The sequence below is a fragment of the Ricinus communis genome, chromosome 1, assembly GCF_019578655.1.
Source record: "Ricinus communis isolate WT05 ecotype wild-type chromosome 1, ASM1957865v1, whole genome shotgun sequence".
Classification (NCBI taxonomy): Eukaryota; Viridiplantae; Streptophyta; class Magnoliopsida; order Malpighiales; family Euphorbiaceae; genus Ricinus; species Ricinus communis.
In genome coordinates, this window is record NC_063256.1 from 33,883,311 (window position 1) to 33,944,258 (window position 60,948).

General features: G+C 34.5%; 3 protein-coding genes and 2 non-coding genes across 13 annotated transcripts in view; 2 read left to right on the forward strand and 3 right to left on the reverse strand.

Moving 5' to 3' along the window:
- Window positions 1–3,423, forward strand: part of LOC8258233 (proteinaceous RNase P 1, chloroplastic/mitochondrial) — an 8,260-nt gene extending 4,837 nt beyond the window's left edge. For 2 of the 4 annotated variants that reach the window (XR_007215845.1, XM_048373989.1), the window contains one exon: window positions 1–241. This exon is cut by the window's left edge and continues 58 nt beyond it. Coding sequence is in view for 2 of the 4 variants with exons in the window: in XM_048373985.1 (XP_048229942.1) it covers window positions 2,287–2,355; window positions 2,521–2,628 (177 nt within the window). In the remaining 2 variants the exon portion in view is untranslated. Of the gene's footprint in view, window positions 242–2,286; window positions 2,356–2,520; window positions 2,934–3,209 lie in introns of those variants that run through there. The other 2 variants (XM_048373985.1, XM_002526015.4) reach the window with 2 other exon arrangements.
- Window positions 3,424–3,483: 60 nt separating this feature from the next.
- On the reverse strand, window positions 3,484–7,317 carry LOC8258234 (calcium-dependent protein kinase 17). Its single transcript, XM_002526016.4, has 8 exons — window positions 5,974–7,317; window positions 5,548–5,691; window positions 5,305–5,457; window positions 4,992–5,107; window positions 4,731–4,898; window positions 4,382–4,509; window positions 4,167–4,266; window positions 3,484–3,934 (listed from the first exon to the last, which is right to left on the reverse strand). The coding sequence occupies exons 1-8, from the start codon at window positions 6,677–6,679 to the stop codon at window positions 3,839–3,841; spliced, it is 1,611 nt and encodes a 536-aa protein (XP_002526062.1). The 5' UTR covers window positions 6,680–7,317; the 3' UTR covers window positions 3,484–3,838.
- A 20,050-nt stretch (window positions 7,318–27,367) lies between these two features.
- Window positions 27,368–27,474, reverse strand: LOC112535853. The gene has a single exon (XR_003079941.1). It is a non-coding gene; the product is annotated as a small nucleolar RNA R71 (small nucleolar RNA).
- A 9,525-nt stretch (window positions 27,475–36,999) lies between these two features.
- On the forward strand, window positions 37,000–37,106 carry LOC112535852. Its single transcript, XR_003079940.1, has one exon. It is a non-coding gene; the product is annotated as a small nucleolar RNA R71 (small nucleolar RNA).
- A 9,588-nt stretch (window positions 37,107–46,694) lies between these two features.
- On the reverse strand, window positions 46,695–60,059 carry LOC8258236 (rhodanese-like/PpiC domain-containing protein 12, chloroplastic). 6 transcript variants are annotated; one of them, XR_007217196.1, is made up of 9 exons: window positions 59,713–60,057; window positions 59,499–59,618; window positions 59,002–59,093; window positions 58,761–58,861; window positions 58,538–58,648; window positions 56,552–56,660; window positions 49,166–49,287; window positions 48,274–48,324; window positions 46,812–46,956 (listed from the first exon to the last, which is right to left on the reverse strand). XR_007217196.1 is itself a non-coding variant. In XM_048378770.1 (8 exons), the coding sequence occupies exons 1-8, from the start codon at window positions 59,933–59,935 to the stop codon at window positions 46,876–46,878; spliced, it is 888 nt and encodes a 295-aa protein (XP_048234727.1). In that variant the 5' UTR covers window positions 59,936–60,055; the 3' UTR covers window positions 46,695–46,875. The 6 variants fall into 6 exon arrangements, 4 of the variants coding, with proteins under 4 accessions (XP_048234727.1, XP_048234725.1, XP_048234726.1 ...); XR_007217197.1 differs by lacking the exon at window positions 49,166–49,287 and adding an exon at window positions 56,273–56,349 and having other exon boundaries at window positions 59,713–60,056; XM_048378770.1 differs by lacking the exon at window positions 49,166–49,287 and having other exon boundaries at window positions 46,695–46,956; window positions 59,713–60,055.
- Window positions 60,060–60,948: the final 889 nt, after the last annotated feature.

Here is a 60,948-nt window from a genome sequence, read left to right on the forward strand (position 1 = left end):
ACTGATCTTTGTGGCTTCCAGCCGATTCCTCTAGCTTCAATGCTCAGCTCCAGCTACATTGACCAGCTCTAGCTCCAGCTTAGCTACCTCTGTTGAGCTGACTTGATTAATTTGTTTCTCGCTAACTTTTTCTTTCGAGTTATCTCAGTCATGAGCCGAGCAAGCGGATAGGCTGTTTTCTTATAGTTCTCAATTGGACATATCGACAAGGAATTATAAAAGCATATTGTTTCAATCAGTAGCACTGATCTCACCTCTTTCTATCTCTGTTATTACCTTTCTTTTTTTACCTATCATCTATCTATTTACACCTATCTTTTTCTACCTTTATCTATTTACACCTATCTATCTATCTATCTGTCTGTCTGTCTGTCTGTCTGCCTATCTCTCTTTATTTTCCTCTTCAAGTGGGAGAACAACAATAAGCTGCAGAATATTTGCATACTTCGAGTTATCTATTCTTTCATTATATGATTAGATTCTATTATTTATTGGTGTCCTCCATACAACTGAAAATAGATGAAAGAGATTTATTATATTTAACCACTTGTGATGTTATAGGATTAGCTGAATTCTTCTGTAGATAAACATGAGTTGTATGAAGGTGATGGTTAATTTTAATAGGGGCTAGAATAGGCAACCTTAGAACAGGATTGTAGTCCAGGAATAGACATGCTTAGGTCAGTTCTTCTGTTCAGAACTTCTTGTATGGGCAGTGAGGCGGGAAATTTTTCATCTGTTTAAGAAAAGAAAAGTGAAGAAAAAAGGAGCGGATTAGGTATTCCTGTCAGTTGTCAAGAAAGCAGGAGCAAGGTTGTAAGCGTAGGCTGCACAAGTGGAGGTAGCAAGCGGTGCTAGGGGGTCAGAGTCAAGTCAAACAGCTTGACTGGAAGATATCAGAGAAGAGAACTAGGCGACTGGCCCTATAGAATGAATTAAGGTCAGTTTCATGACGTATAAGCTGGCATGACTTTTGTTTATGTATCAAGATATTCTTATATCATTTGCTTGGGAATACTTCTTGAAACTTTTGAATTACCAGCTTCCTGGCTTTCAGAACTACTCATCAATCTCTTTCCTGCTTTGCTAGCTCTCGGACTAGTCGTATTAATACCTGCTTTCTTACTTGCTGCTTGCCTTCCTGCTGCTTTTGGACTTGAAGATATATTTTACATCCCCTTTCATGATGGAACAATGATTTCAAAACCTTACTGAAATTTTCTTATTTGTCTCACTTCACACTATGTGGATGAATATTTAGTCTTTCTTACAGTTCTTATAAACATCTTTCTGTGTTTGATCATCTCAAAATTAAATTCTGGAAGGGGTTGTGGAGGTGATTTACATTCCCATTCTCATTTCTTTTCCAAGGTGACCTAAACATGCCCAAAGTTCTGTATTTATTCATCCCAGCACAAATTATGTCTGTTCATCATCTACATCAAGAGAGACTCTGCTAGTGATTATGTTGCCGCATCACAATCATTAAAATTTGACCTCTATAGTGTTCTTTATAGTTCTTGGCATTAGGATAACTGTCGTGACAGTTTGCCTATATATTTTAACCCCTGCAAAATAGGTATTAATTTCTTTATCAAAGTTAAAATAAAGTTGGGAGTTTTGGATTTTGACGTATAATATGGCTATAGCAATACTCCAAATTTAGATGCAAATTTCTGTTACTGTGTGATATTAGATTTAATTTGTTTACTTCAATGAATGAACAAATTCAAAATCATTTAACTATTTAACATATCAAACTTCTAGAAATTTCTGAATTTCATGTTATTCTTGAGCTTTGCTTTAGCTCATATTAAACTCAAATATAGTCGGACTTTAATGAATTTTATGCTCGACTAACTATAGTCAATTTCATTTTTACATAAAATGAAGGGTAAAGTACAAAAAGATGCTCATGTTTTGGTCAATTATTGACTTTAAGTGTGGTTTTTTCCTCGACAAATTAGTATACGTGGTTCGCTATGTTAAGAAAAAAAAAAAAAAAAGAACAACAGCGAAACCACATGCATGTTTTTTCCCCCTAGAATGAATAGTTCTAAAAATGATATGTTTTTTCCATTACTATTTCAGTGACTATTATGTATTTTACATGAGATGATGTTTGTCTGATTTCTGTTTGTATTTCAAAAGTTCATTGCATTTAGACTTCCTTGACGATGTGATTTAATTCAAACTAAGCAAACTGTATGAACTGCATTTAACTGACATCCAGGTTCCATGAAATCAGTATGTGAAAAAATCATCATTTTGTGTAAAAACTTGCAGGTTCGATTATCTGTTTCAAGGAGTGGAATTGCTCTACACATGCCTCCTCCTTATTCAATTGTCATTCAGGTGAGATAATTGACTGACTGTTGATCTATGAACGACAGATGCCTGAAGTGCTTTTTTGCGAGCCTAAAATGCAATCGGGTTCCATATTTTTCATCCGGGAAACCTTCCTTCACTTATCAAATATAAGATTTGTTAGTGACTTTGGTGTATGTGGTATAAATGCAGGAATCTGAAAATGGTAGTTGGCATGTGCCTACTATCTCAGAGGATGATATTGAAACACCGAGGCAATGGTTGTGCGCCAGCAGAACGAGGAACAAAGTAGTACTTTAAACTGTCATTTTTGGCTGCATGAACGGGCATGTAAATTCATTGGTGAGATAGAGAAACTTCTGTAATCCAAGTACAAATTTTCATTTATTTTAAAAACATTTAGCATAAATATCAAAATGTAGCAGAATTGTCCATGCTTTGAAGATTAGATGAAGATGAACAAGACTCTAAGATGAGTCTTCTCCAACTAGGAGAACATGAGAGTAAATAGGAATCCTGAATAATCAAATTATTCTCCAAATAACTTGACATTCAATTTTTTTTGTCTAGTCAAAGATTAAGAGGTATCTTAGATTTTTCTTTTATTTAAGTAATTTAAACTCTACATGAACCAGTGCCATGTCTTTTAGCAGAAGCAGTGGCCTTACCATATGCAGTTTCAGTATGAAATTGATAAGTTAAATGTGGAAGCTCTTAAGGGAAGGCCAAGACTTATCAAGATGTTACTCTTGCATATGTTCAGTCCATATCATTACAATTAGGGGAGTGCTCATTTATTCATTCTTTTTGTTTATTTCTTTTTTGTTCCTAGACTAGCAAATTCAGTAGCCTACCAACTTGCCCTTTTTTTTTTGCTACAGATTCTGAACAGGTTTTCATAAAGAAGCTCTACTTTGGCCATTAATTGAGTCTTTTGTTTCAGCTGATGCAATTCTTTTTGCTTCTTGAAATGAAACCGTTTGAGACATAATTTTGGCATTGGATGATTAATGCATACTCAATTATATAAAATTAATGAATATGCATTAATTATCTATCCGTTCTTTTGTATACGAGGATATATTTTCTTCTTTTTAAACAGTAGCAGTGTATTTATATGTTCTTCTAAATTGGATCAACACGTGCAATAAGAAGTAGCTAAACTCCTAAGTATTAGTTGTCTTATAGAATATCAATACATGAGCACACAAGGGAGAGTACTAAACTGTAGCCAACAGAACACCCATCAAATTTAACTACCCTTTTGTTAACACCACCAATAACGTTTCTACTTATACAAATCTCACCCACATCCCCTCCCTTCAAGCAGACAATAATCCTCCATTCTTGATTTTGTTTTGTTCTTTTTTGTTCAAGTTTGTTGTCCAGGTTCTCTAATATGTGCATGATCTACAGCTTCTTTTCTTTTCTTTTCTCTGCCTCCACCTACTTCAAATGTAAAAAGGTCACCAACATACTTGTAAACTGATCTTTGTGTTTTCAATACAAATCAAACAAATACAGTGTCACGCCTTTTCTTTGGGTTTGCTTCTGGGTTTCCTTTCCTCATCATTGCCACAAATTCATCATAGTTTATTCTTCCATCCTGAAAAGAACAACTTGTCACTTTATTAATGTGAAATGCCAATATTTAGTCCATTATATACACATTATATGGTTGTGTTTATTTTTTTCCTCTTTCTTTGTGTTGTGATTAAATTTATGACGAGTATAAGGAGACGCTATTCCTGTTAAGTAGTCCAATGCCTATTGATCCTCCCTTGAATAAAAAAAAAGAAAAGAAAGAAGAAGTTTATTGTTATTGTTTTGGAAATTACATGGTCACTGTCAACTTCAGAAATGATTTCCTTAATGTCCCTCCCATCGTGCATTCCATATTCACGAAGTGCTTGCTCCAGCTCTTCAGTTGTGATGTACCTATTCAGATAATATAAACATATATAGAGATAATAAAAAAATTAGTGTTTATATGTATATAGTGAACTGAACTAGTATCTGATTCAGAAGAATTTGGTTAGTTAATTTCTGTTACCCGCTATTATCTTTATCAAAATGCTGGAAGGCTGTGTAAAGATGTTCTTCTCTGTCCATTCTGTTCAAATGCATCGTTGCTGTGATAAATTCATCATAGTCTATGGTTCCATTGCCATCTGCATCAGCCTGTTTTTTTATTTTTTTGAGTAGAAAATAAGAGCAAACAAAGAAAAGAATTAATATGGTGTTTATAAAGGAAAGAACTATCCTGAACTTTAATTAAATCTTGACAGGCTATTTGATTGTTTGAATGTTATAAAATAAAGATATTGGGTTTAGTTATTCAAGAATTGAGTGTCTGTCTCGTAGCGCAGAAGATTATAGAAAAAAAAAATGTAAGAACTTACGGCTTCCATGAGTTGTTTGACTTCGTATTCGGATAGCTTTGTCCCTTGCTTGGCAAGCCCTTGCTTCAGCTCTTCAAGTGTAATGGTGCCACTATTGTCAGTGTCTATGCCCTTGAACATTTCCTTCAATCCCATAATTTCTTCCTCTGATAGACAGCCAGCAATAACCTACATTGCATTTCATGAGAAAATTAGGATGATCAAACTTCAAGTAAAAGGAAATGTTTTAATTAGCATTTTTCAGGTCTAAATGATTAGTACCCTTAAAGCAACTTTCTTGAAATTATTCATTGCTTTGAATTGTTTGAGCCTACTCAATACTGCATTGTCAAGAGGAGTATCAGGAGCTTCTCCATCCTCCTTGATCCATGGATGACCTAAAGAAAAAAAAAAAAGAAAAAAAAGAAGAAAACCAGTTGCTCTTCATTAGAAAATTCTTAATAATCACTTCTTTTTGTCTCTTTTTGTTCTTTGAGAAAAGGTTTTAAGCCTGTCGAATCCATGCCGATCGATTTCTTTTTTAAATTTCTTTTTAATTCATAGATAGCTTCAAATGCAAGAAAATCAGACTTACTTAGAACCTGGATGGCTGTCAACCTCTGTTTTGGGTCTGAATTTAGCATTTTCCGGACAAGATCCTTAGCTTGAGGTGAAATTTGAGGCCAAGGATCACTTGTAAAATCAACATGGCCACGTAAAATTGCATTGAATATCCCATGTTCAGATTCTGTCAACCAATTTTTCAAGTTTTACTTTCAGAATATAGGTACTAAAAACATGTTTCTTAAGTTTGGAAAAAAAGAAAAGAATGACTTGCCAGCCCAAAAAGGTGGAACACCACTTAAAAGAATATACAACATGACCCCAACACTCCATATATCTGCTTCTGGTCCATATCTCCTCTTCAACACTTCAGGTGCTATGTAATAAGCACTCCCAACAATATCTTTGAACACCTCTCCTGTGATCATAAGGATAAAATTAACCCATCTTTATTATATATATATATACCCCAAAAAGGCATGGAATATATTTGTTGAGCTTGTAATCACTTCAACATTTTTCTTTTTCCCTTTTGAATATCATTTCTATGAGTTTGATTATGAACCCTTTTCATCAAACTGCAATATTTGCCATGCATAATTTCTTTTTACAGAACTTGGATTTAAACTTTTGGAAAGACAGACAGACATTTGACCACTGAGTTGTTGCTGACATATAATATCGTAAAAAAGCAACATACCTGGCTTGTAGAACACTGAAAGGCCAAAATCTGTAGCTTTGAGAGGGGAATTCTCGTCTTTATTAAGCAAAAGGAAGTTTTCAGGCTTGAGATCTCTATGAATAACACCCATGGAATGACATGTATGAACAATTTGAACAATAGTCCTAAGCAAAGAAGCAGCAGCACGTTCTGTGTAATGACCCTTAGCGATAATTCGGTCGAAAAGTTCTCCACCGGCACACAACTCCATCACCAAATGAACAGAATGTTTATCCTCGTAAGCTCCTTTGAGCTCCACAATGTTAGGCTGGCCTGTTAAATGATGCATAATCTGAACCTCCCTCTTAACATCCTCCACATCTTCCTTGTTTACAAGCTTTCTTTTGGCTATTGTCTTGCATGCAAACTGCTCGCCTGTGGCCTTATGCGTACACAAATGTGTAACACCAAACTGCCCCCTACCAAGTTCTTTGCCAATGGTGTAAACCGATTTTACTTCCTCCATCGGGCGGCCTAAGACCGGCCCTATAGGAGCAGCCTTGGCCGGTTTAGGAGAAGCTGCCGGAGAAGGAGAAGTTGGAGCAGTTGACTTAGGAGGAGGAGTGGTGGAGTTTTCTTGGTTAGCATTGTTAGCAACACTGCCATTTGTATTATTAGCTACTGCCTCCCCTTTTTCATTTTCTGCAGCATCACCAGAGTCCCCACGAGAGCAACAGTTGCCCATTATTCGTATTTAAGCTAACGAAGAGAGAGGACTTCGGGGGGGTGGTGTTGGTGGAGGTGGAGTTGTTAGAAGTGGCGGTGGTGGCGGCGGCTTAATGAAGGAGAGAAAAGTCTTTAAGTTTGATGGCAAAAAAAAAAGGCATGTATAGAGAAAGATAGATTGATTGTTAGAGAAAAAAATGTGGAAAAAGGTAGGAAACAGGTTGGATTTTTGGTATAAGGAAAGAAAGAGGATCGATGGTGAGCATTTTTAGGATAAATGTGTGTAAATTTTGTTGAATCAGTCTTTATTAAGGTTTGGCTTTTAAATTAATGGGAAACAATGTTTTTTAAACACCAAGGTTGAGAGAATTTTCCGGGAAAGTCTCTTTTTCTTTTTTTTTTTTATTTAAATTTTTTTTCCTATAAGAAACAAAGAAAATAACAGCTTTTGTTTTTGGGAATATTACCTGATTTTCAAGTGTTCTTTTGGGTCTGTTTTATCTTTATGATTAATAGTTAGGTCACACATATTTGATAATCACAGCTACTATCAGCCTGTTTAGGACTGAGTTGAGGTGGGCAAATGTTCTTGTGATTTTCTTGGTGATATTTTAGTACATTTGACAATTATATTATTAGCAATTTGTGTCTAAATTTATTAACACCGTTAATAGTTTTGAAAATTGAATCTCAAATGTAATTCGATCGCTATAAAATCGGTTTTATCGAATAGATGACAAAATATAGAGTTATCTAGTCTTATCATATCATTTAAAACTCATTGAAATTGACGAGAATTAAAAAATAAATAAATTATATGACTATTTTTTCTCTTTTTGATTTTTCTCTTCAAACTCTATAAAATTGACATGGTTAGTTTTGAATAAAACTAAGTTAGTAAAGAGTGAAATGGTGGTGGAATCGCAACCAATTAATACTAAATGAATAAACTATAATTATTTAATTAATATTATTAGTAAATTTAAATATAAATTGTTACCATTTTAATTCTCATAATATTAAAGTATCACAAAAAAAATCCACATAATTTCTTGTATCAAAAAGTTAAATCATATGGTCAAATTTTATACTTTCTCCTAAAAAAATCTTTTGGAGTTTGAAAATTATTTTTTTTAAAAATAAATAGGTATGAAAATAATTTAGGCCAAATACATATTTATGGTTATTAGTTTTAGTCATTTAATCATTATAACAGCCTGATGTAACTTTATTAATATCTAAATTTTTTTATAATATTTTAACATGTTTTGGTTTGTGCCTTCATTCAGTATGTCATTTCTTTTGCATTAATATATTTATATATTACTAAAATATATTTAAATGTATGTTAGATTAAATGTATTTATATATTAAAAAATTAAAATTCATATGCCTACTAAATTAATTAAAAAGTTAAAGTATTAAATTGATAAACTGGTACAAATTTAAGGACATAAATATACATTTAACTCATTATTTATATAACAGAAACAATCTAGTAATAAAAAATAAATAAATTTAAACTTATTTGTTAACATCAAATAGTAAACCCAAACAGGTCCTATATGATGTTTGAGCCTATGCATTTTTTTTGTTAGTTTGCCCTAAAATGGGATATTGTTAATTTGTTGAACAAGTTTGTATATTACTAATTTTTGGATGTATGTATACAATACAGCAAGAGAAAGTTGATGGAAGGTGAGGTGACCTGTGTTAGCCAATTTTTACAAATTGGAATTGACAAGGAAAAAAGAAAATTATTGTTTTATTTATGTTACATGTCTTATCCCAAATTTAAATTGCTTCTTGTGTACTTTAGAGTGTTCTTTCCTTGCAATATAATTTCATGATTTATACAATGTGTTATAAAACAAAAATAAATATATATGATGGAAAGTTATCAATTTCTTTGTTTGATGATATTTTAACTCTCACACTTAATTTTAAATGATATCATCTTACCATTAAATTAATATATTAAATAGAATTATCAACCCCTTTTTATGGTAAATTTAATATTTAATATTATACATTTAACAGGTAATTGTTCACATTTAGATGATCAATAAGATAATATTTTATAATTATAGTGGTATATGATTATTGAAATAAGCCAAAATTATTAATATATATTATATTCTACAATATAAATGATTGTGATATAGAATTCCAGCAAAAAATATCAAGACCTTATTTCTGTTTTTGTTTTTTTGAGTCCTCTCCTTCAATTTCTAACTGTTTTTTTAGCATACTACTAAATAACAGCTGATATATTTTTGATAAAAAATTTCAATAATTAAAACAATACTAAATAATTAAAAGGTCTCAAATTGAAGTACCATTATTTCATTTATAACTCAACCATACATTATGCTCTTGTTTTCTTGAATTTACTTTTTAATTTGGGTCATTTTTCCCTAAAATGATTACTTGGACTTTATTAGATGGAGTATCTTGGGAGTTTAGAAATACTCAAGGTGATGAAAGAGTCAAAATTGGGGTTGTTAAGATTTTAGGGTCATTTCTTCCTTTATGTTATATAGGAGATCCCTTCTCAGTTATGGATTCAGGGGTGATCCTCTCAATGTTTAAATATGATACACAATTTCTTGCCTTGTTGGTAAAGTTAGATACTAAGGCAACATGAGGGCTAACCTTGGATTCCTGAACTCTAATACTTAACAATAAAATTTTTAACCTTAACAAGCCTTTGTAATTTGTACATAAGCAATTTTGGTTATTCATCAATAAACACACAGCTGCCCCACCCTTAGGAAATACACATTCTGAGAGCTTTTTTAATTGATATTCTAGAAGAAACACAATTCTTTAGGATTAACAAGTCTTCAAACTTCAAGATTATCCTTGAATGTAAATAGTTTGGTTCCAAATTTGGTGATTTAGAAAACATTTTATATTCACTTAAAAATTTGAATAAAATATGAGCTTCTTTTAAATTAATTCCGGAATGAATTCTATCAGCTTTCTTTAAATTAATTCTATTTTGATAAAATACTTTAGTCGATCTTTTTAAAAACATACTTATAATACCTATTTATGTTTTTTTTTCTTTGCTTACTCATATTTTATGTTTGTATTGTTATAATTTTCAGATTTTATCAATATTAATTAATATAGAGTAATGGTGGGTTTTGATGAGAAAAATTAGATCCATGTATATATGATCCCTCCATCAAATGACAATTTTCGCTTTATTTTGTTTCAATTTTATAATAGTTTTTCTTTTGACAAAAATTATATTTCAAACTTAGTTTTATTTATATAATCTGGCCATAGTATTGATTTTGGATGTGTTTATCATTAAGCAATCACAATGATTGGGCTAATTCTTGAATCTCTAGTCTTAAATGCCACTTGATTCTAGTTGGACCCAATAATGAATATATTTTTATGATTGTTATGTGTTTATATGATTCTTGTTAGCAAGAGTTATCTAATGAACAAGGATGATGATTTAGGTCATTGGTGACTAGAAGTCTCTTAGCCTAATGATTGTAGTTCATATAAATTGATAAACATGATGAATATTTTCACATATATAAAAGATAAATTCTCAAGGGATTGAGAAATGACAAGAAATCTATGCTTTTAATATTTTTCCAACTCAAAGAATCATAAAACAAGAAAATCATAGCCTATAGGAGGTACTTCCCAAATATGTTCATGAAACTTATTCAATATTTATAAACCATATATTACACTTTAAATCTTGATTACAAATACTCTGAACTAAAATTAATCAAACTATTATTTTAATTAGTATGTAAAATTAGCCGCTATTTAAAATTATTTTAGTTTTCTCCAATGACTCAATAATAAGAAATAAATAATAATTAATCAAGGAAAATAAAGAAAAATCACAAAGAGAACTATGAGAATAATTAGCTATGAAAAATCATAAAGAGAACTATGAGAATAATTAGCTATATATCAAATACATGAATACAAAAACTATCAAAAAATGAAATGCAAAATATATGTTACCTTTCTTTTTCTTTGAAGTTAAACTTTAATTCATTAGTTGGAAAATTGCACATAGCAAAACAGGATTGGCTCAATATAATTTGTGGCCCTAGCGCCAAAAAGTTAATTTAGTGGTCTTTTAATAATATAAATACATTACAAAAATGATTTATTTATTTATTTTCTTGCGATATAAAATTACTAAATAAATTTTTATATTCAAGTGTAGAAAATAAGAGCATACTTTTTGTTTTTTTTGTCTTTTTTTCACCATAAAAATAAGAGTATACTTACTCTTCATAAGACCCATAAGATCAATTTTGCAAAGCTAAAAGACATTGATATAATTAGCTATATATCAAATACATGAAAAAAAAACTAACAAATAAAGCAATATTAAATTATAAACGCATATATTTAAAAAAAAAAGATAATAAGGTAAAACTAAAGTTAACCACGCTAATAAACAAACTTATTAATTTTTAATTTTTAATGTTTGATTATTTTCATCCATACATATTTTATTTTTACGAACTTTATTTTCATTAGTAGCACTTTGAATTGAAAATTAACTAAATCAATATATTATTAAAGTCGACTTATTTATTTTTATGGATGATTATTAAATATTGAGATTTTTTTATTGCAATGGAGAGAACTATGAATATCGATCTATATTCATATGTGTATGAAATTTTAGATTTTCAAAGTTTTTTAATATAAAATTAAGAATCTAATTAGATTATTTAGCTTTAAAAATATTACTTCTTCAAAAGTTATTTTAAGTTTAAATTCCCCTAAAAATTCAATAATAAGAAAGAAATTAATATCCACATTGCAACAATTTGTATTCTTTTTCTCAAAAATTACTTTAATTTCCTCCAATAATTCAATAATAAGAAAGTCATAAAGGAAACTATAAGAATATTTACTTACTTTTAGCTAAACTTTTAATAATAAGAAATAAGAAAGTCATAAAGGAAACTATAAGAATATTTACTTACATTTATCTAAACTTTTAATAATAAGAAATCATAAATTCAATTGCATGAATACAAAAACTATGAAAAGATGAATATTCTTTTTCTTTTTTCTTTAATTTCCAAAAAAGAGAATGAAACTTTCATTCATTATTGGAATAATCCATATTTAGCCTCTATACTTTTATTTTATGTTGGATTAAGCACTTGTACTTTTATTCGGTTAGATTGAATCCTTTTATATTTATTTTTATAAAGTCTTAGTCTCTCCGTTATTGCACTAATGGAAAGGAAAAACACGTGTTGTTTATTGTGCGTATTAAAAGTCCATTGAAAGCCACGCAGACAAACAAGTGACATATTAGATAAGACAACGCACTAATTATGTTAGAAAAAAGTCACTGAGGTTAAAATCATAAATAACTTATTAAAACAAATTCCTTATCCCTAATTGGAAAGACAAAAATAATAGAATCCCTAAATGAAAGACAATATTTCCTTCGTAGAAATCCCTAAATGAAAGAATCCCTAAACAAAAGACAATAGTTGAGGTGTTACACTAAAAGAAAAAGTGAGTATTTGTCGTCTCCATTATCCATTAGCTCTTCTATAATAGGAAAATGGGGTTGTTGGTGGACCTTCGTGCTGTGTTGGAGGTATGTAAAATTTTATGCTATTTGATCTTGTGAAATATTTGTTTATTGTCTCAGTGGTTTTGTGGTGGTCCGAGAGGATGATCAGCCACACTGGGACTAAGACATGGCCTAGACTCCTATGGGAGGCTCCCTGGTTGTGCTTCGTGCTTCTTGGTCCTTTTATGTTTGTACTTTTTTTTTGAAAAATTAGTGTATACATGCTGACATATCTTTGTTTATTACTAATAGGTAAGCTTTGAGTAAGTTAAAAAGAAATAATAAACAAGACTTATGTGTTGTAGTAATTTGACTAATTTATTATCTGTATTGTGTTTTAGTTTTTGTTTTAGGTATGGGTGATAGGGCTGAGCACAGATCGGTCCAATTTGGTTACTTATAGATCACCAGTTCCATGCCAAACTTCGGTTTTTTTTAAAATTGAAGGTACCAGTACCATACCAAACATACATGGATCCGTACCGTATTGTACCAACTTTTACTGTTAAATACAGTTTGGTTTGGTGCTATTTTCGGTTCTAAAAAATTTAAAAAACACAACTTTAGTATGATCTTTAATCAAATACATTTAGAGAAAATACGATTACCAAAGTAAAGAGAGTAGCATAGAAATTTGAATTAAATTGCAATCACATTCTTGAACAATCTGTTTTGCAATTCTGTCACTTGCAAGTATAATAATTCATTCAATATTCAAATACAAACCATTAAAATATATTTTAATTTTTATTTGCTAGCATAAAAATATTTTGCAGATGACAATCATTAAAACAAATAAATTTACAGACTTTATGTAGCACTAAAATACAAGTCCAAAATATTATAGGAGCTTTAGAGAGTGCAAACTGTAATTTAGAACAAGAATATAACAACTCTAAATCTAAAAAAGAATATTAGCTCCACAAGAGAAGAGCATCAACAACACTAGTACTCACCCCAACAACTGTAAAAAAAAAAAAAGCAAATCAGCTAATAAAATGAACATAGTTTTTTTATAACTTAATTTTAACCAAAATTAAATTAACATACTATATACATTATACACAAAATTAGCAAAGGAATGTTATTACCTCCCCTTAGAATTAGCACTCCACATTTAATCTTGGCATAAGGGACTCACCAATCTCAGGATTTTGAATAATTTCTGCAATAAAGTAAAATATTACATCAATAAAACTTAAGAGCATCAACAATAAACCAACATATGTAGGAAGTAAAGAAATGTTACCTGACTCTATGCTTTCAATCTCCTCTAGTGACTCTTCTAATTGGATAGGTTTATTTGGACTTCTAAGCCAATCTTGACAATATTGGGTGATACTAGGGTGAATTTGGTTCTTAATCATGGAGGCTATATAAAAAGAGGGAGATACATTAGAGGTAAGAAAAAAATAGCGAAAGAAGGGTTTGATATTGATTTACTCTCTTATCCTAATGACATGTGTTATATAAAGGAGCTAGGGTATAGTACCATTATTGGGTTATGCTTTAAAGCATAAGAGTAGAGCAGGGTATGAGCTAGTAAATGATGATAAAAAAATGATGGAAATAGGTTGTGGACTTAAGATTGGGGATATGCTAGATTTTTATATTGAGCATGTAAATGATATAAAGTTAATCATCGCTAATAAACAAACTTATTAATTTTTAATTTTTAATGTTTAATTATTTTCATCCATACAAATATAATTTTACGAACTTTATTTTCATTAGTAACACTTTAAATTGAAAATTAACTGATCAATATCGGTCTATGTTCATATGTGTATATGGAATTTTAGATTTTCAAAGTTTGTTAATATAAAATTAAGGATCTAATTAGATTACTTAACTTTAACAATATTATGATAGGCTATTTGTACAACTAAAATCTAAGGCAGTGAACCTATCGATGCAGACTAGCACAAATGGTGAGTATCAAGGTCGTATTCTCGAGAAAGGGTGATCCTAGAACTACTGCAGCGTCTTATGTTATCTATCCTTGACAAAATCGATGAAGTTACTATGCTATGATTAAATATAAACAAGCGGTTAACTAAGTGTCAAATAATATGAAAGGATTTAGGAAAACAAGCGAAGGAAAAAGCAAACCCAAAAGGGACCTAAGCTAGTTGGATTTTAGTGAAGATAGAGATTATATTGATTACCAATTGCAATCACCCATGGGCGAATTCTTAACTGAATTCGATTTCCCTCTCGAGATAACCGAACTCCTAAACCTAATAACCTAAAGTTGGAATCTCTTTCTAACGATTGATTATTAAATTAGCATTAAGCTTTAACCCGCCTCTATTAAGCTTTGTTAATTTTTAATCCGGCTAGTCAATTACTCTTATCTCTAAGTGATTATTAACCAGTTCTTGCTATTCAAATTTCCAATTACTAAATGAATTTTTCAATTACATAAAGCAATTTAAATACCACAACTCACAATGTCTCATGAATAATGTGAGTTCTCATTAATAATGAAAGCAAGAAGAGACAAGCATTAATAATCAAAATCTCATAAGCATTAGAATCAATCCAATAACATAGGAACCCCAATGGGTTTGACAAATTTAGTTACTCATACTAATAAGCAACACAAAGTAAAGAAAAAATTTAGAAAAGTAAATTGAAGTTATGTACACCCTTCTTCTTCAAGTTAGATAAACCCTAAATTCCCAATTCAGAATGATGAACCCTAATTTGCCTCTTGAATGCCCCAAATCTCCTCTTGATCTTCAATTTGATGTTAAAGCCAATGTAATAATTCATTCAATAGATGAAATGGTCTTCTAAGGTCGAGTATTGAAGTGTGGAAAAAGATGGCTTATGCTTGTATATGTGAAATCAAGTCAAAAAATCACCTTAATTCAATAAATCGAATTTGCCTATATAAATCTTTTAGCACGTCCGTGGTCAAGCCCGTGCTAATCAACAAGGGCGGAGTCCAGGCCGTGCTGGACCTCCGCATCTCGTAACTTATGGCTTCTTCCTAGCCGTGCCCTCGCTGGTGCTGAGCCACCACGGGCCGTGGTAGAAGCCGTGGTGGCTTCAGAAACCGTGACAAAATGGCACTCGTGAAAGCCAAGTGTTGATGGTTCAACACGGCCAGAGTCTGGCCATGCTCAACCTTAGAATGCTAGTCCTTGCTCAACTTTGATGGATTATAGTCCATAATTGCGCGTATTTCCCTCGGTTACTGATAATGTCCCTCGATAATGACCTGAAACTGAAAGGAACCAAAACACAGGTGATTCTGGCATAAAACAAGATAACTATGCAAAAAAATATAAACAATTGGGCATATAAACATGTATAAAATGATGCACATAAATCACCCCACACTTAAGCTTTTACTTATCCTCAAGCAATCAATAACTCAATACATGCACAAGCAACAATTACCCCTCAAAATCCATGCTAAAGTTCACAACTCAACCTTATTCAACATATAAAGAATGAAACTCAAGTAACTAACAAGTTATACACCTTTAAGGAAAAACTATAATAATACCATCTCAAAGTACAACTTATATAACAATTCAGCATTAAAGACTAAGAACCATTGCCTCATAGGAATCTCTCAAATCACTCACAGTATTTACAAGTAAACAAGAAAATTCCCTCAATGCAGCTACACACAACTTGTTTACCATAAGCTTGCTCATCAATCTCATCTTCGCTACTGCGAATAAATGAATACCAAAATCAAAGGGTCTTTACAAGGGTTGAAATGTGGCTGAGGTAAAGGTAAGAATATTTGGATAGAAGTGTAAAGTATACTGAAAAATCATGCACTTATTTAAAATGAATGCTTCAGGAGCTGAGTGCCAAAACAACAAAAGTACTCACTAAAGTCTTATTTGAAGTAAAGGATGCTCACAAGAATTAAATTTAAAAGAGCTAAGAAATAATTCAGAAATATTTATTTTATTATTTATTTATTTATTTTGATATATACTATGTATATATATTACAACAGCTTATATAGGGGCTGCATGATTAGTGACATAAATAATAAGAATAGTTATTCAATTTGGATTGAAGGGAGCATCAAAGAATGACTAAAAAGACTAAGTGATTTTAGAACAACGTTAGGCACTATGATTCCATAAATAAAGAAGCATAACACTTAATTACTTAGTATACAAGGTGAAAGAAAAGATAGATGTATAGAATGGTGTAGTGTGGTGATTAGGTGTAAATCATAAAGAAAAGGTTAAGGCTCAAAACTGCCTGACTAATGGAAATAAAAGGTAGGCTTTTGGCCAATGTGGTGAAATCCTAAGTTGCCCAAATCATCTAATGGTATTCAAAAAATTCATGTAACCTTAACAAGCATTACAGAGCAAGTTCTAAAAATGAAATTAAATACAGCGCACACTCAAACAAGAAAAGTCATGAGCATAATGTGCAATGGATCCTCAAATTTTGGTTCAAAAACTCACGTTTGAAGTGGCTAAAATTTGTAATTGGTTCTCAAACTTATCAATTGAATCATCACATAAATTGAATACGAGATTGGCATAATCAAAGTTCAAAGTCGAAGGTTGTAAATTTAAAAGGAACTCAAGTAACATCGGTTTAACCCGGCCAAATTGACATATTGAATACAATGAAATTGCTTTCAAGAACAAAAGATTGAAAGAGATAATCAATTACTAGTGTGTGAATTAAGCCATTAATTACGAAATAATAAACTAAATTTAAATGTCATGAAAAACCTAGGTCCTAACATCCTAAGAATAATCCATTATCATTGCTTTAAACAAAGCCACAGATACCTACCCCACACTTGAGTATAACACTGTTCATAGTGTTAGAAAAATTAAAACTGGGTATAGCATATAACTAGCACATCATAAAAAAAATGAAGATCATATTAAATGTACATATCAAGACGGCAAAGCAAAGTGTTCCACTAAAATAACATAACATGAAAGGAAAATGAAAGAAAATAGCATAAAATGAAAATGCAAAAATAAAAAAAAATAAAGTAAAATAAAAATAAAGGAAAATAAAAAAGAAAAGAAAAATAGCACAAATTTTTTTGTCACTACTGGTAGTCTGCCGAAGACGCATCCTCACTGGCTGGATCTGCTGGAGGGTGAGGAGTAGGGGAAGGCGCTGAAGGAGGGGGCGGTGGTGGTGGTACAGGGTCCGTGAAGCAACCTGCTAGATCGAACTCCATATCATCGATGAATCGCTAATTTTGTGCTCTGATCTCCGCCATCTTTTGAATCTGCTCCGCCATTAGGTCTGTCTGGGTGGCCTGCCTATCCAGCCCATGCATAAGCTGCTGGAGCATATCGTTTAAACCCTGAAACTGTGCCCTAGTCTCCTCTTGAAACTGCCCAAACTCCTTTCTATGCTGCACAAACTCAATATAGTGTTGTTGCTGTAAATCATAGACTCGATTTAGTCGATCAGCCAAAGAACTAATCTGAGCACTCGTTGTCCCTGCAGAATAAGAAGAGGAGGCTCCAGATGTAGGCATAAACACTCTGATTGGGTTAAGAATCCTAACATTTGGAATCTCAGCCGTCGGGTCTTAGGCTCCTATAGCTACTGCCTCTCTAGCCTCCCTTACTATTACGCTGACGAGCCTGTACTCTATGCCATGTGGGTGTCGAGTAGTCGTGATCATCTGCATGTTGATTATCTGTTTGATCCCTAGTGGTGTCATATAACCAATTTGAGGAAGCTTTGACAGACAGTCATCCAACACATCCAGTCTCTTGGCTAACCTAGTCACATACGGGCCAAAACAACAGTGCATCTTCTTCTGGGCGTCGACTATGAATAAACGGACTTGACGAGCCAACAGATATCCCAAGTCAAGCTTTTTACGATGTTGTATAGCCTAGAGGATGAATACATCAGTTTGTGTGACTGCTTCAAAACTATCTCCCCTGTCTGTAATCGTGTAAGCTAATAAAGTATGGAGATAGCAGAGATGATCCGAAAGGCTAGACGCCTTAGACCTGCTGGAGTAGTATGATTCCGGCGTGAGTACTAATGAATCCCACATGGTGTTGTACGAGATTGGGTTGATGTAGATGCATCCCTGATACTCCTTGCTTGAGGTCTCCTGCTCATTCCATAATTGCAAATGCATACCGAATTGTGGAACTGACATTGAGAACTCCCTTCCTCCAAGTCTGAAGTAAACTACATCAGGCTAATGCTAGTTTGTGATATGTTGCTGCAGAAAAAAGGTGCTGAGGAATTCAATTGTGAGCTCGCAGTTGGTTGGATCAATGATGTCGAAGAACCGTGCATATGGCAGAGTTTCGAATAAGGTATGCACATCCTGAGCCAATCCCACTCTCTCCAGGGATACAAAGTCGATGCAACGTCTAGCCATCACTTGCTTCCATCTCATGTCTTGGAAGCAGCCCTCATTATGAGCATTCTGAAATGTCCATAAGGGATGTCGACCAGGTGCGGGTGGATTTGCAGCTGGTGCTCTTCTTGCTCGGACTAGTTGCTGTTATGGTGGAGGTGCTGGTGCTGGTGCTGGTGCTTATGAAGGTGAAGTGGAGAAAGATGTTCCTTCGCCACGTGGGCACTTGCTGGTAGCGGCGCGTTGCGGTTGCTTTCGACGTGATTGATCGCAGTCCCTCATATTGCCTAATACAGTCAATCATTAGTATTCGAACAAGAAATCAAGTTAACATAAATTATATCAAAAATTAAACAGCATAACAGCTATAATTTGACTAACATAAAACTTTAGACTTAAAACTAAGACTAAAGCCTCAATCTCCTGCAGAAAACTAATCCACAATTACATTCTAGCCCACTTTATCGCGCACCAAATAAAGAAAATTTATGCTATTAATTTTTCATAATAAAATGCCATAAATAAACTTTATTGCTGCCAAACCCCACACTTAATATTTCATTATTCAAAATCACAAAAACATAGCAACTAGTCTTAAATAAATCTAATCTAAGTCAAATTTAAGCAGTGTAACAAAACAAACTACTAAAGCATATCAAAATGTCCTAAATAATAAAAACTACATAAAAGAAAAATCAAATTTAATTAAATAAAAGCAAAAGGCGAAGGGACTTACTTGAAATTACCGTGATAGGTAAGAAAAATCAAAGACAAAGAAGAAATAACACCTTAGAGCTTAGAGAGGGAAAGTTAGGAAATTTTTTAAAAATGCATGCTTATATAGTCACAGGGCCAGCACGGGCGAGGGCAAGGCCGTGCTGAACCTTGAAGCCACATCCTTGTGCCAATCCACCACGGGTGAGCGCATGGCCGTGCTGGTCAACACGGCCTGGTATTGCTGCCCGTGGTGCCTTCAGAAGTTGTGGTGGATGGCTGGTTTTGCTTTGTGCTTTACGTGCATCTCCATCACGGGCTGGGGCACAGGCGTGGTGACCGGCACGACCTGGTACTGCAACTTGTGGTGGCCTCGGAAGCCGTGGTGGATGGTTATTTTCCCAAACTCTTCATATGCATATTCATCAGGGGTATGACTCTAGCCGTGCTGATCAGCATGGCCTGGGGATCCAATCCGTGATGCCTACAAAAACCGTGGTGGATAAGTGAAGTCTGAGCTTTCCTTCGCCATCTCAGTCGCCAAACTCCCTACCTACATTTAACACATATACGCACACATTTAGATTATAATTCAAGTAAAATATATCAAACAGGGAAGTCTGTCCTCACCAATTACCAAACCTTAGATCATCAAGCATGCAAACGATTGATAATATAAAAGTAAACGGAAAAACATAAAACTAAAATGGGAATGCCTCCCAATGGCGCTTCTTTTTTTATTCTTGAGTCATTTAGTTGGACTTGACATGGATCATCCTTGCAGATACAGAATCATGTTAACCCACTGCTCAATCTCCAACGAGTTTCCATGATAGACCTTGAGCCTTTGTCCATTGACCTTGAAATCACCCTTCTCGACTTTTGCGGCGAGCTCCGGCGGAGGATGAATGATCGGAGGACGTATCCCGACTCTCCTCAACTCAAGCTTCGCAATGGCACCAGTTTCGTAGCAATCAGACTTCGTTTGCAAATCGACGGCCGAGATCGTACGTAAATCTCTTCGGATGATCGAGTTTCAGATTAGAAAATCGGAAGCAGGGATCATCATCAGCGCATTGTTGTGAGTCCGATGGTGTGTTCGGATCATCGATCGGACTCCAGCGGCCGGAGGCGAGTCGACCGAGCGATCGAGTGTCTCAGTAATTTTCTCTGGCCCGTTGATCTTGGAAATGCTTCGATTTAGAATCGTGCTTATTGTTTTGTGTTGAGTATTTAATATTTGTGAGTCAAAAATAATTGTATGTTAGTTTGTCTGCCTCGTATTTTGTGTTGTATGGCGGAGTCGGGAAATAGTGAAGTTTGGGGACCCGACCCCCGTTGTTTGAATTGTTGAATATTTGAAGTGTTTTTTTGGCAGGTCTTGGACCCATTTTTACGGGGGGTAATGTCCGTGTTGTAGGGGAGGTTCTGCTGGATTTTGGGTAGAATTCCCCCGAGTCGAGATTCTTAGACAGTCAGTCCTAGGAGCCTAGACCTAAGATTAATGATCAATTGTTTCAGCGTTTTGATAAATTTTTTTATGTGACTAGATAGTCCGTTTGTTCGCTTCAACCGAGGCACCAGAGCAGAGTTAGGAGGTTGCCAAACTTGTGAGTTAAAGTCATTTAATCATTGCACTACTGCTAAGTCTGATTTTAATATGCTATTTTAGAATTTATGCTTAATATGATTATTAGTATCGCAATATAAAGAATTTTTCCTTGATTATTAATTATTAAAAATAATATAAATATTATTATTAGTAACGTTATAAAAATACAGATATTATTATTTTTCGACACGAGTTGCACGTTGCTTTGCCCTAAATTTTTAATCTTTAATTTGATAATGTGTTGGATGATTTAATTAGACAATGATATTCATTAAATGTGATGATTGCGATTTGGGAAATGTGGCCATGTAGAACATGCCGCCTGATGGGTTACATCAGGACCGCGTGCGCACCGGTAATGATCATGGACAGGTGATAAGATTTTTATGAGTTCGCCCTGGTCGAGCACGGCTCTCTGGGCTGATTTGAGTAAATTGCCGGAGGTAAGGTCCCTCGTCGAGCATTGCTCTCTGGGCGCCGGCATATTTGGATACTTAAGTGACCAGACTGGAGGTAAGGTCCCTGGTCGAGCATTGCTCTCTCGGCACCAGTCTTATTGGATTAAGAGAGCCAAAAGGCTACTAGAATTTGGGGTTAGGGTTCTACTGAGCCACTCGTCCCGTAAAAGTAAAAATATATGTATATTTATTTATTATTTATTATGGTATGATTGTAATATGATTTGTATATATGTGCATGGTTTGATATTACTGATTCGAATAATTAATATTTTCTGTGAAGACTGCAATAGTCTCTAGATTACTTGATTTTAACTCACTCTCGAGACTGACAGTCTCAATTTATTTTTTTCAGATGCGTGACTGTTAGTCTTCCTGCGACTCTTACTCAATAACCCGACTTCTTTACCATCGAGTGGTGTTTGATTTGGTATGTCAAATTGTAAAAATCTTAGATTCTCCGTAGTAGTAATAGTAGATGTATCAGTTGTAAATTTTCTGAGATTCGGGTCTCGCCTAGTTCTTCTGGCAGACCGAATCAATTGTGTAAGATTTAATGTTAAGATAATTTGTGGCTTTAATAATATTAATTTGAGTTGAGGTTGGTTTGAGTTAGTGAGTGTCAGGCTTACTACGGGATTCGGTGGCCTTACACCTACCCATTCCCTAGTGCCGGTCATGGGCCCACGGATGGGGTCATGACACTTGGGACCTTTGAGCCTCTGATCATGCCACTTCTTTTTCTTAGTCTTGTAAATTGGAGAGTTTTCATACGTCTGTTGACGCCATTCCTCCAATTCACTCAGTTGCCACTGTCTTTCCTTACATGCAGAATTAATATCAAAATTGCAAGTTTTAAGGGCCCAAAGAGCCCTATGTTCTAATTCGACAAGTAAATGACAAGACTTCCCATACACAAGCCTATAGGGCATAAAACCTATAGAGGTCCTATATGCAGTTCTAAATGCCCATAATGCATCATCCAGTTTTAAAGCCCAATCCTTCCTACTTACACCTACAGTTCTTTCTAAGATGCATTTTAAACCCCTATTAGTAACCTCAACTTGACCACTGGTCTGTGGGTGATAGGGAGTAGAGAACCGATGTGTTACACCATAGCGCCTGAGTGCATTCTCCAATTGAGCGTTGGAGAAATGTGTTCCCCTGTCACTAATTAGCGCTCTAGGTGTGTTGGACCTAGCAAATAACCTCTTAAGGAACTTGCAAATAACTTTGGCATCATCAGTAGGTAAGGCCTGTGCCTCAGGCTATTTAGAGAAATACTCAACAGCCACGAGGATATACTTATTGCCATTTGAAGAAGGGAAGGGTCCTATGAAGTCAATACCCCAAACATCGAATATCTCAACAGTCTACATACTAGTTTGGGGCATTTCATCACGGGCAAAGATGTTACCTGAGCGCTGACAAGCGTCACAAACCTGAACAAATGTCCTAGCATCCTGGAAGATAGTTGGCCAATAAAAGCCTGCATCCAACACCTTCCTAGCAGTATGGTTCGCCGCTTGATGCCTCTTACGGGTCCTTCATAATAGTGCCTCAAAATCTAGAGACTCTCTTCACCATAAACACATCGACGAATGACCTGGTCTGCACACACTCGATATAGGAAGGGATCTTCCCAACTGTAGTATTTCAAATCAACAAAGAATTTCTTCTTTTGCTAAAAAGTCATACCCTTTGGTAAGACCCTAGCCACAAGGTAGTTAGCATAATTAGAAAACCAAGGAGAATCAGAGTATACCTTCAATAAATATAAGTGCTCCTCTGGAAATTGATCATCTATCGTGCTCTCATCAAGTGCTTCCAAGCTCAGATTCTCTAGTATGGATAGGTGATTCGCTGCCAAATTTTCTATGCCCTTCTTATCTCCAATCTCAATGTCAAACTACTGCAACAATAAAATCCATATGATCAATCTCAACTTAGCATCATGCTTATTAAATAAATACCTCAAAGCTGAATGGTCAGTGAAGACTATGGTCTTTGATAAGACGAGGTATGATCTGAATTTGTCAAAGGCATAAACAACAACCAATAACTCCTTCTCTGTAGTAGTGTAATGTTCCTAGCCTTCTGTCAAAGTCTTGCTAGCATAATAAATGGGTTGGAACTTTTTATCAAACCTTTGTCCAAGCACAGCTCCAACTGCATAGTCACTAGCATCGCACATTAGTTCAAAGGGCAGCCCCCAATCAAGTGAAGCAAAGATAGAGGTTGTGGTTAAAAGTTTCTTCAATAACTCAAAAGAAGATAAACATGCATCATAAAAAATGAAAGGTGCATCCTTAACTAGTAATTGAGTAAGAGGCCTAGCAATCTCAGAGAAATTTCTAATAAACCTTCTGTAGAACCCAGCATAGCCTAAGAAACTTGATATGCATCATTTTATACATATTTATATGCCCAATTGTTTATATTTTTATGCATAGTTATCTTATTTTATGCCAGAATCACCTGTGTTTTAGTTCCTTTCACGTTTCAGGTCATTATCGAGGGACATTATCAGTAATCGAGGGAAATACGCTTAATCATGGACCATAATCCATCAAATTGAGCAAGCACTAGCATTCCAAGGTTGAGCACGGCCTGGACTCTGGCCATGTTGAACCATCAAATAGTTGCCCTTCAAGAGTGCCATTTTAGCATGGTTTCCGAAGCCACCACGACCAGTGGTGGCTCAGCACTGGCTAGGGCATGGCTTGGAAGAAGTCGCGAGTTGCAGAACACGGACGTCCAGCAAGGCCTGGACTCTGCCCGTGCTGATCAGGACGGGCTTAACCACGGCCGTGCTGAAAGATTTATATAGGCAAAAACAATTTGATGAATTAGGGTTCAATTTTCTGACTTGATTTCACATATACAAGCTTAGACCACTTTATTCTAGACTTCAATACTCGGCCTTAGAAGATCATTTCATCTATTGAAGGAAGGATTACAATTTTCTTAACATCAAATTGAAGATCAAGACAAGATTTGGGAGCATTCAAGAGGCAAATTAGGGTTTACTATTCTGAATTGGGAATTTAGGGTTTTTCATCCAATTTGAAGAAGAAGGGTATACATGCCTTCAATTTACTTTTATGAATCTATTCTTTACTTTATGTTGCTTATTAATAGGAGTAACTAAATTTTTCAAACTGATAGACCATAAATAGTTATACTTATTGTGTTTAATTTCCTTACATTTTGATTGGATAATGTGCTTAATTATGGAAATTGTGTTTATTCTGATCCAAGTGGTGAAATATCAAGGATTGAGTAGAATTCAGCCTAAAGACATGTTTTAAAGTATCACTTATCGAAAACCAAGTCTTTTGGAGGAAGAGCAAAAATTTGGCAGAAGATCATTTTCAACAAGGCGTGACCACGCCTTACAATCCGTAAGCTGTTGGAACCTGCAGAAGAGAGCTTCGAATTTTTCAAGATAAATTCTTGGTGGATCCAGTTCTATATAATTTCCTCCCTTTTTGGAGGTGTTGGATAAAGAGAACTTTCTCCCATGTATTTAGGATTTTAATTATATTACTCTTTATCTTATCATTCCTTATAGGGATAAGATCATTTAGGAAGTTTATTTCTTTTTTATAAGGATTCTCTTATTAGGGTTTAAGTTTAACTTCCTACATAAGGAGGCTAGTTCTATCAAGTAAAGGATGGCTGCATACTTGGAGATTATTATTCTTCTTCTTCTATTCCCTACAATTCTTTTCTTGTGAATTCTTAGTCCACCATGTGTGGCTAAGTTTTTAGTTTCAAATTCAAAAGTGAATAAATTCAAGTTGTGATTTTGTGAGGCTTTGTGCTTAAATAGAATTCTTCTTTAATTCAAGTATTTTTTTTATTTCTTGTTATTATTATTTATGAATTTTTTATATTGATTGAACTGACGACTCAACTTTGATATTGATTTTTCTATTGCTAAACTTTAAGTTTGTGATCCGTAATTGTCATGAATGATTGACACAAGAAGCAAGGAGCTGGCTCATGTGTGTGTGATTGCGGCTTATTCGAATTACATAGCTTGCATGATAGGCTCTAGGGAAATAAAGGAACAAGGTTAATTCAAATGCAGTTAACTCAATTAATTAATGTTGGTTTAGTCATTCGCATTATTCTTAATGCTATCATTAAGTTGATATGGAATGCTATCGTGCCCAGTTGACTAATGGTAAGTTTTGATTTGGATGTTGGGTTTGAGTCAATTATATTAGAAGAATTACACTTATTGCGACTTTTTCAAATAAGTAGACTAAGTACTTAAATAGAAGAATTGATATTTTAGCCTATGATCATGATTACAATTGGATGGAATTAGCACTCTTGAATTGGAAATTTTTCAAGATTGATTTTTATTTACTTTAATATTCAGCCTTCATTATTTTCTGCTTATTTATAATTTTGATTCAAACATTTAAAATCCCTCTATTTTTATTTTACTTTGAGAAGCTATCCACATTGGTTCCCTTGGGATTCGACCTGGTTTCACTATTTCTATAAATTATTTTAAGAATATCAGTAATTTATTTTGAAAGGCTTCGACAACCCGTTCATAAATCCATTACGGTTCCTATGTTGTTGGATTGATTTTAATGCTTATGAGATTTTGATTATCAACGCTTGACTCTTCTTGCTTTCATTATTAATGAGAAATCACTTTATTCATGAGACGTTGTGAGTTATGGTATTTAGATTGCTTCATGTAATTGAGAAATTCATTTAGTAATTGGAAATTTAAACTACAAGAAATGGTTAATAATCACTTAGAGATAAGGGTAATTGACTAGCCGGATTAAGAATTAACAAAGCTTAATAGAGGTGGGTTAAACCTTAATGCTAATCGAATAATCGATCGTTAGGAAGAGATTCCAACTTTAGGTTATTAGGTTTAGGAATTCGGTTATCTCGAGAGGGAGACTAAATTTAGTTAAGAATTCATCCGCGGGTAATTACAATTGGTAATCAATATAATCTCTATCTTCACTAAAATTCAACTAGCTTAGGTCCCCTAGGGTTTTCTTTTTCCTTCGAGTGTTTTCCTAAATCCTTTCCGATTATTTGACACTTAGTTAATTGTTTGTTCATATTTAATCATAGCATAATATTTCATCGATTTTGTTTAGGTTAGATAACATAAGACACTGAAGTGGGTCTAGAATCACCCTTTCCCTAGAATACGACCTTGATACTTACCATTTGTGTTAGTCTGCATTGATAGGTTCATTGCCTTAGATTTTAGCTACACAAGTTTTTTGGGACCGTCGCCGGGGAACTTTTTATGTGAACTAGAGTAAATTTGTGTTTTTGTTAATTTAGCCATATTTATTTTTCTATCTTTATTTTGCTTTATTTTATTCTTTTATTGTTTTAACTACTTTTGTTCTTTGGTTGTTACCTTCCATTCTTAGGTAGTTTATGACCAGGAGCTCTAGCTATGATCTTGTAGAGCCTCTGTCTGATCCAAAATGATTCCTCATACTTTTAAGGAAGCCTTTGCAATCAGAAGAGGAGGAGATTGAGGTTAAAGTACCTGTTGATAGACCAGAAGGGATGGAGAATTACAACGGAAATGCCGCGGCGGACGCCAACAAAACGATGTACGATTTTGCTAGACCATCATTAGATGGGACACAGACGAGTATACTCAGACTGGCGGTGGCAGCTAACAACTTCGAATAAAGCCAAATGTGATCTAGATGGTACAACAAAGTGTATAGTTTAGAGGGCTGCCAAGCGAGGATCCCAATGCCTATATAGCTAACTTTTTGGAGATATGAGACACGTTCAAGATAAATGGAACTACCGATGATGCCATCCAGTCGAAATTAATTCCATTTTCTTTAAGGGATAGAGCAAAGAGATGGTTGTAGTCCATTCCACCGAACACTATCACTACTTGGAAATTCTTGGCTGAAAAATTTCTTTACAAGTACTTTCCTCCAGCTAAGACTGCTAAATTGAGAAATGACATTTCTTCTTTTGTGCAGATGGACGACGAGAGCATGCACGATGCCTGGGAGAGGTACAAGGACTTGTTGAGATGCTGTCCATATCACAGTTTACCAATATGGATGCAGGTTCAGACCTGTTACAACAGTTTGAACCTTGCTACTAGGCAAATGGTGGACGATGCAGCAGGTGGAGCCTTGAACAGCAAGACACCGGAGCAGGCGCAAAACCTGATAAAGTAGATGGCCATGAAGAACTACCAATGGCAATCCTCTAAGAGTCGGCTAGTCAAATAGGGAATAGTCAACCAGTTAGACTCCACAGCAGCCTTGGCAGCTCAAGTGGAGCTTCTGACAAAGAAATTAGATCAGTTTCAGATGCCGGTTCAAGCAGCCCAAATAAGCTACGAGTTTTGCGGTGGCCCACACTACGGTGCAAACTGTAATGCATGAGGTATGTTTGCTAGCCCCTCTACTTCATTTATCATTTTTGCTGACCATGAATAGGTTAATTACATGTGGAATACACCCGGACAACAGAACAACCCTTATAGCAGCACATACAATCCTGGATGGAGAAATCACCCCAATTTTAGTTGGCGAAATAATAATGCCCATGGTCCACCAGGCTTTCAGAGACTACATCAGCAGCCACCACAGCAGCAGCAACAGGCTGGACCATCAGAGTTCCTCCACCAGCCGAGAAGATAACTAACTTGGAGGAGCTGATGATGAAGTTTGTCACGTCGACTGAGATGAGGTTTCAGCAGACCGACAGTGCTCTTAGAAATCAGCAAGCATCCATTCAGAACTTGGAAAATCAGATTGGGCAGATTTCTAAGATGTTGTCTGAAAGGCAACAAGGAGTGCTCCCCAGCACGAGTCTAACCCGAGGGAGCACGTGAACGCCATTACTTTGCATTCGGGTGAGTTAGTTTCAGCTCCTTCTAAGCCTGTTTTTGACGATTCTACTAATGACGTGCAGAATGAGGCGAGCAGTAAGGTTAAGGAACCTGAGAGGCAAAAGGTGCAACCAATCCCAATCAGGGAATATCAACCCAAGATTCCTTATCCTGCTAGACTGAAGCAAGTAGAAGCACAAGAGCAGTTTAGCAAGCTTTTGGATATTTTTAGACAACTGCATATTAACTTGCCTTTTGTCGATGTATTGAAGCAGATGCCGAAGTATGCCAACTTCTCGAAGGACATACTTAGCAGCCAAAGCAAGCTGGAGGAGGTAGCATATGTTAAGCTTAATGAAGAGTGCTCGGCAGTGTTTCAAAGCAAGTTACCAAAGAAACGTCACGACCCAGGGAGTTTTACTATTCCTTGCACTTTAGGTAACTTATGTGTTGATGATGCATTAGCTGATTTAGGCGCTAGCATAAATGTCATGCCCACGAGTATGTTCAATAAGCTAGGTTTAGGGGAAGCTCTGAGGCGTCCACTGGGATCCGAGATGAGCTCACTTATTATTCCCCAAAGGATCTAAATATGACTGACATGAGTGAAGAATTTAGAAATGTGTGTGTCTTTTTTAAAGGGAAAATCGAATATATAGGGCGGACTTGCCATCCACCTGAACTCTCGAAGGATTTACCCAGCTGGTGCTTGGGGAAGAGGTTTCTCAGCAAGGCCAAGGTAATGGGAGGAGAGGCAAAAAGAAGTAGGGCCAAAACAGAAACCAAGCACCCCTTCCAAATTCAAGCCCGATCTGTCACCCAACCTCCTTAAACAACCTAAAGGCTTGGCTCCGTCCCGTTTGGAGTTGGAGAATGGGCCTTATGGCACGGCTTAGTCAGTTATTCTCGCAGTTCAGATAAGATTTGGACCGCCACTTCTCTGAAAGCATGGTTTTTTAGGATTGCTTCTCTAATCTAACCCATACATAGACGAAAGTAGCATTCAGGCATCGGTGGAAGCGCTAAGCGCAAAAAGTGAAGAAGCTTTGAAGCCGATTGAACACAGCGAGAGTTTAGTATTTTTTTACCTTTACAGGTACCCTGATCTACGAGGAGAGTCGAATCAGCTAGGATGTGCATTCAATTAGTTGATCATTTTGTTAAGCTTCCTAGGGGGATTGTAGAGAATGTGCTAGTCAAGGTAGATAAATTCATATTTTCTGTGGACTTTACAGTTATGGATATGGATAAGGAGCATGGTGTGCCTTTGATTTTAGGGAGACCTTTCCTTGCCACGGCTAGAGCTAAAATAGATGTATTTGAGGGAAAGCTAGAGCTTAATGTAGGGGATGACTGTGTTACTTTTAGTTTACTCCTATTTGATAGTTCTCCCGCCGACCATGTTCATGCCATTTACGCTATTGACCAGATTGATCTTGCATGTGATAAGCCACCACAGGATATACCAATTGAAGATGCTTTGCATGCTTCTTTGCCTATTAATGTGTGTTATTCCTTTAAAGAAAACAACTTGTATCAATTTGAAACTTCGTGTTATGCTACACCCGAGAAGGGTGGTTGCAAGTTTGTTTATGACAGGTCATCTAGACAGGATTTGGAGTGGATGACTGGGCATCCCAACTCGGTATGGAGAGTACCTCCTTGGCCATCTGCTGCACACATTGGACTACCTCCTTGTGGTTATATGCCTCAAGTCTCAGCTTACAATGAGCCCACCTTCTCAATTTACCCACGGGGCAAGAATGTTGCTGCAGAATCCAGCTAAGCGACTCGACAAAAAAAAAAGCGCTTTTTGGAAGGCACAAACTGGCATCAGCCTGATGCAGTTTACTTCAGACTTAGGGGAAGGGAGTTCTCAATGTCAGTTCCACAATTCGGCATGCATTTGGGATTATGGACTGAGCAGGAGAGCTCGGGTGAGGAGTATCAGGGATGCATCTACATCAACCCAATCTCGTACGACACCATGTGGGATTCATTGGTACTCAGGCTAGAATCATACTACCCCAGCAGGACTAAAGTGTCTAGCCTTCCGGGTCATCTCCACTATCTCTATACTTTATTAGCTTACACGTTTACAGGCATGGGAGATAGTTTTAGAGCGGTAACACAGACTGATGTCTTCATCCTCTAGGCTATGCAACATCGTAAGAAGCTTGACTTGGGATATTTGTTGGCTCGTCAAATCCGTTCATTTATAGTAGACGCCCAGAAGAAGATGCACTACTGTTTTGGCCTGTATATTACTAGGTTAGCCAAGAGATTAGATGTATTGGATGACTGTCTATTAGAGCTTTCACAAATTGGTGATATGACTCCACTAGGGATTAGACAAATGATCAACATACAGATGATCACAGCTACTCGACACCCACATGGCATAGAGTACAGGCTCGTCAACGCAATAGTCAGGGAGGCTAGAGAGGCAGCAGCTAGAAGAGCCTAAGATCCGTCGGCTGGAATTCCAAATGTTAGAGTTCCTAACCCAACCAGAGTGTTTATGCCTACATCTGGAGCCTCATCTTCTTATTCTACAGGGACATCGAGTGCTCAGAGTAGTGCTTTGGCTGACTGACTAGATCGAGTCTATGATTTATAGCAGTAGCACTATACTGAGTTTGCGTAGTAGAGAAAGGAATTTGGGCAGTTTTTAAGAGAAGACTAAGGCACAATTTCAGGGTTTAAGCGATATGCTCCAACAGCTTATGCATGGGCTAGAGAGGCAGGCCACCCAAACAAACCAAATGGTGGAGCTGATTAAAAAGATGGCAGAGACCGGAGCACAAAATCAGTTTCGGTTCATCGAAGATATGGAGTTCGATCTAGCAAGATGCTTCACGGACCCTGTGCCACCACCACCGCCCCCTCCTTCAATGACTTCCTCTACTCCTCATCCTCTAGTAGATCCGACCAGTGAGGATGCGCCTTCGGCAGACTACTAGCAGTGAAATAAAAATTTGTGCTATTTTTCTTTTTCCTTTTCCTTTTTATTTTCCTTCTTTATTTTATTTTACTTTATTTTCTTTTCCTTTTGCATTTTCGATTTTATGTTATTTTCTTTCATTTTCCTTTCATGTTAATTTATTTTAGTAGAACACTTTGCTTTGCCATCTTGATATGTACATTTAGTATGATCTTCAATGATTATGATGTGCTAGTTATGTGCTATACCCAGTTTTAATTTTTCTACCACTGTGGATAGTGTTATACTCAAGTGTGGGGTAGGTATCTGTGGCTATATCTCTTAATTTTTTAAAGGCAATGATAATGGATTATTCTTAGGATGTTAGGACCTAGATTTTTCATGACATTCAAGTTTAGTTTATTCTTTCATAATTAAATGACCTAATTCACACTAGTAAATGATTGTCCCTCTCTATATTTTGTTCTTGAAAGCAATTCCATTGTATTCAATATGTCAATTTAGCCAGGTTAAACTGGTGTTACTTGAGTTCCTTACAAATTTACAACCTTTAACTGTGAACTTTGATTATGCCAATCTCGTATTCAATTTATGTGATGATTCAATTGATAAGTTTGTGAACCAAATGCAAATTTTGGCCATTTCAAACGTGAGTTTTTGAACCAAAATTGAGCATCCATTGCACATTATGCTCATGATTTATTTTTCTTCTTGTTTCAGTGTGCGCTGTACTTACTTTCGTTTCTAGAACTTGCTCTATAATGCTTGTTGAGGTTACATGAATTTTTGAATACCATTAGATGATTTGGGCAACTTAGGATTTCACCACATCTAGCTAAAAGCCTACCCTCTATTTCCATTAGTCAACCAGTTTGATCCTTAACATTTTCTTCATAATTTACACCTAATCACTACACATACACCATTCTATACATCTATCTTTCCTTTCACCTTGTATACTAAGTAATTATGTATTATGTTTCTTCATTTATGGAATCATAGTGCCTAATGTTATTCTTAATTCACTTATTCTTTTTAGTCATTCTTTGATGCTCCCTTCAATCCAAATTGGATAACTATTCTTATTGTTTATGTCACTAACCACAGCAGCCCCTATATAAGCTGCTATAATATATATACATAGTATTGCTTAGTGAGTATTTTTGTTGTTTTGGCACTCAGTTCCTGAAGCATTCACTTCAATTAAGTGCATGATTTTTCAGTATACTTTACACTTCTATCCAAATATTCTTACCTTTACCTTAGCCACATTTCAACCCTTGAAAAGACCCTTTGATTTTGGTATTCAATTATTCGCATTAGTGAAGATGAGATTAATGAGTAAGCTTATAGTAAACAGGTTGTGTGCAGCTGCGTTGAGGGAATTGTCTTTTTTACCTTTAAACACTGTGAGTGATTTGAGAGATTCCTGTGAGGTAATGGTTCTTAGTCTTTAATGTTGAATTATTATATAAGTTGTGCTTCGAGATGGTATTATTATAGTTCTTCCTTAAAGGTGTATAACTTGTTAGTTACTTGAGTTTCATTCTTTATATGTTGAATAAGGTTGTGTTGTTAACTTTAGCATGGATTTTGAGGGGTGATGGTTGCTTGTGCATGTATTGAGTTATTGATTGCTTGAGGACAAGCAAAAGCTTAAGTGTGGGGTGATTTGATATGCATCATTTTGTACATATTTACATGCTCAATTGTTTACATTTTTGTGCATAGTTATCTCGTTTTATGCCAGAATCACCTGTGTTTTGGTTCCTTTCACGTTTCAGGTCATTATCGATCAAATTGAGCAAGGACTAGCATTCCAAAATTGAGCACCGTCTAGGGCACGGCCTAGAAGAAGTCGCGAGTTGGGGAACTCGGAGGTCCAGTACGGCCTGGACTCCGCCCGTGCTGATCAGCACGGGCTTAACCACGGCCGTGCTGAAAGATTTATATAAGCAAAAATGATTTGCTGAATTAGGATTAGATTTTCTGACTTGATTTCACATATACAAGCTTAGACCACTTTCTTCCAGACTTCAACACTCGACCTTAGGAGATCATTTCATCTATTGAAGGAAGGATTATAATTGTTTTAACATCAAATTGAAGATCAAGACAAGATTTGGGAGTTTAAGAGGCAAATTAGGGTTTATTATTCTGAATTGAGAATTTAGAGTTTTTCATCCAACTTGAAGAAGAAGGGTGTACACGCCTTCAATTTATTTTTATGAATCTATTCTTTACTTTATGTTGCTTATTAGTATGAGTAACTAAATTTGTCAAACCCATTGAGGTTCCTATATTGTTGGATTGATTTTAATACTTATGAGGTTTTGATTATCAACGCTTGACTCTTCTTGCTTTCATTATTAATGAGAAATCACTTTATTCATGAGACATTGTGAGTTGTAGTATTCAAATTGCTTCATGTAATTAAGAAATTCATTTAGTAATTGGAAATTTGAATAACAAGAACTGGTTAATAATCACTTAGAGATAAGGGTAATTGACTAGCCAAATTAAGAATTAACAAAGCTTAATAGAGACGGGTTAAACCTTAATGCTAATCGAATAATCGATCGTTAGGAAGAGATTCCAACTTTAGGATATTAGGTTAGGAATTTGGTTATTTCGAGAGAGAGACCGAATTCGGTTAAGAATTCATCCATGGGTAATTGCAAATGGTAATTAATATAATCTTTATCTTCACTAAAATCCAACTAGCTTAGGTCCCTTAGGGTTTGCTTTTTTCCTTCAAGTATTTTCCTAAATCCTTTCAGATTATTTGACACTTAGTTAATCGTTTGTTCATATTTAATCATAGTATAATACTTCATCGATTTTTTTTAGGTTAGATAACATAAGATGCTGCAGTAGGTCTAGGATCACCCTTTCCTGAGAATACGACATTGATATTCACCATTTGTGCTAGTCTGCATCGATAGGTTTACTGCCTTAGATTTTTGCTACACAATTAGCCTAACAGAACTAGGGGGTGGCTGCTTAGCTATTGTTTCTGTTTTAGTTCTATCAACTTCCATCCCTGCATGTGAAATCTTATGCCCTAGAACAATTCCCTCTTTCACCATAAAATGACACTTTTCCCAATTTGGCACCAAGTTAGCCTTAATGCACCTAGCTAACATGCGTTCTAAATTTTCCAAACAGTGAGAAAATGAATTACCAAAAATAGAGAAGTCATCTATAAATACCTCAATCGACACCTTAACCATATCATAAAAAATGGCCATCATACACCGCTGAAATGTAGCCGGCGCAGTGCATAGACCAAAAGGCATTCGTCTATAAGCAAAGGTCTCGTAGGGGCAGGTGAAAGTCGTCTTCTCTTGGTCTTCAGGTGCAATTGGGATATGATAATATTCTGAAAAACCATCAAGGAAACAGTAAAACATATGTCCTGCCAATCTTTCTAACATCTGATCAATGAAAGGAAGAGAGAAGTGATCCTTCCGAGTTGCATCATTAAGCCTCCTGTAATCAATGCAAACTTGGAATCCCGTGTATCACCATCCCGCTTATTACAATTCACTTGCCTTCTTTCTTCGGCATAACCTGTATAGAGCTCACCCAAGAACTGTCAGAAATAGGATGAATCAATCATGCATCAAGGAGCTTAATTACCTCCTTTTTCACTACTTCCTTCATGTTCGGGTTAAGCCACCTCTGTGGCTGAACTACTGGTCTATAGCTATCCTCCATAAGAATCTTGTGAGAACAGAAACTAGGGTTGATCCCGGGAATATCAGCAATCTTGTAGGCAAAGGCCTTCTTATACCTCTTGACTGAATCTAGAGTTTTTGCTCGCTCCTCAGGTGTCAAATCTACTGCAATAATCACCGATAACTTTTCTTACCCATCCAAGAATCCATAGCTCAAGTGCTTAGGTAACTCCTTCAATTCTAAGGCCGGGGGATCCTCGAAAGAATACTTTACTTTCTGCACTTCTGATCTGTCAAGAGAAAGAAAAGGGTCAATAGAATAGCTAGGCTCAGTAGCCAATAAACTAGCAAGCTGCTCCAACACTTGCTCGTTGGACAGCTCCTCCTCTCCTTGCAATGCTACCTGCAAAGGATCATTAAGCAATATTTCCTGTAAATGATACTCAACCAAATCATCCAAAATATCAATAGAACACACAGCATCATCATGGTCTAAAGAGTGTCTCATAGTAGTAGCTAGGTCGAAGGTAATGGTCTCATTCATCTACCCTAAGTTGAAGCTTTCCATCACAAATATCTATAACAGCCCTAGATGTTACAAGAAAGGGTCTACCTAGGATCAAAGGCACAGTACTCTCACCTTCTATGTCCATAACTACAAAATCCATAGGAAAAATAAACTTGTCTACCTTAACAAGCACATCTTCAATAATACCCCTGGGAATCTTAACAGTCCTATCAGCTAACTGAATCCTCATCCTAGTGGGCTTAGGTTCACTCAAACCTAACTTATCAGACAAACTAATGGGCATCAAATTAATACTAGCTCCTAAATCAGCTAATGCACCACTAATAGGCAGATTGCCAATAATGCAGGGAACAGTAAAACTCCATGGATCTCTCCTTTTGAGTGGCAGCTTGTTCTGAAGAATAGTTGAACACTCCTCATTCAGAGTCACTAGTCCCAAATCCTCCAGCTTCCTTTTATTACTCAAAATTTCTTTTAAGAACTTGGCATACTTCGGCATCTACGAAATAGCTTCAATAAAAGGTAGATTAATACGCAGTTGTTTAAACAAGTCAAGAAACTTACCAAACTGCTTATCAACCTTCTCCTCCTTAGTCGAGTAGGGTAGGGGACTGGTGGTTGGTACTCTCTCATAAGGCTCTTCTGCCTGTCTTCGACCTTCTGTTCTTCTAACACCTCAAGTTCTGGCTCCTTCCTAGCTGGCTTATCATGCATGGAAATATCATCATCAGCTAATGATAGAGAGCTAGACAACTGCTTACCTGATCACAAGGTAATAGCCTTGCAATGCTCCCTTGGGTTTACTTTGTTAAGCTGGGGAGCGATCCTTGTGGCCTCTCAGACAACATCTTAGAAATCTGTCCAATCTAACTCTCTAAATCCTGAATGGACACCTGCTGATTTCTAAGAGCACTGTCTGTCTGCTAGAACCTCGTCTCAGTTGACGTGACAAACTTCATCATCAGTCCTCCAAGTTAGATTTTTTCTCGGCTAGTGGAGGAAGCTATAATGGTACAGCCTACTGCTACTGCTGTGGTGGCTGCTGATGTAGTCTCTGAAAGCCTGGTGGACCCTGGACGTTGTTGTTTCTCTACCTGAAATTTAGATGATTACACCAGCCGAGGTTGTATGTGTTGCTGTATGGGTTGTTCTGCTGTCTAAGTGCATTACCCATGTAGTCTACCTGCTCAATATCAGCAGAAACAATAGAAGATGAAGAATTAGTAGTTGAAGCAAACATACCTCCTGCATTACAATTTGCACCATAGTGCGGGCCATCGCAAAACTCGCAGCTTATCTGGGCTGCATGAACCGACATCTGAAACTGGTCTAACTTCTTAGTCAAAAGCTCCACTTGAGCTGCCAAGGCTGCTGTGGAGTCCAAATGATTGACCACTCACTGCCTCACTAGTCGGCTCCTAGAAGACTGCCACTGATAATTGTTCATGGTCATCTCCTCTATTAAGTTCTGAGCCTGCTCGAGCGTCTTACTGTTCAGCACCCCTCCTCCTGCTTCATCAACCATTTGTCTAGTAGCAGGGTTCAAACCACTATAAAATTTCTAAATCTGTATCCAGACTGGTAGACCGTGGTGTGGACAGCATCTCAACAAGTCCTTGTACCTCTCCCAGGCATCATACATGCTCTCGTCTTCCATCTGCACAAAAGAAGAAATGTCATTCCTTAATTTAGCAGTTTTAGCTAGAGGAAAGTACTTGTAGAGAAATTTCTCAGCCAATGATCTCCATGTCATAATAGTGTTGGCTGGGAGCGACTGCAACCATCTTTTCGCTTGGTCCGTCAAAGAAAAAGAAAACAGCCTCAACTGAATGGCATCATCAATTGTTCATTTATCTTGAAGGTGTCGTAGATCTCCAAGAAGTTAGCGATGTGAGTGTTTGGGTCCTCGCTCGGTAGTCACCCAAATTGTATACTATTTTGCACCATCTGTATCATGTTTAGCTTTATTTCGAAATTGTTGGCTGCCACAGGTGGTCGCAATATACTCATTTGTGTCCCTTCAAGAGAAGGTCTAGCAAACTTGTACATAGTCCTAGCTTCATCCGCAGCCCGATTATTGTCTCCCATCCCTACTGGTCTATGGGGGATTCAAACTCTATTCGCGCCTCCTATTCTTCTTGCATACGTTTCCTCAACAAATGGAATGATCGCTCTGGTTCAGCAAGAAGGTCTACAGTAGTAGGATTAGAGCTCTTAGTCATAAACTACTTGAAATGTAAAAGCAACAACCAAAGAACACAAGAATAAATACAATAATAAAGAAAAAAAATGAAAAGACAAAGAAAATAAAAATGGCTAGATTAACAAAAACACAAATTCACTCTAGTTCACACAAAATTTCCCCGGCAACGGGGCCAAAAACTTGATAGGCTATTTATGTAGCTAAAATCTAAGGCAGTGAATCTATCGATGCAGACTAGCACAAATGGTGAGTATCAAGGTCGTATTCTCGAGAAAGGGTGATCCTAGAACTACTGCAGCATCTTATGTTATCTATCTTTAACAAAATCGATGAAGTTACTATGCTATGATTAAATATAAACAAGCAGTTAACTAAGTGTCAAATAATCTGAAATGATTTAGAAAAACAATCGAAGGAAAAAGCAAACCCAAAAGGGACCTAAGCTAGTTGGATTTTAGTGAAGATAGAGATTATATTGATTACCAATTGCAATTACCCGTGGACAAATTCTTAACTGAATTTGGTTTCCCTCTCGAGATAATCGAACTCCAAAACCTAATAACCTAAAGTCGGAATCTCTTCCTAACGATCTATTATTAAATTAGCATTAAGCTTTAACCCGCCTCTATTAAGCTTTGTTAATTCTTAATCTGGCTAGTCAATTACCATTATCTCTAAGTGATCATTAACCAGTTCTTGCTATTCAAATTTCCAATTACTAAACGAATTTCTGAATTACATAAAGCAATCTAAATACCACAACTCACAACGTCTCATGAATAATGTGATTTCTCATTAATAATGAAAGCAAGAAGAGACAAGCATTAATAATCAAAATCTCATAAGCATTAGAATAAATCCAACAATGTAGGAAACCCAATGGGTTTGACAAATTTAGTTATTCATATTAATAAGTAGCACAAAGTAAAGAACAAATTCAGAAAAGTAAATTAAAGGCATGTACACCTTCTTCTTCAAGTTGGATGAAAAACTCTAAATTCCCAATTCAGAATGATGAACCCTAATTTGCTTCTTGAATGCCCCAAATCTTCTCTTGATCTTCAATTTGATGTTAAAACCAATGTAATCCTTTCTTCAATAGATGAAATGGACTTCTAAGGTCGTGTATTGAAGTCTGGAAAAAGATGGCTTATGCTTGTATATGTGAAATCAAGTCAGAAAATCGAACCCTAATTCAATAAATCGTATTTGCCTATATAAATCTCTCAGCACAGTTGTGGTCAAGCCCGTGCTGATCAGCACGGGCGGAGTCTAGGCCGTGCTGGACCTCCGGGTACCGCAACTTGTGGCTTCTTCCTGGACGTGCCCTCGCAGGTACTGAGCCACCATGGGCCGTGGTGGCTTCAAAAACCGTGCAAAAATGGCACTCTTGAAGGTCAAGTGTTGATGGTTCAGCACGGTTAGAGTCCAGGTCGTGCTCAACTTTGGAATGCTAGTCCTTGCTCAACTTTGATGGATTCTGGTCCATAATTGCATGTATTTCCCTCGGCTATTGATAATGTCCCTCGATAATGATCTGAAACATGAAAGGAACCAAAATACAAGTGATTCTGGCATAAAACAAGATAACTATGCATAAAAATGTAAACAATTGGGCATATAAACATGTATAAAATGATGCACATCATATTACTTCTTTCAAAAGTTATTTTAAGTTTAAATTCCCCTAATAATTCAATAATAAGAAAGAAATCAATATCAACATTGCAACAATTTGTATTCTTTTTCTCAAAAATTACTTTAATTTCCTCCAATAATTCAATAATAAGAAAGTCATAAAGGAAACTATAACAATATTTACTTACGTTTAGCTAACTTTTAATAATAAAAAATCATAAATTTAACCACATAAATACAAAAACTATGAAAAGATGAAATGTAGAAGTTACATTTTTTTTCTTTTTTCATTAATTTCCAAAAAAGAGAATGAAACTTTCATTCATTATTGGAATAATTCATATTTTGGCCCATGTACTTTTATTTTATGTTGGATTTAGCACTTGCACTTTTATTCGGTTAGATTGAATCCTTGTACATTTATTTTGATAAAATCTTAGTCCCTCCATTATTTCACTAATGGAAAGGACAAACACGCGTTGTTTGTTGTGCGTGTTAAAATTCCACTAAAAGCTACTCAGATAAACAATTGGCATATCAAATAAGACAACACATTAATTATGTTAGAAAAAAAATCACTAAGGTTAAAATCATAGAATAACTTATTGAAACAAATCCCTAATCCCTAATCCCTAATTGGAAAGACAAAAACAATAGAAATCCCTAAATGATAGAATCCCTAAACAAAAGACAATAGCTCAACTGTTACATTGAAAGAAAAAGTGAGCATTTGTCATCTCCATTATCCTTTAGCTCTTCTGTAACAGGAAAGTGGGGTTGTTGCCTTTGCGCTGTGTTGGAAGTATGTAAAATTTTATGCTATTTGGTCTTGTGAAATATTTGTTTATTGTCTAAGTGGTTTTATGGTCCCTGGTTGTGCTTCTGCTTTTGTGGTCCCTTTGTGTTTGCACTTCTTTTTTGAAAATTTAGTGCATACATGCTGACATATCTTTGTTTATTACTGACATGTAAGCTTTGAGTAAGTTAAAAAGAAATAATAAACAAGTCCTATGTGTTGTAGTAATTTGGCTAATTTGTTATTTGTATTGTGTTTTAATTTTTCTTTTAGGTATTGGTGATACTAGGGTGAATTTGGTTCTTAATCATGGAGGCTATATAAAAAGAGGGAGACATATTAGAGGTAAGAAAAAAATAGCAGAAGAAAGGTTTGATATTGATTTACTCTCTTATCCTAATGTTTTGAGTTATATAAAGGAGCTAGGGTATAGTACTATTATTGGGTTATACTTTAAGCATAAGGGTAGAGCAGGGTATGAACTAGTAAATGATGACAAAAAAAATTATGGAAATAGGTTGTGGACTTAAGAATGGGGATATGCTAGAGTTTTATATTAGGCATGCAAATGAAATTGCAATTAATAACTGTTCAACATTTGCCCAACCCTTTGTACTTGTAGTTTAGAATGCTAATAAAAGCCCTTATACCCATGAAAATACTTATTTTAATAACACAACTTGAGGGTGGTACAGAGGTAGATGTAGAGGGAGATTTAGAGGGAGACTTAGAGGGACATTTAGATAAAGACTAGGAGGGAAACTTAGAGAGAGGTGTAGAAGTTCCACTAGCTGGGGTAAGTGAGGAAGAAGATGTTTTACTTGAGTATGTGAAGCATCAAATCTTTGATGACATCTGTGTAAATGTAGCATGTTTAACTGATGATGATGATGATGATGATGAGCTACAAAAGGCCAGAAAGAAGGTTAGAGCTTGGCACAAGTATAAACCTAGAAAAGACAAAGCTGGTGAGAAGGAGGGAGAGAGTAATGAACCTGTTGACATAATTTCTGAAAATGAGGAATCGGCAGGAGATGAGGATGAAGTAGGTCAAGATAGTGATGTTAGTGATGGTAATGCATATGTATATTATAGTAGTTCAAAGCTAGGTAGCTACTATACTGACACAGATTCAGAATTTGGTGATGATGCAGTTAGAAAACCTCATAATACAATTAGGTTTTACCCTACATCAAAAATACATGTGTTCTGTGTGGGAATGACCTTTAAGAATATTAAGGAAGTAAGAAATGCAATAGCTAGATATACTATGGTGAAAGGATTATATATATACATTATAAAAAAATAAGGCTAAAAGAGTGAGGATGAGTGTAAGAAAAGATGTCCTTGGGTGCTATTAATTAGCCCTCATAGTGGAGATAATACATTGACTCTCAAAATATACAATCCACACCATCACTGCCATAAGAAAAACAAGACAAAATTTTGCAATAGTGAGTTTCTGAAAAGACAGTTTAAGAATAGAATAATGATGCAACCAAACATTAAGTTAAAAGATTTTAAGGCCTTAGTGAGGAGTGAGCTTAAGATAAATATGAATTTTCATGTAGTTAGGGAAGCAAAAAGAAAGATTATTTCTGAGCTCACGAATAGTTATACAAAAGAATTTGGATTGTTACATGATTATGTAGCTATCATAAAAAAAACAAACCCTGGGTCAACTTATTTTATAAAGAGTTGTTTTGAGAATCAAGAAGGTAGGCCATTGTTCAGCAAATTTTATATTTGCCTTGATGCTTGCAAGAGAGGGTGGAAAGAAGGCTGTAGGCCTATAATAGGCCTGGATGGGTGTTTTCTTAAAGGTATTTGTAAAGGGCAGTTGTTGTATGTTGTGGGAAGAGATGGAAACAATCAAATGTTTCCAATTGCATGGGCTGTGGTGTAATTGGAAAAAAAGGTCACCTGGACATAGTTTTTAAGATGTTTACAAGCTTATTTATAACTGGAGCAAGGGGAAGGCTATACAGTTATTTCAAACATGCAGAAGGTAAACTTGTTTTTATTATACATTACAATAACTTTATGTTTCTATGTGTATATAGGGTCTAGGTTACCATTGAAACAACTTTAATTTTAGGGTCTGAAAAGTGGAATAAAGGATATATTGCCCCTAGCAGAGCATAGGATGTGTGTCAGACACATCTATGTAAATTGGGCCAAAAGATGGAGAGGTAAGGAAAGAAAAATTGCATTTTGGAACTATGCAAAAGCAACATATTTTGGACAGTTAAATAAAATGTTAAATGAATTATAAGAGCTAGGGGATGGCATTATCCAAGATGCTCTAAGTTATGGGATACAGAGTTGGTGCAAGCCATTCTTCAACACAGATATGAAGTGCGATGTTGTAGACAGCAACCTCAGTGAAACATATAATGGATGGGTCTTGAAAGTTAGGTGCAAGGCCATAATTATAATGCTGGAGGAAACTATGGTTCAAGCCATGAGTAGGCTATGGAAGAAAAGGGTGTTTGCTACTATATAGATATTAGATGTGTCTCCTAGATGCATGAAGTTGGATAAAAATAAAGAGAATCATTTAGATGGTTAATTGAGTTTAATGGAGATATTGAGTTTGAGATTGTCAATGTGCATGACAAGAATGACAAGCATACTATGGATATTGTGAGGAGGACATGCACCTGCAAGGAGTGGGATCTCACAAGGACCCCATGCCAACATGCAGTGTGTGCTATTAATTTCAAAGATGAGCACTCTGAGGATTATGTGGCTCACTAATACACCAAGGAAACATGTTTAAAAGGATATGCACATAGTATTAAGTGTGTGCCAAGGAGAGAGCATTTGGAGGAAACTGGAAGAGAAAAAGTACTACCACCTGAGTTTAAGAAGATGCCAGGTAGACCAAAGAAAAACAAAAGGAAGGATAAGGAGGAACCAAAGAAGAATGGTAACAAGCTTTCGAGACTTGAGAGGATAATGACTTGTGGGATCTATAAGCAAGCTAGTCACAACACTAGGAGCTGCCTAAATAGGGATTCTGCAACTCAGATAAAAATTCAATAACTAGATATTCAATATTTTCTGTTGGATTACAAGTGCTGCTTCAAAGAAACAAAGAATTGATACAAGTGCTGCAAGTGAAATATTAAAAGAATTCACATCTATAAATGGAAGCAAAAAAGGGAGCAAATCAAAGGATAAAATGGCAGCACAAAATGGTGAAATACCTTTTTATGATGCAAAAGGGAAAAGAGTAGCACAAACTGTAGTAAGAGATCATGGATTCATAAATCAAAGGCCTATTGCAGCAGAATTTCTAAGTTCAACTCCTAGTCAATTCATGCAATCCCATAGTCAACCAGTCTTTCAACATACCCCAGTTCAAAGTGAAAGACTACATTCTTCACAACCCCCTAAAACAAGCAAGAGAAATGAAGGTGTGGGTTGCTGCATAAACATAAAGACAGGTGAAGCAACTTACAAGATAATGTTGAATTATTTATTCAATTATGCTTTTATTTTGTTATATTATTTATGGGATTAAATAGGTCATACTTTTAGTTTACTTGTTTAGACCTTAAACCAGAATCCTATGAAGTTATATAGTGATTACAAAAATAAGGGTAAGGGGAAGTCAAAGGAAAATCAAGGTGTACAAACATAGACAACTAAGGATAAGGATAATGGCTCTCATTCAGTGAAGCCAAAAATTGATGCTGCTATGATATTACAGGAAGACTATATTGATGCCACATTTAAAGCAAGATGACTGAGATGGAATGGCAATTTAATTATAACTTTGGGAGATTTGCAAGCTGAGAGAAACATTAGGTTACAGACTCCAATTAACAGACTAATTTGGAAGCCATGATGTATGGTGGAACTTATTTTGTATATTTTGTGCTCATTCAACAGATATGAGCTTTTTTATGTATTTTGAAACTTATTTTGTATATCTTATGCTCATTCAGTAGATATGAGCTTTTTTCTATTGCTACATATTGATGAGGCAATGGTTTTACTTTGGTGTTGTATTGTCAACTCTTTTTTAGAACTATTTAATGACTTCTGTCATCATTCAGTATTAATCAACATTAAGTTTTTTCGTCAAATGCTTTAAATTTCTAGTTTTCTTATGAATTGCTTAAGTTCTTATTGTTTGTATATTATAAACCGAAATCATAAGGTTTGTGAGAGTATAGAGGAAAGATTTCAGGAATTCGAAATTTCATTCATATTGATAAAATAGAAAATTACAAAATTTTAAGCTAATCCAAAACAAAATAATAAAAAGAGATTTTCATTACATTATTCAAAATAATCTAGTAAGCTTAAGCTAAAATAGTAGGATCTAATGAAGCATATATGCATTTTAACAAAGCAAAACAACACCCACAATAAAGGCTGTAGCAAGTCCAACACCAAAAATGAAAAAAAAAAAATTGCTTTTTGGTATGCAGCATATCGCCCTTTAACATCTTTCAGCTGATTCTTGACGTTCTTCATTTCCAGGGTGAACAGACCTTGTTCTTCACCAATAAACTGAATGTCACCTTTCAGTTCCTTATGTACTGCCCTTAGTAGTTTTATCTCATTAGGCATCAAACCCAAAGCTATCCTGACTACATCAGCCTCTGCTCGAGCTTCACCTGCTTGCACCAAATCTTCATTTTGCTCGTTTCTAAGCTCGTTCAACTCCCTCCTTAGGTCATTTAGAAACATCAGTTGGTAATCACTGTACTCCCTGTCATACCACCTAAAAAAGTCGCATTTCTTTTCCTGCATTTTAATATAACAATCAACTTTAAGGAAACAAACACATACATCAGTTGCTAATCACTTTACTCCTCTGTTTCAGACTTACATTAATGCGGAGACAGGTATAGAACCTCCTCCCTGGGTCTCGATTATTTTATGCTACCTCAAGAACAGCTCCATAGCCATAGAAACAAATGGCCTCGGCTCCTTCAACTTCCATGTCTCTATTGATTCAAACGAAGGATTCAACAGAAATGCAAGAATAGAATAGGGAAATGGTAGAAAACCCTAACAATCGAATGGGCGGGTGGGTTGTTTTTATAAGGCAATACATTTTCTATTTGATTTATATCTTTACTTATCTAACTAATGGGAATTTTTTACAGGTGCAAACAGAATTGACTTCCGTTTCTACTCGGTGCAACGAAGGGCCTAAGATTTTTTTAAAATAAATGTACAAGGATTCAATCTAACGGAATAAAAGTGCAAGTATTAAATCCAATATAAAATAAATACAGTGGCCAAAATATGGATTATTCCTTCATTATTTTGCATACACGAAAATTTCACAAAGAGAAAAGAAAATGATCAAACTAAAGAAAATAGAGTATACATGTTTGAGACCAATGTTGAGTGTTTTAAAATTTTCTTAATTTAACATATTAAGTCTTTTAACTTTTTATAAACCTTTTTTCAAATTTATTTTTAAGAAAAGCATTAATTCGTCTGTTTTTATAAAAATAATATATAAATTATAAAAAATAAAAATTGAGATCGAAAAATATGCTTTTCTAGCTTCTCAATCCTGATAAAGAGCTTGAAAACCTTATTTTCAATAGAAGGTTCATCTCTCGAGCTCTTTTCATGAAAGCCAATAACTTAATAATTCAATGACAAGAAATGAAAAATCAGTAATCGAGGAAAAGAAATCATAAAGAGAAACATAAGAATAACTAATTATATATCTAATGAATGAATACAAAAACAATGAAGAGATGAATTGAAATGCAAAATAAATGTACTATTTTTTCATGAAAAGAGAATGAAACTTTCATTCATTATTTGGGTATGTGCAAAATTTTGCTAAGAAAGAAAAAAAAAAAATCAAACTGAAGAAAATAAGAGCATATTTACTCTTCATAAGATGCATAAAATTGATTCTGTAAAATTTTTAAGCAAACATGCCCTTAATTTTTTTAGCTGAGAGCTCAGCCAATAACTCATTTATTTATTTACATTTGGATCTTGCATAATGCATCCACCCTCACAAATCAAATAAGCAAATTCAACCAAAACAATAAGTGGGTTAACAATATAAATATTGGTTAAATATAAGAGTTTTTCATGTCAACTAGGACAAAACTACCTACAAAAACTGAAAACCCATAACGAACTACTTTAAGAAAATAGATAGAGAATCAAATTAGAGATGGTAATTGGGAGATTTACAGAAGAGAAAAATGGAATCTCAAATAACAATAGAAGTGTAATAGAGATGACTACATGGATGATCACAGCCAAGAATATGCCTATAAGGATAGCTGTTTATACAGCAATATATTAACATATATTAACATAACTGTATTGATGTTGTGGATGATCTGAGACCAAGCTTCACATTTTAGTAATTTAGAAGGAGAAATAGACAAAAATCCTGAACGCACTTTGCCAAAATACCAATCTCTGAATAAGCTTTAAATTAAAATGCATAAATAAGTCAGGTTTAACAAGCAACAAGCAGCCACTTAGTGACATGCAAATCATCTAATGACTCTCACCAAGATGGCTGTCAATTAGGCAATTGCCCTGTTGCAAACTCTGTTAACAGGTGAATTTGGAATTTCATAAACAGGAAGGTTAGATTGCTGCTGGGACATACAGCCCCCAATTTCTGAAAGTAGTAAAGAATGCAATGTTTCTTTATTTTCCTCTACGTTATTTTGATAAATCATCACTTTTGCTTTATCAAGTCAAAGCTTTAAGCATTGAGACCCCGAGCATGCGACAAAATTACAAATGCAATTGGAAATATATAAGCCTTAATATTAAGTAATCTGATCACTAACATAGCAAAATCTGTCAGTAAGTAGGAACTGATGGATCAACCTTAACAGCATATGCATGAATTCCTCCAGCCACATTAAATACTCTTTTAAAACCCTGAACAATCAGAAGTCAAAACCCAAATAAGCAACAAACAATAATCAGAAGCACAATAGTGAAGTAACAATACTTATTAATCCAATATATTGACATAAAATCAATCAGCTAAAGTCCAAAATGAGAAGAATGCTTATGCAAAAATGCATTGTCCAGCGCATAAGTGATAGCATACTATACCATTATCCAAAATATTGATAAAGACCATTAAGAAAAGAAAGAAAAGCAAAAAGCACAAATAAATTTCTACACAATTTCTTTGAGAAAACTTAAAACTGTTCCATTTCTTCAACTGCATAATTGGAGATAGGGGTTAATTTGACATACTCAAGGTGGTCTTTATACTTTTTTGATTTTTGTATGTATCAGCAATGTTAGATCTAATCAAGATCCAGATCTAATCATGTGTTACACTGTCAAACTAGATGCATTCCAATTCTTTGGTTCATGAGGGACAAGTTATTTTCCAAATCTGATCAATTTTGAAACTTTCAACTCTAATCTCCCTTATTTTAATCCTGGCATTAAAACTAATCAGTTGATACAAGTTTATCCATCAGAAAAGCATCAGTTGGCAGAGTTTCTTTAAATTCTAAATTTGTAGTACATCATGTAGAGATTGAAATGATTATTCAGGTTAAACTAGCACAATGGTGATCACTGATCTCAAAAAAGAACACGACATCAGTGTATAAAATTTATGAACATGAAGCATGATGATAAAGAATGATCAAATGGACTAAGAATGAGCTCTAAGGGTCTCAAGACATTCTATATCCACCAGTGAAACCGGGAAAATATTTTCCTTTTGGGTTTTGAAGTCAAATGCTTTGCTTTTTGGCTTCTTCTTAAGAGGCAGGATTACCTCTGATTGTAGGAATCTCTTACTTGACATACTAAAAACTAATCCTTGGCTGAAAAATTGCAGCCATTAATGTATATATCGATGTTAGATAACAGTCTTTGAGTATTAAATTTCTAGTGTGCCCAAAAAGAAAAATTAAGGGATTCATGCATCAGAAGCACTAAATGATGCTGAAACTGCCTGGAGAAAATTGCAGAAATAAGCTGCATTAAACAAGAGGTTGGAAGGGGACAAGGAGAAATATGAACTGCAAATCAAGCACCCTAAGGACATGTCAACCCCAAACACGAAAATACCAGTAAAGTGAATTCTTGGTAATCCTTAAACACTGAATACATCACATAAACTGAATAGGAAAATATGAATGATGGTATTCCCATTCTTCTTGTGTTTAAAAATGCCCTATAGCAATTGTTTCTTTGGGAAAGGGCTAAAAGGAAGGACTTTTTTACCTGAGTCTGCAACCACTTAGCAACCTGTAATGACCGCACGCCATGGTGACACTGCAATTAAAAGTATGTTTTAGGTATCTAGCAAAGAAACTAACCTTTTTACATCCTCAAATAAAATATGTTAAAATAAAAAGATCTAAAAAAAAAAGAGTATCCCCAGAAGCCAGAACATGATTAACCAAAAATATCTACGAAGAAAGAAATATGAATTAGACAGAAGGAGCCCACATATAAATACCATCGACCGTATTTGATGAAAATGTAAAGCCAGAAAACATCTTTATAGTCCAATTAAGAGAACTGATGAATCAATAGATCCTATTCAAAATCTAATCTGTATCCCAAATTATAAAGATAAAAGCAACCATTGATTAGATTGATTTAAGCGTTGGACAAATTTCAATAGCAAGAGAAGGGCAGATTTTGATAATTCAAAGAGCGAGTGCCTATAGAACATCTAAAACAACACATAGTACATGGCTGTAATATAACTAAATATCTGAAATCAGGTACCTATATATAAACCATAAATATTATGTCACATCTCCAACAAGACTCCCTATTTCACTTCCTATTATATTATAAAAATATGCATGTCCAACAATACTCCTTATTTTCATTTTTTTATTAATAAGACTATAATAGTATTTCTTTATAGGTTTATTTCACTTTTTAAATAAATCTAAAATTTTAGACTCCTTAAGATTGAGAAGAGAGATTTTGACTCTTAAAAATTTTAGGGACAAGGAAAATGTAAGAGCTTGTTCAAGAGGATACCCTCCCTATTTTAAAGGAGGGGGAGACTCTTGGTGATGCTCTTAGAGTACAGAATTTAGTATTATGTTATAGTAATAATTAGTATAGGTTTAGAAATTTCCCAATCTAAACCAACCTGCAATTAAACCGTGATTTGATAAGTGCCTTGAATTGGATCAGTTTGAACTTTCTTTCAAACTTCATTTTCTGAGTTGGATTGACTTATAATTGTCAATCTGCAAATTGATCCAAACCAACCTGCATATATATTTTAAAAAAAGATTACTCTCTGACTATAATGGATTGTTAAGTTACAGATTTCTATGTGAATATATTATAAGCTGAATTTTACTATTTTCTTTACTTGTATTTTTTATTATTAAGTTTTATAAATTGATTGCTTTAAAGCAATGAAAATTTGAAGGAAAGTTGTCAAATTTATCAGTGTCTATTTAGTTTTATTATAGGTTATGGTCTAAATTTAATTTACCTCTTGGATTAATTTTTGTTTCTTATTATTTTGTTGTTAGTAATTGATAGGGGAAAACTGACATTGGAATAAAATATTATCAATCTTAATTATATTTTATTCAAAATTTTACTACAATCTTACAAGGTAGCAATAACATTTTCACTATAGATGTATATTGTATTTATGCAAGTAAAAATCTTCATTCAGTCTAGTAAAATAGAAAATTTCTTTTTTTTTTTTCCTAAGGAATTTAACTTGAATGTTTTTTAATTAAAAATGTAGGTACTATATCAGTGATACTAGTATTCATTCAGGAAAGTCGAAAAAAGAGGTTAATTAAAATGGTTTGGACATATGCATCAGAGACAAACAAACATATCAACTTTAAGATAGAGCACACTAAAGTTGCAAGAGACAGAAAATATGGGAAATTTTCAAGAGAAAGAAAACCAAAAAATAAAATTTAAATGGTGTCAGAGATTTTTTTCCAGAAAAACAACCATTTTGAGAAATACGGATTTCTTTAAAAAAAATGCAATAACTTTCAATTTCACAGGAAATGGTATCAGTTACCAAAATTTTTGGTAACTATTGTTAAAACAATATTCTTTTTTTCTGGTATACTTGAACTGTATTTTGGTATGTTTAGTACAATAAACTCTTTTATAATTAAAATATTTATTGGAATAAAAAATTATTAAATAATAGCAGTATAATTTTACTAACTTTATGAAGAACGAATACTATAAATAGTATAAGCTTAATATTTTCAAAATAAATCACATATTACGACACAAGATAGGAGAAAATTTATTAAATCAGTCTTCAATCCAAAAAATGCTCTCCATAAAAAATGCTCTAAAAATAATTTCGCGTTTAACGCACTTTTCTTTTTAAATAGAGTATAATTTTCACTTCACCTCTATCGTTGTGGTACATATGTAAGAATATTTAAAAAAATTCTTCATATTTAATAACTTCTAAAATTTCAATTTTACTACCAACCATAAGCTTTAAAAGAATGAACACTAAAAGAAAATAATATATAGACGATTAGCATGTTTTTCTAAATATTTTATTAATCATTGAATAATAGAATTATTAATTACTTAATAAGGAATAAAGTTGGTTTCTTGGAAAATTAATATAATTATTAAATTATTAAATATTGAATATTAAATTTATTAATCAATATAAAGAAAAAACTAATGATATGAATTAATGAGGAGGAGATTGAGAGGTTCATGATGATGGACAGGATATTATATCAATGTATTTTAGATTCTTTTAAAAATTAGATTAATAAACTGAACAAGTGCAAGAAGAAGAGGGAGACACTTCAAAGTTAGCAGCAGCGAAGAAAACAAGGAAAATCAAGAAACTGTATAAATGAAATACGTTTACCGCATATTTGAAAGAAATACTTTGTTCCGTATTAAGGATATTTGACTCAAAATATTGTATATAGCATAATTCCTCCAGAAAGTAAGGGATGGACCTAAGATGACTCTGGAAGAAAGAGTGATATAAGGCCTAACAGCCTAAATCTTTCTAAACAGGGATCCTTAAACTAGGCAGAATGAGAAAAAAAAAAGATATACACAACAATTTTAACTAGTTTGGGATCCTTGATACTCGAGTTGAAATCTTGTGATCTGTTACAACTATTTTATATTTAATTAGGAGTGTACAGCTATACATAATAGGAAAATAATTAAGGATTTACTTAGGAGTTAGTATTTGATTTGAATTCATATATTAGAGATACAACTTTTATATATATATATGTAACAATCGTTGATGAATACATAGAGAATTACTTTTCACATTGAATATCTAAGTTTAGTTCACATGAAATCAGAGCAGTGAAAGAATTCTAGAATTTTTTCTTCTCTTGCTGCCTAACAAAGCAGCCAACACTGTATTTTTGGGTCACCAAGCTAGTGCTTCTCAGGTCCCCTTCCTCTAGTGGTCTGTTATTCTCACTGCCTGCATCAAAGGAAGCACCGTCCGCCGACCGTGCTTCGCCTGAAGTTTCGTCACCAAAGATCCTACGCATGAATCACACGCGCCGCCGAAAGCCTTCTGCCACAGATCCATGCGCCAGCACACGGAGATGCATCCCTTGCCAGATTTTGCTCCGATTTGTCTTGAACGACTCGCCTCGACTTCCACGAGACATTCTTCTACCTGTTTGGATCAGCATCTACTCGGTGTGGGATCTAGTTTGGGACAGGTTATTTCTCAAAACAAATTGCAGCTGTGTTGTGGTTTCTATTCTGCTATTAGGTTGATTTTCTGATATGGAGGAGAAAAAGTGAGTTGTTGTGTCTGATTTCTTTTCTGTAATGTCAACATAAACTCAATAGATCTAATTATTTAGATTGGAATAAATATGTTCGGCTTTATTTGCGGAGTATTTCTATAGATAATTACTTAATTGATTGTGGAGTATTTCTATGGATAATTACTTAATTGATGACTCACCTAATGATGATTCAAAAGCCTCATGATTGCGAGACGATGCTCGTTTATTTTTGCAAATACATAATTCTATTGATAGTAAGGTGGTTGGGCTAATTAATCATTATGAATTTGTGAAAGAATTGATGAATTATTTGAAGTTTGTGTATTCCAGCAAGGGAAATATTAAACGCACTTATGAGGTATCTCACTGACTACTTTATGGATTTTAAGAAGACTCCTGAGGAACATAATATGTTACTTCCATTTAGTAGTGATGTAAGAATTCAGCAAGCTCAGAGAGAAAAGATGCCAGTTATGAGCTTCTTGGTTGGTTTCCTTCCGAGTTTGAGGGTGCCAAATCTCAAATTTCGTCTAGCTCTGAGATATCTTCATTGGAAGAAGCTTTCAGTAGGGTACTCCGCACAAAAAATTTAGCACATATTCAATCTAATAGTGTTCTTATTGGTTGCACCTCTAAATCTGAGAGAACAATATAAGAAAGGAGGAGACTCTGGTAATACTGGTACTCGAGGACAGAATTCTACAAGTGTTGTTATTACTATTGTCATAAGCCAAGACATGTTAAGAAGGATTGTAGAAGGTTGCAGCGCAAGAATCAGTCAAACCAGTCAGCACATGTTGCATCTACTAATGATGCTCCTGAGTCTATTCTAGTATCTGCATATAAGTATGTCAAATTATCACAACACTATGAATCTCTAAAGTCTTCGTCTACTTCTATTACTGTTATCGCTGATTCAGGTAAAATGAACACATGTCTTGTTTCCTCATCTTCCAAATGGGTTATTGATTCTGGTGCTAGAGATCACATGACAAGTAAATCTAATCTATTTTCTTCCTTTAAATCACATACTCCTAGCATTACAGTTACTTTAGCAGATGCGTCTATATCTTGTGTTCTAGGGTCTGGCACAATTATTTCAACACCTTCAATTCCTTTGCAATCTGTTCTAAATTTGCCTAATTTGTATTTTAATTTAGTCTCTATCAGTAAACTCACTCGTTCTTTTAACTGTTGTGTCTCATTTTTTCCTAATTTCTGTCTATTCCAGGATCTTAAGACGAAGAAGATTATTGGTAAAGGACATGAATCGGGAAGTCTTTACATTCTTGAGACATAAGTACCAAAGTCTATAGCGTGTTTTGGAGTCGTGACCTCATTTGAAGCATATTGTCGGTTGGTTCATCCCTCATTACATATATTAAAGATACTTTGCCTTCAGTTTTCTAGTCTGTCTTCATTAGATTGTGAGCCTTGCTAATTTGCTAAACACCATCGTCAGAGTTTTAGTCCTAGAGTCAATAAACGAGCTAATGCTCATTTTGAGTTAGTCCATTCAGATGTTTGGGGACCTTGTCCAGTTGTATCTAAAACTGGATTTAAGTATTTTATTACCTTTGTTGATGATTATTCTCGAATGACATGGTTATATTTGATGAAAAATCGTTCAGAATTATTCTCTCTCTTTATTGCTTTTTGTGCTGAGATCAAAACACAATTTAATGTGCCTGGTCAAATTTTGCAAAGTGATAATGCTAAAGAATACTTATCAGAATGCTTCCAAAATTATATGATTCAACATGGCATTATTCATCAAACTTCTTGTGTAGATACACCGTCTCAAAATGGGGTTGCTGAAAGAAAATATAGACATCTTCTTGAGATTGCTAGAGCTTTGCTGTTTCATATGCAGGTCCCTAAACATTTTTAAGCTGATGCAGTTTCTACAGCCTGTTTTTTTATTAATCGTATGTCCATTGATCTTAAATCTCTCAAATGTATCTTTCTTGGATATTCTCGTGTACAAAAATGCTATAGATGTTATTGTTCTAGTCTTAATAAATATCTTGTGTCAGTTGATGTTACCTTTCTAGAACAAACACCATTTGCCTCATTTTTAGATTCTGTCTATCAGGGGGAGGATGATGATTTACTAATTTATACTGTTACGAATCTTCCTCCCTCTATTCCAATTAAGCCTCCTATAACGCAAGTTTATTCTCGTCATCAACAACCTCCTCATCCAGCTCTAGATCCTGTTCTAAGTCCTCCTGCTCTATGTCCTGCACCAGTTCCTTCGTCATCAGATCCGGCTCCCAGTTATAGTGATGATCTTCTTATTGCCCTTCGTAAAGGTAAGCATCAATGCACTTATTCAGTATCCTATTTTGTCACCATCCTCTTGTTCTTTTATTGCTTCTCTTGATTCTGTTTCTATTCCTAAAACTGTTCATGAAGCTCTATCTTAGCCTGGATGGCGTAATGCTATGATTAGATGAAAGTAGTACTTGGACCTTGGTAAATTTTCCTACAGGTGAAAAGACTATTAGATGTAAATGGGTATTTGCAGTTAAAGTCAATCTTGATGGGACTGTTGCTAGGTTAAAGGCTCTACTTGTTGCTAAGGAATATGCTCAAACATATGGAGTTGATTATTCTGACACTTTTTTTCCTATTGTTATACTTACTTCTGTCAGGTTATTCATTTCTCTAGCAGCCACATATAACTGGCCCATTCTTCAGTTAGATATTAAAAATGCATTTCTTCATGGTGACCTTTAAGAGGAAGTTTATATAGAGCAACCACCTGGCTTTGTTGCTCAGGAGGAGTATGGAAAAGTTTGCGTCTTCATAAATTCTTGTATGGATTGAAACAAAGTCCTCGGGCCTGGTTTAGAAAGTTTAGTCAAGCTATTGAGAAGTTTGGCATGAAGAAAAGCAAGTCTAATCATTTTTTTTTATAAGCAATCTGCAGCTGGTATCATCTTATTAGTTGTTTATGTTGATGACATTGTAATTACTAGAAGTGATACCAGTGGGATTTCATCACTCATCTTTTCTTCATGGTCAATTTTATACAAAAGTTTTAGGGGCTCTAAAGTATTTTTTTAGGTGTTGAAGTAACAAGGAGTAAGAAAGGGATTTTCTTATCTCAAAGGAAATATGTACTTGACTTATAATTCAAGACAGGAAAATTGAGGGCTAAGCCGTGTAATACTGCAATGGTTCCTAATTTGCAGCTTACAAAAGATGGTGAATTGTTTGAAGATCCTGAAAGATACAAAAGATTAGTTGGGAAGTTAAACTATCGTACTGTAACTCATCCTGATATTGCCTATTCTGTCAGCGTGGTAAGTCAGTATATGTCCTCTCCAACTATCAATCACTAGAAAGCTGTAGAGAAAATTTTGTATTACTTGAAGAGAGCACCTGGGCGAGGAATCCTGTATAGCAACCATGGTCATGCTAGGATTAAATGTTTTTCAGATGCTGACTGGGCAGGGTGCAAAGAAGATCGAAGATCTACTTCAGGCTATTGTGTGTTTGTTGGAGGAAATCTGGTTTCATGAAATAACAAAAACCAAAACGTTATCTCGCGTTCGAGTGCAGAATCAAAGTATAGAACCATGGCCAAGTCTGTATGTGAGATAATATGGATATATTAGCTTCTAACTGTGGACAGGGTGCAAAGAATATTGAAAATCTACTTCAGTCTATTGTGTGTTTGTTGGAGGAAATTTGGTTTCATGGAAAAATAAGAAGCAAAACGTTGTCTCACGTTGAGTGAGAATCAGAGTATAGAGCCATGGCCAAGTCTATGTGTGAGATAATGTGGATATATCAACTCCTAACTGAAGTGGGTCTTAAGATCTCAGTACCGGCTAAGTTATGGTGTGACAACCAAGCTGCACGTCGTATTACATCTAATCTAGTCTTTCATGAACGAACTAAGCATATTGAGATTGATTGTCATTTTGTTCATGAATAAATTCAGCAAGGAATGGTTTCTATAAGATCTGTGAAAATAGGAGAACAGTTGGGAGATATCTTTACAAAGACCCTGAATGGGGTTAGGGTTGATTATCTCTGTAATAAGCTGGGGATAATCAATATTTATGCTTCAGCTTGAGAGGGAGTGTTGCAACTATTTCATATTAATTAGGAGTGTACAACTATACATAATAGGAGAATAATTATAGATTCACTTAGAAGTTGGAATTTGATTTGAATTCCTATATTAGAGATTTAACTTGTATATATAGATGTAACAATCGTTGATGACTAAATAGAGAATTACTTTTCATATTGAATATTTAAGTTTAGTTCACATGATCAAATAAAATTAATTATGAATCACAGAATCCTCATTCAACTAATAAAAAATTCAAATAATACAAGAACATAAAAAAGTTGAAAGATCAATACACAGATACTAGGCCATGAGAAAAATAAGATAAAACAGAAAAATAGCTTGCATATGAGAGAAGTAATGATCTTTTTACTTTCTTTTCCTGTGTGTGTGAGAGCGAGAGCGAAAGAGAGAGAGAGAGCAGAAGATCATGTTGGGTCAGACTTCAGGCTACAAACATAGTATTAGATTTTAGAACATCCCCTAACAGCAGATATTCTTAGAAACACAACTGATGACTAAAAATTCCATTGTTAAAAGGCAAGGGCATGAAGAAATGGCAGAATTCTTCTAAATCAAATATGAAGGGAAAATGAATATAAATTTAGACAGCATAGAAAACAAAACCTTAGAAGAGAATAAGGTTACGCACCATGACGTAGGTATCCTTCTGAGAGTCAAACTTGGCTGCTATTTCTGTTGCCCAGCTTCCAAACTGACGGAGGGGAAGAATCTGAAAACCTGGCAGTGAAGCTTTTTCCCTATAGTAAAAGAACCATCAGAAGAATCATATAAAACACACATAACAGCTGTATCTCCTCCTTCTCTATATTGAGGTCAATAAGCTATAGCATTTTGCCAATTTTGTTGCCTTATAACCATTTTCTTCAGTTATTATTTTGTATATAATCTGCTCAGCAAAGCCTTAACTCTATTATAATGTGTAGGTGCCTGGCTTTGTGAGGTTGGCTACATCAATCAGGATTATTGTTATATCAATAAACAGTATTGTCCACAACCTAATTCACCATTTTATCCCGATTCAATTTACAAACCTTGATCCCAGTGAACTGGGATTCACAATGCATCTAAAACAATACAGTCACTGCTCATAGTTCACTACAAATTACTATTGATTTATAACTTCTTTTTATCCTATTCAAAGTTGAATATTCTTTTTTTTTTTTAAATTAAATAAATGGTCCTCAAATTTTTTACTTTCACGAAACTTTAATTTTTGTGTTAAGGAGTAACATACACAACAATCCATAAGTTATTTTCTTACAAAGATTTTAGCTCCTGAATTTTCAAACAAGTTTGGTTTCTACAAGAGGGACTATCATGTCCATATTTAAATATATGGGACTAAAAAATTCTTTTACCTATAAAGCATGCGATCAAAGTAAAATGTGAAGAATAAAGTTTAAATTGTTTTCAACAGTTAGAAACACTTGATTTATTTTCAAAAGGCAAGAGCTCAATTAAACATTTTTTCAAATGTGAGGAAGGTTTTTGTAATTCAAAATTAGACCTCGTTCAAAATAAATCGAGTGAAAGAATTCAATTCAATTTTATCAAATGAATTCAACAGAAACAAGTCTATGAAGAATTCACGTGTTTTGAATAAGAGTACAAACTATCCCCTCCCTCCTGAAAGGGTGGAAACGTAAAGATAAGTACAAGCCCTAGGTAGAATTATAAGGATTAGAGTTCATTTGAATTTTACTGTTTGGAATAAATTAAAAGTACAACCAAAGTATTCATTTCGCAATTCACCCTTATTTGAAAAGAATAAACTTACTTTAAAGTGGAGAGTTGTGATCTTTATAATGGCAAATTGCATTTCAGAATTACAAGAACCATGCCACCTTTTGCATAATTTCGTTTCTGTCAAAATGACTTTTTTTTCTTAAGTTGAAAGAATTGAACTCTAACAACTTTATGAACATGAGAATTGACTAAATAAAATTCAATTGAATTCATTCTTGCATTCTTAGACTTTAAAAGCCTTATAAATAACTGCAAGCCAACACCTTAAGTTTTAGGGGTTGTTTCAAATTGAGTGAAATGATATAAAACATTACATTCCAACCTGCCCTTTACCTTGAACTTCAATATGCATCAGCACCCATTTTCTGTTTGCTTGCTGACCATCCTCAAAATAAACTCTAATTAAAAAATTAATTATCCAACATAGTTTATTTTTTATGAGATATCTTAGAGAGAAGCTTTAGATATGAAGAATAGTCCTTTATGTCAATCATTGTTGTGTCTAAAAATTGAAGGCATAAATTATTTTCTACTTGATAAGAATTTTCTTTAGATCCCCCCATTTCCAAGATTTCATGATGGAATGTATGAGAAATTCAGAAAAGAGAATTCAATGAGATCTTGAATTTTAAAGATTTATAGTTTTTAAGGTTTACAATGAAATGTCTGAAAGCATGTGTTCACTTAGCAAATATGCCTAAAGTTCAAGGTGCCACATATCATTATCTCATAATATTAACAACACAAGGATAATTAAACCACAAAACAGATAAAAGTTTAGAAACTTTGGAGGACATCTCAAACAATTCAGAAAGTAACATCAAATAATCAACAAAAATCAGAATTAAAATACAGTGAGAGAGCATACACTTCATCAGGTTCTCGAACATCAATCAATTGTGCCTCTTCAACAAACTTGGGATCTTGCATTTTAACATGAAACTCATCTGGCTGAATGTCTTTAAGTACAGATTCTTCTCTGATAGCAAAAAGATACAGATGCACATGGAAAGAACCATAGGAAATAAGAGTTGGCACTAACATGACTTTTTCAATGCAACAACCAAATGTAATAGGATTCTTGGGAATACCTATCAGAAAGTACTTGCAACAAATGCCACCCAAATTTAGTTTTACATTTTACGACTTTGTTCAAAGGGGCATTAAAAGCAGCTTCCTCAAATTCTGGAACCTGAGGACAATTAAAGATTAACCATGGAGACAATTGAAAAGTAAAATTGATCATCCTTGAATAGCTACTAATAGAACAAAGCAGACTCTGGTCTTCCCATTACTGATTAGACAAATAAAACATTCAAGGTGCGAACATACCATTTCCCCCTTTCTTACCCACCCAAGCATTCCTCCCTCAGCTTTGGATGGACATATTGAGTAATCCACAGCAAGGTCACTCAAATCCTCTCCTGCATGAAACAAACAGCAATGCAACTTAAGATTAGATAAAACAGTCAACAAAACTTTCAACATATTCGAAAGGCTAAAACTGCAAGAATTGGATGTTATTCGGTCAATTCTCATGTTTGGAAATGCCATAGTTACTAGAATCAATTCTTTCAACCTAAAATTAATAAAAAAACAAAAAAAAGGCATTTTGAAAGAGATGAAAGCATTCCACACAATTTTGCGGGAATTCAATTCAATTGACTTCTTGCAAATGATTTATTCCAAACTGAAATTTATTTCCTTTCTTACATTACATGAAAACAAAAATATTCAAAAGATGTTGAAGTGAACTAATACAAATCAATGTTGAATAGAGACATAACCAGCAGTTAATAAACATATAAAACCACAATACAAACACTCACCCCCAGCAATTCTCTGTTGAAGCTCCACTAAAAGCTTGAGGTCATCTTCTTTAACAAGCAAGTGCTGTACCAGTATCTCTCTTCCATCTACAGACCCACTCCCAGAGCTGAATGAAGAAGCTGAAAGAGGGCAAAAGATTCAAAGGTTAGCTTAAAATCAATACACTAGCCAACCAAAAAAAAAAAAAAAAGGAGAACTGGGTTTTAATAGGACTACCACATGGAGGATGTCCAAGCATGTATGGCTTCCACTTGATGGGAAGAGAAGGTAAACTGGGTTTAAGGATTTTGGTCAGAAAGTTGAGTGGAGCAAATGTGGAATGTTTATTATGAAAATGAGAAGGCAATGAACAAGTGAGGGAGAGAGTGGGGATGACTGAGAGTTTGAGAGCAGGTGATGTTATTAATGATGGAAAATTACTATAAGCTTTTAGCATTGCTGCTGCCTACTGCTGCTACTGCTTTTGGGTTCTTCTTGTGAAGTTGAGAGAAAAAGAGATAGAAATGGCAGTGCTCATTTGGAGTTGAATCGTGACTGACTCGGTTTCTAAAATGATCCAATTAAGTAACCCGCTCCGGTCATCTGAACTAGTCTAAATTTTATATTTTTTAATAATTTTATTTAATTATTTAAAAATTCTAAAAAAATAAATATTTTTAATTTATTTATAAAAATATTATTAGACAATTACTTCTAAAATTTTATAATAAAAAAATTGCATAACAACTTAATTATATTTATTAAAAAAATTAATAAATCGATAAAAAAATTTATATTTATATAAAAGTGAGCAAAAGAATAAAAATATGTAAGATTTTTACTGTTTATATTATTAGATTTAAAATAAATTATTTTTATTAATTTATAAATACTTTTTTTAGTAGGTATAGTCAATTTTTGACATTATTTTTCTCACCGTAAAATTTTAAAAACTATCGTCAGAAAATATTTTTAAAATTAAATTAAAAAATGATATTTATTTTAAAATTTTAAAATTATTAAATAAAATTATTAAAAATATAAAATTTAAAAGTTTATAAGTAATTAAATCATGCGGATTTGACTTTAATTTCATGATTTACTTTTCTACTTGCCTTCTCCCCTGTCCATGCTTTTCTCTTTTAATTTTAAGTTGCACTAACCTTTGTCTTTTTTTTATGTTCTATTGAATTTTTTTTTCTTTTATTAAAAATGAGGGTAATATAACCCACCAATTAGGCTCAAGCCAAATAGAAAAATCTCATAAAAAGGAAAAAAATTAAAATATAATATAATCATTTTATATATAAATTTTTCAATAAGGTGGAGTTCATATAATAATTTCTCCATCATCTAAAATGCTCCAAAAAGATGAACCTCTGTACAATTGCAAAACATTAGTAGTATTCGAAAGTTTCATTAAATTGTTAACGGAGTTTAAATTAGGTTGCAGTCTCTAAGTTAAATTTC

What these genes read in the sequence shown, in the direction of transcription:
- LOC8258236 (XM_048378768.1), bottom strand. Translation starts at nt 59,935, where the DNA reads ATGCTAAAAGCTTATAGTAATTTTCCATCATTAATAACATCACCTGCT. An exon ending in GTTCGAGAACCTGATGAAGT is followed by an intron (nt 56,661 to 58,537) that starts GTATGCTCTCTC and finishes CTTTTACTATAG; the next exon opens with GGAAAAAGCTTCACTGCCAG. An exon ending in AGAAGGATACCTACGTCATG is followed by an intron (nt 51,692 to 56,551) that starts GTGCGTAACCTT and finishes TGATCCAAACAG; the next exon opens with GTAGAAGAATGTCTCGTGGA.
- LOC8258234 (XM_002526016.4), bottom strand. Translation starts at nt 6,679, where the DNA reads ATGGGCAACTGTTGCTCTCGTGGGGACTCTGGTGATGCTGCAGAAAAT. An exon ending in TCAAACAACTCATGGAAGCC is followed by an intron (nt 4,510 to 4,730) that starts GTAAGTTCTTAC and finishes ATAAAAAAACAG; the next exon opens with GCTGATGCAGATGGCAATGG. An exon ending in TTTGATAAAGATAATAGCGG is followed by an intron (nt 4,267 to 4,381) that starts GTAACAGAAATT and finishes TTATCTGAATAG; the next exon opens with GTACATCACAACTGAAGAGC.